Source organism: Engystomops pustulosus, chromosome 1 (assembly GCF_040894005.1).
Source record: "Engystomops pustulosus chromosome 1, aEngPut4.maternal, whole genome shotgun sequence".
NCBI classification, from domain to species: Eukaryota; Metazoa; Chordata; class Amphibia; order Anura; family Leptodactylidae; genus Engystomops; species Engystomops pustulosus.
The window spans coordinates 243966368-244020672 of record NC_092411.1 but is presented as its reverse complement, the minus strand read 5'-3'; the positions used below and the strand labels follow the sequence as shown (position 1 = coordinate 244020672).

At 39.4% G+C, this 54305-nt stretch overlaps 1 protein-coding gene across 4 annotated transcripts; it reads right to left on the bottom strand.

Moving 5' to 3' along the window:
* Window positions 1-6339: 6339 nt before the first annotated feature.
* LOC140076642 (uncharacterized) lies at window positions 6340-54102 on the bottom strand. 4 transcript variants are annotated; one of them, XM_072123258.1, is made up of 32 exons: window positions 53974-54102; window positions 50809-51021; window positions 41812-41883; window positions 41487-41600; window positions 38546-38623; window positions 37466-37567; window positions 34965-35388; window positions 34151-34350; window positions 33671-34053; window positions 31951-32096; window positions 31299-31507; window positions 30960-31099; window positions 27264-27371; window positions 27017-27175; window positions 26636-26759; window positions 25607-25807; window positions 21081-21958; window positions 20623-20762; window positions 19071-19199; window positions 16890-17221; window positions 15806-15939; window positions 15498-15626; window positions 14615-14862; window positions 14066-14234; window positions 13759-13960; window positions 13546-13676; window positions 12893-13059; window positions 11809-11963; window positions 10243-10449; window positions 9587-9681; window positions 9091-9215; window positions 6340-7084 (listed from the first exon to the last, which is right to left on the bottom strand). In XM_072123258.1, the coding sequence occupies exons 2-32, from the start codon at window positions 50941-50943 to the stop codon at window positions 6825-6827; spliced, it is 6096 nt and encodes a 2031-aa protein (XP_071979359.1). In that variant the 5' UTR covers window positions 50944-51021; window positions 53974-54102; the 3' UTR covers window positions 6340-6824. The 4 variants fall into 4 exon arrangements, with proteins under 4 accessions (XP_071979359.1, XP_071979384.1, XP_071979368.1 ...); XM_072123283.1 differs by having other exon boundaries at window positions 6340-7000; XM_072123267.1 differs by having other exon boundaries at window positions 13546-13652.
* Between the last annotated feature and the right edge of the window lie 203 nt (window positions 54103-54305).

Here is a 54305-nt window from a genome sequence, read left to right as displayed (position 1 = left end):
GTATGTGTGTGTGAAAAGGCCCTTACGGTTACTGGTATAGTGGAATACTTCAAGACCTTAAACACAAAGATGAAGACTTTTGTGCAAACGGTGAAGAATATTCATTCTGTACAATGACCTCTATATAGATAACACTGACCCATCATTACATCACTACTGACAATAGATGATGTCACAGCTTATCTCCTCCCCCTCCTGTACAATGACCTCTATATAGATAACACTGACCCATTATTACATCACTACTGACAATAGATGATGTCACAGCTTATCTCCTCCCCCTCCCTGTACAATGACCTCTATATAGATAACACTGACCCATTATTACATCACTACTGACAATAGATGATGTCACAGCTTATCTCCTCCCCCTCCCTGTACAATGACCTCTATATAGATAACACTGACCCATCATTACATCACTACTGACAATAGATGATGTCACAGCTTATCTCCTCCTCCTCCCTGTACAATGACCTCTATATAGATAACACTGACCCATCATTACATCACTACTGACAATAGATGATGTCACAGCTTATCTCCTCCTCCTCCCTGTACAGTGACCTCTATATAGATAACACTGACCCATTATTACATCACTACTGACAATAGATGATGTCACAGCTTATCGCCTCCTCTCTATGCAACATTCTATAAATAGATGACTGGAGTCAATTGTAACAAAGCTTTCATGCCAATTTTGGTGAAAAGTGCATGATGTCCTTTCTAGAATTCTCTCTATTATGTGAAATCTCACAAAAAGTCAGTCAAATATGACTCTTATCATTGCGTTTTCAGATGAAATGAGTCAAGTTTAATAGTTGCAAAGGGAATGTCCCCTTATAACCCCCTATCTTTGATTTTATTGTACCTAGAAACAGGATTTTGTGCTATTAAAGATAAGAATCTCATATTTCAGATTACATCAGGCTTGCGGTTATGTGAGCTACAGAACTCGAGCTACAAGCAGTTAAAAATTGGCAGAATCTGAAACTATATTAGCAGCTTGCATATACTACTAGGTATTTAGATGACTTTATTTCTGGCATTTAGCTATCTATATTTATATAAGATTATTCTCTTTAATATGGCACAAAAAGTATGTTTCTAGGTACCATAGAACAGAAGATAGCGGCTTCTTAACTGGCTTCTTCCCACCGAGGCCCTTTTTCGTTTTTGTGTTTTCATTTTTTTACTCCCCACCTTCAAAAATCTAAAACTTTTTTATTTTTGCATGTATAGAGCTGTGTGGCTTGTTTTCTGCGTAACAAATTGCACTTCATAGTGATGGTATTTAATATTCCATGCCGTGTACTGGAAAAAAAAATCATCATTCATTACAATGTGTAATGAATGTGTAAAGAATGCCTCTGTCATGGCAACCGAATGCCGCCGCCGATGACGTGACGGGGATCAACGATCTTCACCAAGATTGCATCCTTTTATTAGTGAGGCAAGGCTGCTGCTGGACATTTTATCAGTGAGGGGAAGCTGCTGCTAGACATTTTATTAGTGAGGGGAGACTGCTGCTGGACATTTTATTAAAAATGGGAGGCTGATGGACATTTTATCAGTGAGGGGAGGCTTCTTCTAAACATTTTATTAAAAATGGGAGGCTGCTGAACATTTTATGAGTGTGGGGAGGCTGCTGCTGCTGGACATTTAATCAATGACTGCTGCACATTTTATTAATTATTATAGGGGAGTTGTTAGACAGTATGTTAAAAAGGGGGGCTGCTGTACAGTATATATATATATATATATATATATATATATATATATATATATATGGTTTATAAGTATGGTGCTGTGTGTAGAATTTATGTGTATGCTCAAGTGTAATGTGGAGGTAGGGGGTGGTAGCTAAGTTTTGGTATATGGGGCACTCTAGTGTATATTTTTCCCTTTTGCACACGCTTCTATATGAGCCCAGAGCCACAAACTTGGCCAAGAGCGCAACGTTTTTGCTCTGGGGAACTAGGCTCATACACGGGGCTGAGGAAACCGTCCATGAAAATACATAGGGGTGTAAACTAGCTGTAGAAACAATGGCTAGAACACATGTGAAAAATATGTTTGTGTGCATGAGGTCTAAGCCTCCTATATGATTTCTTAGGGGGCCTTCACATTCCAGATGTATTGGTTTCTTTATGTTCAAATAAGCACAACCAATAGGAAAAGTGATGCAACTGATATATGTAAACGCACCCATAGTATACAACCATACAGCCTTCACAGATTCACTACCAACTCTAGAAACATGTATCTAGGGTAGAATACCCCCTGGACTCATGCCATGTTAGATCTGAAAGAGTTACTTTGTATAAAATTGGAAGCATATGGGTATTTGTTAGAGCCCTTATAGCAGCCATATTTTAGGGGCTTCATATAAATCCCTTGAACGGGTAATGTTTCATTTTGATAGGCTTCTTTATCTCTGCTTCAATCCGTTCCCATTAAACGGTTGATCTTGATTCTCTTAGTGTTGTCCCAATGTCGAATATAATATACATGTAGGATTTCTGAATAGAGACTAACACTATGTTTATTCAGCAGTGCAATAAACCAGCCACGTATATCATGAAACTGAGGATATAATGACCTGTAGGATAAATAAACATTGCTGAACAAATACGTCCTTCTATATACTGCTCTCATGATTTATCCTCGGTAACTACTCGCATACATTCTGAAATTCACTCGGGAGGAAGTGAGAACATGAGCTTATAAGCAGCGGCTCACGGAAATATGAGGAGCAGTTTAGGTGAAGGTAAAGTAATCAAAAAATGTTTCTAGCTTTAGAACTTTAGTTATTTAGTGGAATAAAACAAAGTGGGTTCTAAAGTCCAAGAAAGATGGATTTACATTGTGCCATGTTTATCAAACTGTATTTAAAGTAAATCTATCATCAACATCCATCTTGATAAACCAGAGACACTTACTCATAGATCCAGGCACTGTGATTGTGGTAATCTTCTTATATTTATTATCATTGGCCTCCTTGCTTTTAATATCAACATTTAAAATTATGTTGGGGGTTTTAACAGAATGCCTCCATGCTGTAGATTCACAGGCTATTACAGTGTGCAAGGAGCATATTCCCCTCCCACTGTGTGCTGAAATGTCCTCTACTGCAGTGAGATTACTTCAGGCAGAGGGAGGGGGGAAGTGCTGATGGAGCAGGGGGCATGAGACAGTGTAACAGCAGGACGAGCATGCATCCTGCCTCCCCATTCATTGGAAATTGCACAGCACTGGACTATCTCCAGCACTTACATTATGCAGTGGTGGACTAAGTGTCCCATGGGCCTCGGGCTGTTCAACCAACATGTGAACATGTTCCCAAATGTTAGAACTTAAGGATTACTCTCTATCCTTTATCTTGTACTGTTCATAAAAGTAATTTAATGATGAACTTCCAACCTGCTCTTATAACCCATCTATATAGGAAAGGCAATCACATTCCCTAACTGCATGAAACCTTCCACCCCGACAAACATCCAGAGCAGGTCTCCCAGACAGTGTAGGAGATGTGGATGCTACCCCTGGCTGGCCCGGCCTCTGTGTGCTCTGCTGTTGAACTACCCCACATACTGTAAATACTCGCGTATAAGCAGGGGCTCTGGGGATGGGGGAGGGGAGAAAGCAGCCGCTACTCTTATAAAATGCCCAGCACTTCATTAATGAAAAGTCCACAGCAGATGCCCCCTTTGCAGAAATGTCCACAGCAGATGCCCCCTTTTAATTAAATGTCCACAGCAAATGCCCCCCTTTTAATTAAATGTCCACAGCAAATGCCCCCCTTTAATGAAAAGTCCACCCCAGATGGCCCCCTTTAATGAAAAGTCCACCCCAGATGACCCCCTTTAATGAAATGTCCACCCCAGATGGCCCCTTTAATGAAATGTCCACCCCAGATGGCCCCTTTAATGAAATGTCCACCCCAGATGACCCCCTTTAATGAATAATAATGTATATTCACCTTCCGTCTTCTTCTCTCCGACCTCGTGGCTCCATCTTCTCCTTTCCAGCCTTGGCGCATCACTATGACGCGCTGGTGTCGTGCCAGGTGACGTATTAGTTTTTTTTAAGACTGATGGTAGATCTTTATATGGGGCCGGATATAGGTGGGCGTAGGCAATGTAAGCAATGGCTTTATATATGTGTTATGGGTGGTCACCCGGGGCCTTTGACAGTGAATGGGATAAATGTCATTTCCTGAAGAATATTTTTAAACACCAGATAACTCTGTACACATAAAAAAAAACAGAGATAAGGGAATAAAGACTTTCATAATGACACAAAACAGTTAAAATATTTATTACTTCCAATCCATTGTAATTCTCAGTCTTCACATTGATAATCTGTTCTACACAAAATAAACTGACGTACAGATAACATTGTAAATTAAATTAGGTAAAATAATTGATTTCCTATATCAGTGATAGCGAACATGTGAGAGGCTGAATGCCAAAATTACCACCACAAACCACTTATTTATCACAAAGTGCCGACAGAGAAATTTAAATCAGTAGCTTAATATTCCCCACTCTGCCACAGCTTTCAATTGGATTGGGGGGGGGGGGGGGGCTATTCAGATTATTATTGTAAGTTCCCTCCAGGGACCCTTCTAGCAGGAAGAATCCTTACCAGGGATGCCTTGGGTCACTCAACCTCTCTGGAAAACTCTATGTTGGGATGATGACCTGGATGCCCACAGAGATGGCTTAGGGCCTCCTTCGGCATCCATGGCATAGGGTCACCATTGAATTCCCAGGCAGCAACAGAGTGACCAAGTGTGGGTTTTTCTATCAAAGGACTGATTCCCATAGGGGTAATTCTGATCACTATTGGTCATATCTACACAATCCTATTTACATTCTGCTGGTACTGGATACATTTGTCATAAAACAGCAGCCTTTGTTCTAAACCATCAGCAGCATAAACCACTCAGAAGCAAATATGGAGTAGGGTCTCCGTGTTATTAAAGTACCATTATTGCCGATATTTTAGAAGAAGCATACCTGTGAAGCCTGCTCTGATTTACATTGCCTGTATTGGTAAACTTAACGTCAAAATCCACATGAACATGTTCGTGGTTATGGTCGATCTGGTGGCTGGTAAAATACACAATAATACAGCAACTCCTATTGAAACAGAGAAGAATCTAGTATTCTCAGGGCAATCCTGGTGTTACATTCACACTTAAGCTTATGAGACCAAATTCTGCAGATCTCCTAATACTGTACAATAAACTATGTAAACATCTTAAAATACCAATTTAACCCCTTAAGGACGCAGGGTTTTTCGGCTCATTTCTTTCTCTCCACCTTCAAAAATCCATAACTTTTTCATTTTTACGTGTACAGACCTGTGTAAGGGCTTATTTTGTGCGTAACAAATTTTACTTTCCCGTAATGTTATTTATTATAACATGCCGTGTACTGCGAAGCTGAAAAAAAATTCCAAATGTGGAAAAATTGAAAAAAAACGGTCACGTTCTTGTGGGCTCAGTCTTTACGACTTTCACTCTTCGCTCCAAATAACACGCCTACTTTATTCTTTGGTTCGGTGCGATCGCGGTGATACCAAATTTATATAGGTTTTATTGTGTTTTAATACATTTTCAAAAATTAAACGAATGTGTACAAAAAAGAAAAATATTTTTTTGCCATTTTCTGACGCTAATAACTTTTTCATACTTTGGCGCATGGAGCTGTGTGAGGTGATTTTTTGTGAAATGAGCTGACGTTTGCATTGCTACCATTTTGAGGTCTTGCGACATTTTGAGCATTTTTTATGTGATGTAAAAAGGTGTAAAAGTCGCATTTTGGACATTTGGGCGCCTTTTCCCGTCTCGGAGGTCACCGCCACCCGTAACCATTTTTATATTTTGATAGATCGGGCATTTTGGGACACGGCGATACCTAATGTGTCTGTGATTTTTACTGATTATTATGTTTTATATCAGTTCTAGCGAAAGGGGGGTGATTTGAATTTTTAATATTTTATTAATTTTTTTTATTTTTTAAACTTTTTTTTCACTAATTCTTAGACCATCTAGGGTACATTAACCCTAGATGGTCAGATCGTTTCTACCATATACTGCAATACTTCTGTATTGCAATATATGGCATTTTTGCAGCTCATTCATTACAATCTGCAGAAGCCATTAAGCCTCGGGTCAAACAAAGACCCGAGGCTACCATGGCAACCGAACTTAGCCCGTGAGCCATCTTCATACATTCGCTGTACCACTGCGCCGTAGAGCTACGGCACAGAGCGTTAGCTTTAAATTGACCTAAATAGGTTGATGTTAGTTTATACAACTGGTGCACTGGTTTTTACTTTTAAGCAAAAAAAAAAAAAAAATTAACTGAGATTTTAGCAGACTGGGTTCATTTAATGTTACCCTTTTGTTCTCTAAATAAAATCTACTATCAAAATCCATCATGATAAACCATGGACACTTACTCATAGGTCCAGGCGCTGTCACTGTGGTAATCTTCTTATATTTGTTATCCATGGCCTCCTTACTTCTAAAATCTAAAATGCTAATAAGCCAGAAGGGGGAGTTACCAGAGCGCCTCCAATCTATAGCTTTACAGGCTGCTACACTGTGCAGGAGAACTTCCCTCCTCCCACTGTTTGAGATTAGAACAGGGAGAGGGAGAAGAAAGTAAGTACCCCTGGTTAATCATGATTCATTTTGACGGGTAGATTTCCTTTATGCTGCACTCCTACTTGTGCAAACAACATAGGCAGTATCAGAACGGATCCTCTGTTGGAGAAAAATGTCTGCTGAAATGTTATCACTTGCTTCAGATCTTCAAAAGCTGGTCATTTTCATCAGGTTCATCTTCACTACTTGTAGATTCTTCTCCAAATAGATCCGTCCCTACAAGGTAAGAGCTGTCCTTGTCTTTTGATGCAATCTTCAGGGTGATGAGTGAGGGTGTATCGCTCATGCCCATCAGGATTGTTTTTCTGTCAGCAGCTAAAGTTAAACAACAGATTTTACTATCAGGAGTAAAAACCGAAACCACATTTCCATTGTCCAGGTCCCATAAGCTAACGTCACCTATAAAAAGACAAAGCACATGAAAAAAATATATTGTGTCATATAAACCGTAGATATTTCTTATACATATGTAATATACAAAAGAGACACATTTGGATCAATTGGTTAGATTGATGTCCATATAGATAGATGACATGTAAAATACCTATGTGGATGATCATTCTAACTACAAGACTAAGTTTGGACCCATGAGGAAACAGGTTAGCTGCAAAAACCTTGGGCACAACTTCTCACTGATGCTCTGCTGCCCCCTGAAGTCCAATTACCCTTTGGCTTATACTTACTCCAGATTTATAGACAAATAAAGACTCCCCTTGAGTTAAAGATTTGCCTTACTTCAGATCTTACATTTTGTATGGTCCCTCTGCCTTACCGTCCCTCCCAGGCCCCACTCTATAGGACAGTGGTGGCGAACCTATGGCACAGGTGCCAGAGGTGGCTCTCTGAACCCTCTCATTGGGAACTATGTCTGTTGCCCCAGCACAGAATTCGCCAGACAGGACTTGAGGGATCATTCTGCAGGCCCAGGTAGCCCAGGACGTGAAGCATCTGGGTCTACCTGAGACTGCAGGATGAGAACATGTGGACATGGTCAGATTATCAGTGAAGATATTGAAGCTCCTGCTCTTGGCCCCACAATTCTTCCTGTTCAGAGAAGCTCCAATGGCAATCTGTATTTTCCCACCTTCTGTCAATGATATTGGTGTCCTCATGACCGTTGAAAGCTGTGGAATAGCACGGTGCAAGATTTTAGTAAATTAATGCTAGAATTGCTGTGTTGGCCCCTTGCACTAAATAAGTGGGTCCGGTTTGCATTTTGGGCACTCGGTCTCTAAAAGGTTCACAATCACTGCCATAGGAGGTCACATGTCGGATAGATGCTATGGCTTGTGGCTTGCTTTCTTTACTTTACATTTATTCAGCCTCCACAGGATTGAGAGTTTCCATTCTAGGTATCCAAATGTTTCTCCAAAGATGTCAGCATTACTGTCTAAGGGAGGTAGTCAGGTGACTCTGGATGAAATCTTAAAGTTTTACATTGTACTTATATGGTAACAGCTAGAGTACATAAATTCTGCTAGGCCTCATTTCCCCTCTGCTTTGGGGGTTGTGGAGACCTCCATATCTGGTGGACCTGTGCAAGGATTCAGCCATTTAGATCACAAATTGCCTTCTTGATATCTAATGTAATGCTGTAAGGACTAAACCTGGTGTTCTATTATTAGCTGTCTTTCCACCTCAGTGGCTCAGGTTAAGACTAGAATCTCCAAATTGAGATCTATGAGACACGATGGATTCCTTTCTTAAAACCTGGCAGCCCTGGTTTGATTATATTCAACCTCAAACATTTTTTTCCTCTATTGGTCTTTGGGTCTCCCCATCCTATTCTGTCCAGTGTGGTTATTCTGGCAATCCATGCACACACCTTCCCATCCCTTCTCTCTTTCCCCTTTTTATGTTCTTTCCTTTTATTTGAAATGTTATTTGTTGTGCGCAGCGGTTTCTGTGATTCAGGGCAATTATATGTTATTATGTTTTATCCATAAATGTATTATTTTATGTGGAGTTAAGTCAAGGCTCTTGATGTAGACGCTCTGTTTATCTGTAGATATTTGTGCCATATTTTCGTTTTTTGATGCTATTATTGTTGCTGTTCGCCAAGCCTTTGTTTTTTTGGATCTCGGATTATTGGCTAGTGGCAACTTTACAATACGACTCCTGCCTGCAAGTTTTTGGCACTGCGGACCAGTAGATTTCCCCACCACCCATTCTGGGGTAATTGGCTTACACTCAGGTGGCAACCAGGTGAGCCCCCCCCTTAATTGGGCTTTGATTTTCTTTACCACTTTTTCTGGAGGCATCATCCGAGGTGCTGTCCTCCGTTTGTTGTTTTCTTCACGTATGTAACACACTGTTTCATAATTAACAGTTGGGGTACCCACACCCTGATCCAAACCCTAAGCAGGTGGTACCACATTGGTATTCTCCGAGCTCTGAACGCTTACCTGACAGCAGGATCGCCTTTGATCCTCCTTCTATGATTTGTAGGTTGCTATTTACTGTAAAAGAGAGGTTTTCATATCCTGGGATTATTTTATGTTTGCGCCTAAAAGGATCCCAGACCTTTAGTCTATAAGTAAAAAGGAAATATATTGTTATTATACCAAAAGTAAAGAGCATAAAATCCCTAAACAATCCATGAACATGGCCATTTTCCCAGGTTTGCTCATGCAATTTTTGAAGCCAAAACCAGAAGTGAAGAAAGAGGAGAATGAGATATATACGTTCTCTCCCTTTACTATTTATTACTAGTTTTGGCTTCAAAGACTGCATCAGAACACCAAAACTATGTATGAGGGAATAGTCTGATAAATCTGCTATATTGTAGAAGCAAAATGGTGAAATCGGAAATTCTGTTTATTTAAAATGTCATAATTTAGCATCAGATATAAAACGTGGTGTTATGAAATTATCGTCAATAAAACACTTTCTTCCACTTACATGTTCCCAGAAGTAACCCCAAAAACAATCCTGTCTGCTCCGTCAGTGATAGCCATGCAACAAATATTTGGCTCATTTTTCAATCTTTTCTTTACCTACAAAGAACATACATACAGTCACAAAGTTATAAAAAATATACACGTGATCTACATAATAAGCAGCCCTCTCTAGGCCTTTAAATATCCGTGGTGGTATTAAGAAATATTTTAAGGACATAGTCTCTGTGCAAGCAGAGGCCCAAGCAGGGGCTGATTAAGACTGCCATGGGCCCTGGGCTATATGAATATTATAGCCCCTACAAGTCTGGAATTCACATCCTACAAATGGTACTAGAATCCAGCTTCTTGTCCAGTTTCAGTACCTTTGGGGGAATGGCTCTTATGTACATATGTATTGAGAGCAGGAACAGATGTCAGAGGATTTCATAGATGAAGTCTTATATGTACTCTCCTGAATGACTTGCTCTAGAAGGTAGTAGCAGTAGGGTTGTACAGATGAATGTGGTAACGGATTGCAAAATTTTATGTTTGGAGATGGATTTCAATATAATTTGGAATCTTGAGAATTTACCTACTCAGTACAGAAACAAAAATATTGATACATAAATTTTATCAACCACATAACACAGAGAGGCAATATTATGAAGAGTATATTACCATTCCATTCTGAAGATCCCATAAGGTGACATAGCTAGTTTTGTTCACATCGCAGTAATTGGAAAGAGCCAAGAAATCGCCATTGTATGTCAGAGCGGCATTGTGTAAGAAGAGCATGGATGTCTTGTCTTCCAGGGTATGCAGGTGACTGACAGTCTCCAGGCTAAACACGCAGAGGTGGTGTGCATAGTACGAGCATACTATCACCTGCAAAGTGTGGAAGCAATGGAAAGTCTTATAACTAAACCAAATACAATTATAGAAAAAGCTGTTTCTTTCTGTATTTAAAACAAAGTGGGTTATCTATCATAATTTTCTATTTTTTTCTTTTTTGGGTGTTTAGCACCTTCTTTGCGCCTATTTCACAGGTTGATTAAAATTGTTTAATACATTGTGCGCCCAAGATCCTGCATGTGTCGCTCCCAGCTCAGGTCCGCCGGAGTTCACCATCTTCTTCCCGGTGCATGTAAGTGCATGTCTTGCGACACAATTTAAATTTTAAATCCTGCGCTTAGTCCGGATCAGTCTGATCGTCCGACGCCCCCCATCCGATTTGTGTTGCATGAAAGCCGGTGCTGATGCGCAAAAAACTCCGACGTTAGTGCAGTCCGTGGACCCCTAGTAAGTAAGCCCCATTGTTTTTCCATATGAAATGGCCGGAAATTACTGCTTTTCCCACAGTTATCCTGTGGTAATAAACACTGAATCCAGGTGGTCAGGGAGGAATAAATAGAGGATGTCTGGCTGCTGCTACAAAAATGTGGAGATGGTCGTATCCAAGGACAGCTATATTGCTTCTAAGAGACAACATGGCTATATTTATGGTAAATTATCTTCACACAGGTAATTTTTTTAATACCACAAAATCAAGGAAATGTGTATATATCTTAGATTAATTAAAATAAATGTGAATGCCCAAATGAGAATACCCCTTTAAGGATAATGATTAAGAACTTGTAATGTTTTAAAAGATCAAAACGTGTAGGTCCTTCCTTCAGTTTGTGAATCGTTGCGTCCATTTATTGGAACAGTAAAGAATGTATTTTTAATGATCCTGAGTGCTAGATATTATTTTTGCACTAAAATTTTAAGGCTTCTAGGGTTTGATAAAGGACTCCACCCCCAGAATAATTTAATCTGGTGGGCAGACTGAACTCCAGTACAATACTGGTACCAGATACAACTCAGTGACAGATGTTACACTGTAAGAACACTTACACTTTTAATAAGAATAAGAATAATAAAGATTTTTAATAGTAATGAGAATTGAAGACAATCTACTATTTTTGCAATTAAATTTTGTGGCTTCTGGGTTAATTTTTGGGGATTTCACAATTTCACAAGGAACCCCATCCAATACTGACACAACCCATCAGATTTGACACTGCAAGAAAGTGGCCATGATTTTGAGGTTCCAGACAAACATTTATAATATGTTGTATTCTAAAATGTTTACATCACCTCTAGATGATGCCTAGATGACAATTGTTTGTAAAACTCCTATTTTACCTATAATTTTCTAAGACCCTTCTTTTGTTTGTTGGTTTTTTTGATAAACCATATTACCTTTTCATTCTCACTCAAGAGATATTGATCAATAGCATTATTCTTTTCATTAGCCAACTGTTGGATCTTCTCAATCTCGTGCTTCATTTCTCTTTCTCTTCTGCGTCGTTTTGCTGTCTTAGTCTCGTTGCGTCTTTCCCATGGCGTGAGAATAACTGAAATTACAATAATACCTAACTTATTCCATAGAAAACACAAAATAAACTTTACAAAACATCAAATTAAATGAATGATATAATTGAAAAGATTATTTTGTAACTCATAATTTTATGGGTTTTTTTTCCGTAATCAAATGTGTACTAGGATTTTATCCTTACATTCTGGGGATCTCAGATCCTTATAAATAAAATGTTAAATTGGCCTTTAAAGGGTATGTGCAAATTTAAAGTTGTTTGAGATATACATGGATTTACTTGTAGAATCCTGCTGCAGCAAATTGCTGCAAAAGTTTTCGTGCTCTGAGGTGACACAAAATATATGTGCAAGTGAAAACAAAATATGTTTCCAAAAAAAAATTCCAGAACACTGTTCTTTTCCAAAGTTGTCACAAGTTGATCTACACGTTTCGGCTTGCGCCTTAATCCTGATCAGGATTTAGGCGCAAGCCAAAATGCGTTGATTGCTACTATGTTTTTGTCCATTGTGTGGTCATATATGGATTATCAATAAAACTTGAGACAACTTTGAAAAAGACCGTGGTGCTGGACATTTCTTTGGTTGTGCTGGATCCGAGCACCATTTGTTCCAATCAATGCCAAGGTAAAAGTGAGCTGATCCCACATGTTGCATATTACCAAGTGAAAACAAAGGTCTGGGAAGTAAGAAGACTCCTCTGGAGGCTTTACTATTAAAGATTGCCTCTGCAGGTGTGTGGAGACTTACAGCTATTGATGCTCCCCTGCTGGATTATGGGAAACTAGTTCACTACACTGTACTGACGAGATGCACATTGGGGGTCTGTTCCTTATGGTTTGGCTACCATGCCACATGATGTATTAGGCTTTGTTAAAAAAATAAAATTTTTCCTTATCCCATCCTGTAAAACGTATGTGCATATTTCCCAAGTGAAAACAAATGCATGTACCTGTCTCCGTCCCTTTCTTCTTTTGCTGCTTTATTTTTTTCTGAATATTTTCATTGGAAATTTCATTGTCTGCTAGAAACTCCACGGTAAGTGACTTGTCCTTGAATTGTGGCCTTAGTCTGTCCTTTATAAAACCCGTCTCCATATTCCAAATAACAAAATGATCTCTGTAAAAATGCAAGACTTGGGTAATTTATATACATGTATACACTTTTTAAAATTCTAGTATTATAAAATATTATTTTTATTCTGTTCTGCAGAGTATGTGGGTTAAAATCTCAAACATGACTTTCTGGTTGGAGGACTACCAATGCATACAATACAAGAAGCTAAATGTAATGGTCGACGCAGGAAGTTCTGTCTTTTTTACAAAAAAAATTCTTCCTGATACTACAGAGACTTTTTGATCCCAAAAATAAGAGATGGAAATTATGATTCATTTTGCTTAAAAAAACCAAGGGGAGAGAAGTTTGAGGTCTTTTAGGCCATAGTAGCCCCACATCTACTCAAACCTTTCCTTGACAAGTGTAGAACATGATTACCCAAATCAACATTTCCGCTAAATAGACTGGGCTTTGGCACCTGCACACTATTGCCCGGTGAAAACACCAAACCTTTATGTATATATTAAAAGACATAGAAGGTTCTCTCACCTATTCTCCGAGAGCCCCAAAAGTAGGCCATTGTTCAGGACCTTATATTCATGTTTGGGGCAGGGTATAACATAGAGGCCGGTCTGGCGACGCACATACTTTTTCTTCTGCAAATCATATGTTAGAAGAGTCTATGAAAACCAAAAAAAAATTATAATATTCACCGTATTCACAAAGTGGTTTCCTCAAAAACAACCGTAGATGACTTTTTACCTGAAATATTGGTCTAGGTGTGTCGGTAAAAGAGGCCATACCCCTGTCAGTGAGGATATAAAGCTTCATATCTCGAACCAGCACAATATCATTGCTTTCGACCAATCCTCGCTCCACACGTACTGCACTACTTTTACACTTTGATTTTACAATGTTCCACACAGTGATCACTCCAGGCCTCACACTTCTGCAGACCACGTATCTGTCCGGGGTAAAACAAGAGACATTTACAGTCATGTTTTACCATATTGCAGAGGACATACATGGCCTCCTGAGTAGATTGATCTTCTGTTACTTAAGATAATACCTGGGAAAGTTCTTCATTGTAACAAGCTCTTGAATCCCATTGGCCGCCTTGGCATTGTTCATGTTGACAGTCAGAGACTGGTCATTTATACGGTTTGCTAAATTCCAGGATCGTAAGACATTCTCTCCTTCACAGAAAGCTAGGCAGTATCGAAGATCAAAGCAAATTCCTACATTGACCGAGAACTATTATGAAATATTTGGAGTATGGAGATCGAGCAGGTGAATGGGTCTAAACTGGATGAACATAGTCTTGGAGATGTGGTAGAGGAAGGGACCACAGGTTAAATGCTATAACTCATAATAATACATCTATACTATGTTTAAAATTACTTGTACAGACATACAGCAACAGTTTTTTTTAAGTTATGGTATTCCCTACTGTCTCCTAATTTGAGGGAATAAACACTAAAACACTAAACTTCATTACCCAAAGAAAGGCACCCTTGTTTCCCATTTTATCGTACTTATCAATATACAAAGTAGAAAACAATAATATATCTCAAAAATCACCACATATCTCGCATACGGTCAGCGCGGTCCGACTTACCTCCCATTGGCACCGATGAAAACTTTGCCATGTGCTTATGATCCTCTGTTTCTAAATTCCAAATGACTATCTCTGTGGTATTAGAGTTTGGGAGCCGGGAAAATGCAATAACGTGAGATCCTTGACGATTTACAGCAAATTTAGTGATAAAGTCATTGCTGCAGCCCTTTACTGTGCGAATGTAGGCAAAGGTGTGCACACTGAAGAGCTCGATGTGCACCATGTCATGTAACTTTGGTGAAGGATACCTGTGGAATAGAGTTAGGTAAGAGCATACTTCACTCATAGGGTCAGTTACCCATCTTCTGAATATCCAAAACTCAGCTTTCAAAAACAATTTACCAGGGGAACCATATGTGAGTTACACATATAGGCCAGATATAGTGAAAAAGAGAAAAAATCTCTCTGGTCTCTCATGGCCTAAAGTACCCACCTGTGTACTAGAACACATAGGATAACAGGACATCTATAGTCATGGGCTGCACCCAAAGCCATCATAACTGGGACATACAATAAATGTCACTTTAAAGACCAGACAAGGTGGGGAGTTGACCCAACAAGTGTAAGGCTGTCTCCATCATAGTATACAGAAGTTGTGAGAAAATTTCCTATTACCCTGAAACTAGAATTGAGCTACATCTCTGGAGCCAGAATAACTATTTTGGAGACCACCAATTTCTTGATAGCTGGGGGTTGCACTTTTAGGTTTTCTGATACTGGGTGATGTAATACACTGTCTTAGTGTTACTTATTGTAATTTCTTACTTTTATTTCTACTCCTAGAAATATTGCAACTCTGAAAGTGTAATCTGGAACAGAAAAGTTCTACACTCCTGGTTTATAACTCTACCGTAATTAGGAACATTTAGCATAATTCATATACCTGCAAATTAGTAGGAAATATTCTTTGGTTACAGCCACACCTTGAACTGAAGCCACCGGATCCTGTGCAGTAAGTTTGGCAACAACAGCTCCTCGTCTGGCATTTAGTACCATGGCTTCCTTCCCACTCCTGTCACAAAGAGGAAACAAAAGATAATTCTTCTATTACACAATCCTTTGCCTAAAATTAGACAATGTTTGAAAAGTTAGTGACCAGTTAGTCATAGATAAAACGTATCCAAGTTATTTTACACTGTACTATAGCCTGAAGTACAGCTTGATCCATACAATATATTGTGCTTTGCTCACCTGTAGGCAAATACAATGTACTCTTTAAATGAGTTCCTGGAGACCAGAATAGAGTGGTTTTTATGTACTGGCATTTCATCTGCAGGGATGTCTACCTGATGAAGAAGCTTACAGGAGTCCGCCAAGTCAAACACCTGGAATACATAACATTATGAATATATAAATTCCAAAATAAATGTTAGATATTTTAAGTATATCACATTCCCCCAACTAAGAGTCACATTGGAGTTGGAGGCTGTGTTAGAAGATTCCATTGCGGACTCTGAAACAAGCAGCATAATAATACATTTTACTGCAGTAATTTAATGGGGCTTATTTACTAAGGGTCCCACGGCCGCATCTTCGTTGGTTTTCCCACTTTTTTGGGGATTGCGCCAGGGATTGTGTCGCATCTGATCGGATTTTGGCGTATCGGCACAAGCTTTCATACGACAGAAATCTGGGGGTGGGCCGATTCAGACAAACCACAGGATTTAACTTTGAATTTGTGTCGCAAGGTCAAGCACTTACATGCACCGGGAAGAAGAAAGTGAACTCTGGCAGACCTGATTGGGGAAGCGACAGATGCAGGATATCGGGCGCACAATCTTAGTGAATCGCGGTAGCTGTGCATTGGAGTTGGGGAACGCACCTCAGGGATCACGCAGGGACAGGTAAGTAAATCTGCCCCAATGGGGCAGATTTATCAAGCAGTCTGAAAGTCAGAATATTTCCAGTTGCCCATGGCAACCAATCACAGCTCAGCTTTCATTTCACCAGTGCTCATGAATATTTTAAAGGGGAGCTGAGATTGGTTGCCATGGGCAATTGGAAATATTCTGACTTTCAGACACTTGATAAATCTGCCCCAATGTGTCAAAATGACGGACACCATAATGGAAAAACCTTTGGCCTCATTATAGTCAGGGAGGTGCGCTGAGCATCATTGGTGTCCATAACATCACAAATATGGTACTTAAGAAGGACATAACAATGCAAAGTAGAGTAGAAGAAGAAGATTTGCTGCAGCAGTCTTATAGAAGATCTGTATTTAGAAATACTTTGTTTTCCAGATTCCAGTTCTATAGGTGTTCCACTCACTAACCTTTACTAAATGGCTTCCATCAAAAAAAGCCAAAAGAAGTTGCCCTTCCTTAGCAGTTGTCAGTATAGGGGCATCTAAACAGTCGCTGTCAGCATAGACCATTTTCTTAAATGAGAGGTCCCATATCTGGAAGCTGTGGTCCTGTGTGATGGCGACTATCCTGTTCTGCATACACACAGTGATGGAGTCAATGTTCTTTCCAATGCCATGAAGAGTGAAGACAGGTTTCCCCACTACGAGGTCCCAAACCTTCAGGGATCCATCTCTGGAAGCTGTCATTGCCTGCATATCAGTCTGCGCTTCTGCAACCGCAGTAATACAATCGGTGTGACCTATACAACGACAATGCAGTTATTATATTATAGTTGTAATACGTAACACTAAAGAATATGTATCTTGTGATTTGTAGTATCAGTATAACATCCCTATGATTAGATTGTGAGCCCCATGGGGTCAGGCAGGATTTGGCAAGCTCAGTGCAGCGCCATGTAATCTGTGTGCGCTATATAAATAAAGGAATTATGATTATGAGGCGTTGCTGCTATTATAATAATTTTCACACGGATAAAAGGGAACATAAGGAAACAACTTTTTTTTTTTCTAACACAAACCCCTGGGACCTAACAAACCCCTAGTAATACATGGAAACATAAGAATACCTTGTGAATTTTTTAAAATTATTACGGCATTTAATACATGGCGAAGAGGTTATAAGAAGTATGTATACCTCACTCAAAATGTCATGAAAAATACATGAAAAACTCTAGAGTGGTATACGTGACTAAAACATAACCTTTTAATCAAATCTTACATAAAAACAATCACCAAATTAGTAAAGTGGGTGGGAAGTGCCACCAAGGCGAAGGTGGCACTCCTCACCCACTTTATCATTTTCATACATTGTATGGGATAAATTGTGTAATATATAAAAATATAGAATATTTCAGCTGCAGCGATGCTAATTATATCTATTTTTTGTTGTGTTTTTTGAACATCATTTTGCTTTTATTTTTAGTCTCACTAAGGTATTGGAGGAGCCACAGCATCTAAAGAGTTAAAGGACTTGTCCAGTTTCAGCAAATAAATATTACTGTGTGCATAATGAAAAGTTGTACAATTTTTCTGATATACTTTATCAATTCCTCAAGGTTTTCCAGATCTCTGCTTGTTGAAATTCAACAGGAAGCGTCATTGTTTACTTCCTGTGGAAAGAAATCTGCCCCTGGTCAGGTGATGTCACACAGGTGCCTGGCTCATTATATCACACGGCTCTGATTACTCTGTGTGACACTAACGAGCCGTGTACACTTGTCACATCACATGACCATGGCCAGATTTCTATCCACAGGAAGTAAATAATAAAGCTTCCTGTTGAATTTCAGCAAACAGAGATGTAGAAAAAACGTGAGAAATTGATACCAAAATATATAGCAACAATGGATTACTGTTTACTATACATACAATCATTTTTATTTGATGAAACTAGAAAACCGCCTTAAATGTCTGTGATGTTAGACATCTCTGATTATGGAGACACAGATATGGCATCAGCCCGGTCTTTAGACTGCACCATATTTTCTGTAGGCTTAGATGTATAGTGGATGCCACCAAAGTTTATATATAATATAGAGACATTGGGGGTCATTTACTAAGGGCCCGATTCGCGGTTTCCCGACGTGTTACCCGAATATTTCCGATTTGCGCCAATTGTACCTGAATTGCCCCGGGATTTTGGCGCACGCGATCGGATTGTGGCGCATCGGCGCTGGCATGCACGCAACGGAAATCGGGGGGCGTGGACGAACGAAAACCCGACGTATTCGGAAAAACCGCCGCATTTAAAAACCGAAAATGTGTCGCTTGGGAAGCGCTTACCTTGACCTGGTCCAGCTCGGTGTATTCCGGCGCATTCAGATGATTTTCAGCACAGCAGCGCCACCTGGTGGACGGCGGAGGAACTACCTTCATAAATCCCGTCCGGATCCGAATCCTGTTCAGAGAACGCGCCGCTGGATCGCGAATGGGCCGGGTAAGTAAATCTGCCCCATTCTGTTTTGCAGCTTGTATCATTACATGCATAACTATTTTCCACCGTCATTGGGTGAGATATCAATAATTTTGGAACATAGACATTGGTGGATATTATTTATAGAACATATGTAAAGATAAAGAACAATGTACCTGCTAAGATATCATAGTGTATCCCCCCAGGTGGCAGAAGACATGTGAAAGAAGGTATAAAAGTGGAAATAGAGGACTGCTGGCACTGAGACATCAAGGCTGGCAGCAAGGGATATTTCCTTGGATCACCTAGATTTAATAAAAGGTTTATTGATTTGTGCATTAACATAATTCTTCCAGACATACACATGTACAAGTACACAGTTTGGAATCAATGTGATTTTACGGTTCCAAGTTCAACCAGTGCTTTGCATTCTGCACCCAGATTTCTCAACTTACAGTGGAAATAATTTGTAAAAACTCCCAAAACTTCACAATGCTGATACTGTAAATCTCTCTGGGTAATCCACAGCATTAATGGTCCTGGTGCTCCTTGCCTAAAACAGCCTTTCAATGCTGATCCATCAAGTATGTTATGTACAGGTGCATAAATACAGCAGTAGCAGCCATAGCAGGCGCTATGGGGCCCGTAGTTTCATGGGGCCTCGTCATCTGACCTGACACTAAAGAATGGAGGATGTGCACCATTCTATACATATTATGCTGCACGTTGTATATCCTTATATGTATGTAACATATGTAATGTATATATGCTGTATATGTGTGTGTTATATACTGTACACTATAACATTTACTGTACTTTAGCCCTAGGCTACAATAAACATGTGTCTGCAATGAAGCTTTATTGATAATCCTGGTTCTTATGACAACCCAACATTTTTAAAATTGTCACAGAGACCAAAAAATTTCAGCGGTTACAATGATAAAATATACAGTTCCGACTTACATACAAATTCAACTTTAGTTTACAAGTTTCTTAACAGATCACATAATTTCTATGACTGTTCTATATATCTGAACGGGCATCTAATGATGTCACCAGTGTATAGGCTACCAGATGCACAGAACAGATGTCTGCAATAATCTGCTATGTGTGAACATACCCCATGACAAGACATTAATAAGGGAACCTGTCAGGTACTAATGGATCATTGGTAAAGTGTCCCAAATCTTCCTATATAAGGCTGCATTCACACGACCGTACATGGGAAGCAAGCTTGTGGCCATTTATACGGCAATAGGTGCACAGAGTGATACAGTGCCGCACACGGGGAAAAGATAGAACATACTGTATCCTATCTTTCCCCATTTCTACAGCCGTGAAGCGTACATTCTTATGGAGAAGGGAGGGGTCACCCCTCCCCCTCTCCAGCACGCCGGACATTTGCCTGCCTGGCCGGGTGGCGTTACTTCCATGTGAATGTAGCCTAAGCGCTGTCTGGGGCTAGTTAAGAAAAAACAGTTAAACTTACCTAGAGCCCCTGACAGTCATCATATATTGCTATTTGGGACACTAAGCCACTAATCCTCCTGTGGGGGATCGCGTATAAAACCATCCTAACAGATTCCCTTTTTTTAAAAAAAATTGCACCGTGTACAATCCATGTGCAGAATTGTGATATCATTGGGTAATGTAAGTATTTACTAAAACACATACGGTATGTCAGGATTGGCAAGAGTATTATTTCATTGGGTAAGAATTTAGTCCTACCAGGAGCCACAGGTTTATCTGAGGCATCTATCTGGTGCAGACGTCCTTTAAGCTGGGACGCCAGCTGACAGGGGTCTCTCTGCAGGACCTTCATGGATAACTGAAGAGTTTCAAAGAGAAGATTCAAGTCAAGCATTGGCCTGTCAATGAGAAATTACAGAGCATATAATAACATATAGACTTTAGATGATATATATATGATAATATAACAGTTAGAACCTGTAAAATTCCATGTGTTAAAAACTCTACAGTCTCATATATATAAGCAGCACAGCCAGGGGAGACTGCTGCAGGGACAGATTAAACTGAGGAGGATAGTAGGAAAACTGCTGGACAAAGGTAAAGAAAATAATAGGCAAAGCTATCATACATCACAAGAGCTATTAATTATTGATTGATATTATAAAAATAATTCATTTGCACATTAAATATTTTTATCAATATACCAAATGTCTTACCGCTCCGGATTCATGGCTGCTTTTATGTCTTCCAGGATTTCTACTACAGAGGTGGCCCAGGCTTTATGGAGCAGGTACTCATAATTGAATATGCACTCTGTCACCAGACGTGGTATCTGATTAGACTGCAACAGATGATATGATATTCCAAGGATTTTCCGAAGGTTAAATACATGAACACTTTGGTTTTCATGCTTTACAACCCATGACAATGGCATGATTGGAGGGATGTTATCACTTTCACTATGTCTATGGCGACTTTGACTTTCCAGATAGTAATTGGTGAATGCAGAGTGGATGGAGATATGGAAATCCTTTGACTTCACATATCTATTTGTACAAACAGTCCTAAAATGGCTGTGAGTCCAGTTAATGACATAGCTGTCATCTGTCCTTTGTTCCACCAAGTGCATCCCAAAGTCATTACGTAGCTTGATCCACAGCACTTCTGGAAAGACTGGCACAGCGATGCCCTGGTATTGTCGTATTTCATCCATTACAGATTGGTCAAGTGATAGCATATCTAGAAGTTCTTCTTGTGTTATGCCATTTCTAGCCAATGAAATGTAGGATGTAGTCTTTTTTATTACTTGGACGCCATGGTTTTTCTCTAATCTTGATAGGATGCCAGAATACATCTTGGTGATATTAGGATGGAGAAGGATTTCAGGGGTATAGGATGTCCATTGATGTGATTCCATGTACGCGCACTCTAGATAGAGTGGTAGAGGGCATGCAGTACAGGCCTCCAGCAGGGCTTCCATTTGGTGGCTTGTGAGTTTACGACAATCTCTATTCAGCCAAAACTCAATCATGTCATTTATTTCCAAAGAACTTAACGGTGGTATCTGAATTATTTTGGGCTCCAGAGCAAGTTTCTACAACAAAGTAAAATATAAATATGAAAATAGTCATATTATGTAAATATTATGCTGCACATTGTACAGGATAATATGTATAAAACATATGTGATGTATATATGCTGTATATATATATAGGTATTTCGGTGATGTGTATATGGTGTGTATATACTGTATGTGTGTAAATATGCTATGGAAAAAGGAAAATTAACATTGTGCTTCTAGGGAATTGTCTGCAATTTTAACTATGCAAAGTAGCAGATAGTATTAGGCAGCATCCCCAGAGACCCGTGTACCCATACCTTTATGGGTACACTGGCAGTTTTTTTGGTATTTTTGGTACTCCAGTGCACTGGTTTGTGAGATCCATTTCTGTACGGTTACTGCGCCCCCCCCCCCCCCGATACCATTCATTCAATGAGGAGGGGCTGTGCTGTGTTCAGTAAAGATATCTCATACACCAGTCCACCAGAGTGATCAGTGGTGCACCTAAGCTGCCGCCCAGCGCTTCCATTTTGATCTGACGAAGGGTTACTCCCGCCAATAAAATTTGTTGATTCTTAAACATTTTTGGTCACTGATGAGGATTCTGCATACTACTTGGTTACAAGCCACCCATTTAGCTCTCTGTTTTCCTATTTCTGTATACTTCTGTTGTGAGGAGGCATGGAGAAGACTGGCCTGGTGGCTCAATAAATGGGTGGGACTGACTGTGTCATGTCTGCTTGGCATGCACTAACACCTATTCACACATGATGTCAGCCTGGGCATGGAAAAAAACAACAACATGACACATTACTATTGGATAGGTGGTTGGGGGGATGTCTATGGTTCATCTCAGAGTGCAAACCACTTTTTGGTTATGAAGCAATTTAAGTCTATGGCTGTGATAGACAAACCACATTCCCTCTTTATAGGGATCTGAACATTTTTAGGGTTCTGGTATAGGAGTCTTCAAGTAAATGTGTATAGATGTTAATATGATTTTAGGCCATTTCTAACACAAGGAATATACCCACATTTTACAAGAAAAGATTTAGAAACATGACACAGCACAGGTCTATAAAATAGCAACCAATCACAGCTCAGCTTAGACTTTTCAGATGCATAATATGAAATTAAAAAGCTACACTTTGATTGGATGCTTGTAGACACAGAACTGCCACTAGGTGCTTTATTGTTGTTATTATTTATCCACGGATATAATGTAAAGATAAAAGTAACCCACCAATGGACATGACTAGTAAAGTTGTAACCAACCGCCTGGGATTACTCTCACGTTGGCAGTGCTATATACATGCTGCACAAACAGTGGCAGTTATGATGACATCATCATCCTGAGCCTTCTTGTGTCAATTGATCCTGACATCTTGAAATCGATGAGCTCAGATATATCGCTCTTCTCTCAATGAAGAGACCTTGTTACTACAATGAGGGGAATTTATTATGGCTTGAATGACATTTTTTGGGTGTATGAAGGGAATTAAGGAAAAAATTGATCCTACTAATTAACCTACTAAAGTATAGTTGCAGATATTGTGAAGAGGAATGTGTCTGGTGCTTGGTCCAGTCCTCTACCATCACATAAGCCTATAGGGCAGTGGTTCGCGAACCTATGACACAGGTGCCAGTGCTGGGGATCCTCCTACAGGCCCAGGTAGCCCAAGACGTGACACGCTGAGCTCTATTTTAAAGTGAAGCATCCGGTTCTATCTGAGACTGCAGGAAGAAAAGGTGGGCAGGGTTAGATTATCATTGGAGTTCCTGCTCCTGCTTGTCAAGGGAAGCTTCAATAGCAATCAGAATTTTTCCCTCCTTCTTTCAAGGATATTGGTTTCCTCAGTAACGTTGAAAGCTGTGACACAAGGAGCAAGAAGATTGCAATAAGTTACAGCTTGAATTGCTGCGTTGGCACTTTGTGATAAATAAGTGGGTTTGGGTTGCAGTTTGGGCACTCGATCTCTAAAAGGTTCACCATCACTGCTATAGGGAGAAGCGCTGCAGGGACAAACTGACATAAATATGGCAAAGGAGATGCCCTTGTTCCTTGCCCCTCATAGCGATCACACCTAAACCCTCTCAGTTGGTTCAAAGGAAATTTCTTCTTGCTATAAATAAAGTTGTTAATATCCAAAATGATTTCCTCCCAGAAAAATACAAAGGGGCAGATTTACTTGGAAAGTCGGAAACTGCACTAAAAGTGCTCTTTCCGTGTATAATGCTGGGTGGGCCAGATTTATTAAGATCGTGCGCCAGAAATCATGAATCTGTTGCTTCCCTGCCCGACAGAGTTCACCAACTATTTTGTGGTGCACCTTTAACATAGGGCGCGCAACACAATTTGCATGTTAAATACTGCGCTCGGTCCGAATCACTCAGTCCGACTAAATTATGTCGCAAGGAAGCCAGCGCAGCTGCTCCAAAAAAGGGTCGCCTGCATCACAATAGCGGCACAGACACTTCTTAAATACCTGTACAAGCAGTTTCAGCCTAGAAGAACGTGCACAGTCCGACAAAAGTGCGGCGCAAAGTAAATGTAAATGTGCCCCAATATCTCATGATACAATGTGTCTTCACTCAACCAACTGAGATCAACTGCAAAGGGGACCCTTCCCTTCCAATATGATGAATCACTGATAGGGATAGTGTCAGGAAATTAGGCTAGGTACGAGGTGCAGGATGTTCTACCTCTAGGAGGAGGAGGCGTCCTGTAGCTGAGCGTCTAGTCAGGGAATAAAGAGATACAGGGATAGTTATATTTATATATATTTAATTCCATTTTTTTTTAAAAAGTTTATTATTTAAAGAAGAGCGTTAAAACCATATAGGAAGGCTTGTCTTTGTAAATTCTCTGACAGATTTAACCTTTTTTCATTAGTAGTAATATTGAATAAACTTATATAAAATATTTAAAGTTGCTTTGCTGCAGTAAGAGAAATTGCGCATCTTGCCCACCGCCAGGGCATGCTATGCAGAGCTAAAGTAAGGTGATACATTTATACTTTAGGTATTGCCATACTGTCTTTGGATAGGTCCTGCACATTGGCCCTGACCTTAAGAACCAAAGATTTTCCTTTACTATGTTCGCCCTTCTTAGGCCATCACAATGTTTGGGATGAATGGCACTGGGATACACTGCATGGACAACACACTTATGGGCACCTTTCTGTTGTTTTCCTCAGGCAGCAGAGAGACTAAATTCACCACCAGTCCAAGTCCAGCTACAATCTGGGAATATAAATGCATTTTTTCCCAGCTCTGCTCTACTAACTAAATACACAAAGATGGTTACATAGCTAAGTAACTAACACAGCTTTTTCAGCTTTTTATGATCAAAATTGCAGACATATTCCCTTTCACTTACCAATCGTCATTGCAAGATAATAATTTAACAAATTTACATATGTTTTATACTTTACAAACTTGTATTAAAAACAACACGGTAACAATAGTTGCACATACCTGTAAATTTTGTATGAGAATTAATAAAAATGTATTTATTTTTTTGCATAATTTGTTTGAAGTCTGGTGTTTGTTCCCGTAGGATGTTTATGCTTTTTTACCGTCTTTTTTGGTTAATGCAGGATGGAGGAATTTACAGATGGGAGTACATATTGGTATTACTCTCCTCTGTTTTGGAAGTATTCCAGGTTTGTTAATACATACCTGTAAGTGCCTGAAGGAGGCACAGTCTGATGAGATGGAGACTACGAAGTATACATGTGGGGGAAGTTCTGATGGTATCCAGGACAGATGTGCTTCATTTTCTGATAATTCGTCTATACCATCCAAGATTACCATGAGAGGTCTACTTTCAGTGGCCAATTCCAATACAGTAGAGAACTCGTTAACCAATCCTTTAAGATTCTTAGAATATAAAAGTAACATTGTATCAATAATCACAATAAAACTTTTTTATTCACTACACCACTTATCATCTTATGTGAGTAGACAATTTACACAAAGACTCTCCTTGTCCCTTATATAAGTCCTATACCTTTTTTTAAGAAATCCTGCTCCACATCCTATAAACCTGCTCATCTTCTATCCTTCTTCCATATCCATAGAATGCAAATCACAGGTTTGGTATAAATATGCATCAGTTTATGGACAATAAAAAATTAGATTTATATATTTGTCCTTGCCCGGGCTGATCCACAGGACCAAATTTACAGTAATGGGTCACCCTCTAATCCCCTATAGTTTTTAAAGGCCTATTGTTTGTTTATAAAATAAAAATTAAGGTGCTAGCTATTATTCTTGGCTAAAAATGCATTCATGTTATATGTCTGATCACAAAATTCCAAGGTCCAGCTCAATTGTATCTAGGAAATACTTCCTTTATTAGTACAACTTTAGTGGACAACAAACATTAGCACTGTCCGCCACAGGCAAGCGCCTTTAATAATGGCATATGTCTGTAATCTAACAGTACATGGGACAAAATAGGGTAAAACTAAGAGAGTTGCAGTAGCTTCCCTGTTATCAATGTCATAGTCTTTATAAAACCTTGCAACCTGAATGACTCAGTCTACAAGAAGAGAGACACTATACCACTAGATGTATACTCCTAAATGTAAACTGCATATCACCTTATCTGGTACATACACTTTAATAGAGATAAACACTTTTCATTGAATAGACAGATTTTTGCATACTTTCTCCCATACTAATTTATGATAATGTGACTGATACCTCAGAGAATTGGGTTTTCAGGTTATATATGTTAGCTATCTGGTAGCATAGACTTTGCAGTAGTAGGCGAGTGTTTCGACTTTCCCCTGTAGCACCGATAAATCGAGTCACAACTCTCAGGTCCCTGTTTATTTAAAAAAGAATGAATGAATACATGTTTATAATTCTTTTAAATGCAATGGCATTATGTAAGATTTATTGCAAGGATGTTTCACATATTGGATTTTGGGAAAATATACAATTTTGATGGCTAAAAGGGGAAGTGTAGGATTATTTGCCAGTGAAGGATGGTACAAGGCTTCCAAAGTGGAAACCTCCACTTGTCAATTCCTCGACTTAACTTGATTCCTAAGGATACATTGTTATGTTGGTTTATCTCACCTGGAAAGCCATGGTATTGCTGCCACAGATATTTTAGCCATCAAAGCACTTTTCCCGCTGCCAGGCTCTCCATGTAATACAACCAGGCGTCTATTAGAAGGTTTAACAAAGTCTTGGAGACGCATCAAAATAGACTCTCGGCCAATGAACTTCTTTAATCTATAGATGAGAATCAGTTAAATGGTCATGTGTGACTATAGTACTGTCCAGTGTGCTCCTATGGTTGGCACAAGAAGGCAGCACTCACAGTGTATGGCAGTGCGCAGCGTGCTCTAAAATCTCCTCATTTCTCTGATTCATGAAAAAAAATTTTCTCTTCCAAATCTTTTCTGGTTCACAGGGCGTATGTCGTGTCCTACAAAGATATATCATATTATTTACTTTGTTGCTTACTTTTGTCTTTCATTGCTACTCACAGCTACGTTAACTTCCAACTTGGAAATTATAGACACCTTTAATTGATATATATATATATATATATGTCTATGGATTTGTACCACACCTAGAAAGTTTATTATACAGATAGTATCACTATCATGGCAACAATTCCCATCCACATATTTAATAACCACAACTATAAAGATGTATATTTTAATGGGCTAGCTCATATAATACAGCTGCATTACAACCAAAGCAACATGTCCCTGTATTGTCTATATAAGATGAATTTGAGCTGGATTGTTTGTCCTAAAAGGGTTTTCAACGTGATCTCTTCAAAAGAAGTTGGGTGGCCCCACACACAGATTAGTGGCTCGACTGGTCCTGCCATAATTGGTGGATGTGACCAGCAATTATGCATTGACCAACTAGATTACCCATGAATTTCCTAGAGGGCCCATGTTTCTACTGTATACCTTGAACCAGTTACAACAAAATCTAGTTCAAAAGTTCAGAAGCATTTACCAGGTTTTAGATATTAATATCTATTGATCTCCTGAACCCTGGCATTTAGAAACACAAATTAAACTGGAGAATCACCCCTTTAATATGATATATGGATTGTGTATGGATGCTTCGCTGAGACATCAGAGACATCCACCCTTTAATTTGTAGTAAAAAAGTAGATTTTTATGTACACCTTTCTATTGTTGATTGTAACTTTAACCTCTTAACGCTCAGCGTCCGATATATCGGACGCTGAGCGCAGTGACTTAGCGCTCAGCGTCCGATATATCGGACGCTGAGCTGATGCCGGTTCAGCTCAAGATCTGAGCCGAACCGGCATCGGGAAAGACGGGGTGCCGGCTGTGACTGATAGCCGGCACCCCAGTGTAACACCCGCGATCGGAGTTGTCTCCGATCGCGGGTGCTTAACCCGTTAAATGCCGCGGTCAGCGCGACCGCGGCATCTAACATGTATCTGGGGGATCTTTCCCCCACGATCGGCCCCCCCGAACCGTTTTCGGGGTGCGCCGATCGTTGCTATAGTAACTCTGGGGTCCGATCTGGACCCCAGAGTTACCTGCAAGAATTGCCAGTAAGATGGCGTCTGTGACGTCATCTTACTGGCACAGTGCCAGCCTATGCAAGTGTATAGGCTGACACTGATAATACTCTGCAATACATGAGTATTGCAGAATATTATCATGAAGAAGCAATCAGATGATTGCTTCTTCATGTCCCATGGTATAAAAGTGAAAAAGTAAAAAAAAAAGTTATTCAATAAAAAAATAAAGTCATAAATCACTAAAAATGCCCCAAACCCCCAAAACATATAAAGAGACATATAACTCAAAAAAAAGTCTAAATCATAACACAAACCCCACATATATAGTATCACCGCGTCCATAACAACCCGTAGAATAAAAGTAAATGATTATTGAACCCGCACGATAAACGCCGTAAAAAAAAACTGTTATAAACCCTCCAAAAATTATGATTTTTACCTTTTCAATCCCACAAAAAATGCTATAAAATGTGATCAAAAAACCATATGTACTGCGACATGATACTGGTGCAAAGTACAACATGTCCCGCAAAAAACAAGCCATCAACCAGCTCCGTAGCCAAAAAAGTAACAAAGTTATGCCAGTTGGAAGACGGCAATACATAAATGATAGATTTTTCCCCACATTAGGGTTTTGTTTGACAAATTTAGTAAAACGTAAGAAAATATATTCATGTTTGGTATCCCCGTAATCGTATCGACCCATAGAATAAAGATAACAGGATTATTAGTCTATACGGTGAACACCAAAAAAAAAAGAAGTAAAAAATCCAGTACAGAATTGATGCTTTTCTACTCCTGTCCTCAAAAAACGTTCCTAAATTTTCAACAATAGGTGATACAAACCCCAAAATGGTAACATTGGAAAAAGCATCTCATCCCGCAAAAAAAATGGCATCACATGGCCCCAATAACGAAAAAGCGAAAATTTTATAGCCTTCAAAAGGGGCCAATGAGGAAACTAAAATCCTGGCAGCTGCAGCGCCCTCCTTCCCTTCTGCGCCTCGCTGTGCCCCCATAACACAAGTCACAGCCACATGTGGGGGGTCTTTGTACTCAGGAGAAATTGCAGAACAAATTGTATGGTGGGTTTTCTCTTTTTATCTTTTGGAAATGTGTAAATTTTAGGGCTAAATGAACGTATAAGGGAACAAAATGACCATTCTAAATTTCACCTCCATTTTGATTCAATTACTATGAAGATCTCAAGGGGTTAACAATCTTCGTAAAAGCTGTTTCTGATAGCTTGAGGGGTGCAGATTTGAAAATGGGTTGGTTATATAGGGGGTTTTGATGCTAAATATGTAAAATTTCATTCCAAACTGTATTTATCCCCAAAATAGTCAATTCTGAAAATCCGGAAAAGCGATATTCTATTTGCAAGCCGCGTGACATCAAAATAAATTATCCAGACATTTCAGAAATTATGAAAATGTAAAGTAGACAAATGGGAAATGTTATTCAGCAACTTATTTAGGTGGTAAATCGATCTGCCTGAAAACGCAATGATTTTGAATTTCGAAAATGGCAAATTTTTCCAAAAATTTATCATATTTTCTTTTTTTTTGTAAATAAATGCAAAACTTATCTGCCAAAATTTACCACTAAAATGAAGTACAACATGTGGGGAAAAAACAATCTCAGAATCGCTTTGATAAGTAACAGTGTTCAAAAGTTATAACCGTATAAAGAGACGCAAGTCAGAATCCAAAAAATCGGGCTGAGCCTTAAGCTACAAAATGGCTGCGCCCTTAAGGGGTTAATAGTGAATATCTCTCGTTCTGCTAAGCATCCACACACAATCCATATATCATATTAAAGGGGAAAATCTACCCTTGTTTCTAGGAGACATAGGTGTATGTAGTGTGCCCCCCTTCAGCCAGTCAGCTGAAGGCAGAATTTAAAAGGAGCTGCAGGAATCACTTTTACTTTTCATTATTGCAGAAGTACATGCACCCTCTGCATCTGTAGCTGAATAATGCTGAACATATTTATAACATAGTTTGGTAAAAGTTACTTCTTATTAAAAAACACTTTGATAGGATAAATGACAAAAATGCCTATTTTTTCACATTTGTAGTCAATTATTGGTAAATTTTAAGTATGTAATTATTAAAAATATCGTATCAAGCTAAAATCTCACATGTCTTGAAAAAAAAAACAAAGTAAAATTTGTTATGATATGTAATTCTTTTACAGAGATATCGTCATTTAAAGAAGTGTATTGCAGCATGTCAAAAACGGACCTGGTCATTTAGGCACCGATGACCATCGGTCATGTAGGGGTTAAGCAAGAGACAACGGAATATTGAACACAAGAGGAAAAGTCTAATCTGTCCTTTACAGTATCTCTCTTTTATGATTGAAACCAGGTTAAGACTTCAAAAATGGCATAGCCTGTTTTTTTTTATTACAGCATAAAACACATCCATATGGAACAAGTACAGCACATATTAAGGACTGGTGACGTCCTCCTTTTAGTGATTTTATACTGACCTGCTAAAGTGTCCAATGACTTTCTTATGGAAGTCATTACACAGGCGTTCCAGATAATACGCATGAGACCTGTTGCTAACAGGATTTATTCCGTCCCATCCCCAGCTGACGCTGTGCTCATAGATGTTTGTATGACGGAGCTGGAAGACCAAAATCACTTGTGGAACATTCAAACAGTATAAATGTAAGAAAGTAAAAAGTGAAATTTATTTCGGAATTGCTAAATTTCAGCTTTCGTTTTAAAAAGCATTCAGGTTTTTTGTGTTTTTTAAAATATTTATGCAAATGATAATGATGCTGATTGCATCTAGGTATTGTTATTGAATGTATTATACTTACCCTCTGATGGATTCCCTTGATAAGTGCCTGCTGTGCATCATGCAGAGTCTTGTTGATCTCAGGCTTAAGGGGAAGGACATCAATGTAGTCAGAGGCGCGACTGCTGGACAGGTTATATTTAATGTCACTGATGATTCGCTTAAAACAATGAAAATGATCTTCTGGGCTTCCAGCCACTTTAAAAGCCTGGTCTATTTCTTGCTGAAGCACTTTAAATAGAGATGCAAATATATGAATATTTCTGTCCTTAAATGATCAACTATTAAATTCCAATAAATACCAATTTTTTTTACCAATCTGTTGACAAATGGAGATCCTACAGATCTCTATTACAGACCTATAGGCACACGTCCGTGTGGCATCTAATGGCATCATTGGGATTTATGGTATTCTAGCTTAAAAGCATTGAAAGAGTAATGCAACAAATATTAGATCAAGGAACATTTTCTTCTCGGTGTAAAATCAGAAGCCTACATAGATACAGTATGGGCTCCACAGCAGTAAATGTGGACCTGTCACATAAAGGAAAACATAAACATAAAGGAACTTTTTACAGTTCAACACAATAGAAATCTTGAAACTCCATATATAATAAATGAACAACAGGTTACCTGTTAGAATAATAAGATATGTCCATTGAAATGACTTGTACCTGATTTCAGGAGCCTCCCATCACTCAGCACCTGAGGACTGTATTCCAGAAGAATATCGTAAAGTCTTTGCATCGTTCCTATCCATTTACTTTTGGCTTGTTGCCGCCGTACAGGATCCTTGCTAAATATATCTCCATAATATGTGCTGCAATGGAAAACCAACGATTTTCCATATTAAGCACACTTTTTTTTTGGATACTTAATTAATGTATACACATAATTAATGTTGCACCAGCTAGTAGTATTAAAGTGGAAGTTTTCTTGGTAATTGCATAATTCTGTATACAAAACTACATATGAGCCTGTTATGCTTAACATTATATTTTATTTAACCTCCAATTGTATGTGAAAGTTGTATTATGTGATTCCCCACTGTTATTTCAACAGACTTCTACATTGTTGTGTGTAATGCATTACATTCAGAGACCGGAAAGTCAATCTCTCACCTAAGCTCTATTCACACAGTCTTCTAATCAGCCAAACAAATGTCTGTTCCCAATCATTGCTTCATGTGAACATGTACATCAGTCACATAATGACTGAGCAAAAGCTTGACAGCATCTTTCATACAGTCCTAGAAACCATTCAGGAAAAGCTTTCACAGAGATTATGTGTATGTAAATATATAACATTTATCTAGACATCATCTTAAATACCATAATGAAACTTGCGGTGACAACAAACAATACTAATACACTGCAGGTGACCCTTGGTTATGTAGAGTCCACTTATCCTATATTCTATGTGAAGTAGCTTTTATTTTATATGCATTCCTCTTTAATGTTATATTAATTCCATCTACTGGCTAGAACTGGTAATGCAGCTGAACATGTTATCTACCTGGGAAGGGAGGGTTTGATTGTTAACCAATCAGAACTATTGGGTTAACCAATGTCAGTCCTAATCTGCCGTGAGGTTCCTAATTGGTGCATACCTGGAAGCTCCGCCCACAGGGATGTTTATCAATATATGGCTGGAGTTCTACCTGAGGGTAATCTAAGCCCATCAGGTCTGCTGTAGCTCTATCTACTTAGAGAACCTGCCTAAGATTGCTGCAAAAGCAGCTTTTACCTTCTCCAGCCGCAAGTTATTGAATCTGTGAGCCTTTTACTACCAGATTGCATCCAACCAGATACCTTGGACATTGCAAATAGGACCTCTACTGCAGCCTGTCACCATTGCTGTGTTTAGTTTCTGGAATAAGTTGATGTTTTACTTGTTGTCTTTATGTGTGATCCCTGGCTGCTGCTAACATCAAGGGACTCTCCTTAGCATCTACCCGGGGATCCCTAACACATGCAAACAACAGCAGTGCCGCAGGGAGAACTTTGCATCTTACTGCATCCACTCCCTGGACAAGGCCTGTTCCAGTTGGACCAAGTGACCATGAAAAGTCAAGCACTAGGCACTGCTAAAGCCACCTTCTCAGGTACCAGGGGAATCTAGCTGCCACCAAGCCAATGTTTCAGGCCCCGTTGCAAGGACATTGCAGTAACTTTACCCATCCTCTGATCCTAATCTGGGCACAGGTGAACTTCATCAGACCAAATAAAGATTTATAACATTTTTGAAACCTTTACCAGTGAGCACATTCTTGAAAAAAAATAGCAACACGCAATGGTAGCACGGAGAGAATGAGAAGGAAAAATCCCCTAACATATATATTATCATTAGGAAATTACCCTAACATAACAATGTATCACAATACAACACATTTACCTGATGGTCTGAAGTCTGTACACGCTTGGCACACAGTTCTCGTCCAGCTTATACCACTGTGTAAAAAGAGCAAGTTCCCTGTCATATTTCAGTGACAGATTTTTTTGAGTTGGCTCAAACATGTCCTTGTCTTCAGGATCTTGAAGTGTCTCTTCTGCATCTGAAGCTTCATGTGTTGTCTTATTGGCTGCATTCTTCTGATGGTCCAAGCCATTGGTGCTCCCCTCTTTTACGGAAGGCTCTTCTGTTCCTGTAAGTTCTATTTCACCCAAAACTTTCTGTTTTGCCTTTAATGTATCCAGAAGGGATTTTATCCCTTCAAATGTTTCATTGGCTAAAATAGCCGGGATAGTCATCTGATCATATTTCTGTCCTATAAAGCACTAAATGTGAACCAAGATTAGAGGATCAATAAATACAAATGATTACAACAGAAGGTGCTATGGATTTATCATTACTCCCATCTTACTGTAGACTTACAAAGAATGCTGTGTGTCCCAAATCTTGGCATTCCTGAAGAGTCTTAAGATGTAGGAAAGGAATAACATGGTCATTGCTGACTCCATCCTTTAAACCCCATCTCAGATCAAACATACGAAATTCAATTCCTCTTTCCTTGAAGTGGATGTAGAGATCTGGATAACACTTGACAAACAATGCATTTCTTTCGGGGTAGGAATCTAACATAAGATAAAAAATGTAGAGAGTGGTCTTCACTCAGGTTTACTATTACGCTATGTCCTGACCAGGGCTAGTGTCACACAGCAGGTTAGTATTTTACATCATTATTTCTAAGCCAAAAGTTGAAGTGTATAATAGAGAAAAAGTGTTGACCTCGAAAGAGTCTTATTGACTACCATAAAACATCTTTAAAGAATAACATGGTCTGGGGATTACAGGCAGTCCCCTACTTAAGAACACCCGACTTACAGACGACACTAGTTAAAGACGGACCCCTCTTCCTACTGTTACCTACTGTGAAACTCTGAATGCTTTACTTTAGTCCCAGACTGTAATGATCAGCTGTAAGGTGTCTGTAATGAAGCTTTATTGATAATCCTTGGTCCTTGGTTTTGTTTACAGCAAAACATTTTCAAACTCCAATTGTCACTGGGGCAAAAAAAAATTTGCCTGGATCTACAATTATAAAATATACAGTTTCGACTTACATACAAATTCAACTTAAGAACAAACCTATGAAACTTATCCTGTACGTAACTCGGGGACTGCCTGTATTTAATAGTATTATACTTATTCTCTATTCTACTGTATAAAAAAAGTAAGCTGCTATTACCTTGATATCCTCCACAGATATACACCATGAAAACTTTCTTTTTTGCAGCATATGGTATGTTTATGTGACCTCGAATTATCTTGCGCTCTGCATCAGAGAACCTCTCAAACATTTCCTCTTCTGTATTATCTACAAGTCTATTTTGGAGATCTCCAGATGACTCTTCCATTACCCCAGTCTCGTGCCATACACCACTGCCATTACCAATGTAGGAATGTTCTGCATCTGTGTTTGAAATACTTCCATTTAATTGACCCCCTTCCTGTAATGTTCGCACTTTTGTATCATCTGATTGATTATTATTGTAGGTTGATAAAGTCCATGCTACAGACTGATTTCCTCTATTTGATTCCTGGTCTTCGCTATGTATTGAAGATGAAGCTCTGTCGTCATCTTCTTCCCCTTCAGCTTTTTTCTGCCGAGACTGCACAAATCGAAAATAAAAAAAAATTCTTGTTGATAAGAGTTGAATACTTATTGGTAATTATTTTGGCTATAGATTGCACAAAAAATTGTTAATAAACAGACATCTCAACACCACTTTATTAGTTGTATTCCATTATGGAGTGCAGGGAGAGGAGGTTTGTGTTGGTTCCCATCAAAGAAAAAGAAATCTCCAGTACTTCAAATGCAGAAAAAAAGCTAGGCTTTATTAGAACATGTTAAAAATGTGAGATGTACATCCATACATAAAAAAGAGTTCAGATCTGATGTCCTAATAAAGCCTAGTTTTTTATATTTTGTCTACATTTGAAGTGCTGGAAATTTCTTGTTCTACAATTTTGGCTGTGGAACCTGGTTGGTACACCAATAGTCCTCATTCAATGTGGCCACCTTTCTGTAGTGTCATCACTTTTTCATTATTAAACCATGGCTAGATAGTGCAGCATAATATTTAGTCAGGTTAGGGGGGAGGTTAATGCAGGCAGCACAGATATGTCAGCACACTAGAACCTAGGAAATTTAGCAAATATGGGGAGATGCTTCTGGAAGAGAGAACTCCTACACCTGTTTCCCCGAAAATAAGACAGTGTCTTTTATTAATTTTTGCTCCTAAAGAGGCACTAGGTCTTATTTTCAGGGGATGTCTTATTTTTCCATGAACAAGAATTTACATTTATCGTTGAACAAAAAATCTACTTTTCTAACATCCTTACAACTCTCCAAACTCTGAATTTCATGCTGTATTTTTTGTCACTCAATTTCTATTAGAATCATTGGCCCCAATCTCTCATGTTTAGTAAAAGCACTTTCCATAGATGACCCTTCTTATCCTGGTAGCTGCTGGGATCACATTTGCAGCACAACAGTCAGTGATTTTATACCATGAATTCTTCTCCATGTCACAACCTTCTGCAGCATCTAAAAGATTTCCATATACTAATGTATGGCGAGGGAGAAGCTGCTGTAATGACCTCCGCTAGGTCTTATTTTCAGGGGAGGCCTTATATTTCTAAGCCTGAACAAAAATGTACTAGGTCTTACTTTCGGGGGATGTCTTATTTTAGGTGAAACAGGGTACATACAGCAGGGAGCCCAGCAGCCAGGAGTGCCTGGAGGAGATACTTGTTTTATGGACCACAGGAGTCACAAAAAGTAATAATAAATAATTAATTGTTGGATATTTGTGGACTGTTATTTGTGGAAACTTTAATTTCTGCTATTTAAATGGATATGGAGTTATAGGGTCTTTTTAATTTACAAAAATCAGTGCATGATTGACCTCAGGACATTGACCTAAGTAACAAGTCGTTAGAAAGGTAGCCCCTAAGGCCCCTTTCACACTTGCTAATGTGATGCGTTGTGAAGTATTGCTGTATAATTTATGAAAATGCTTTTACTTTTATATGCTTGCTAAATGCTGAAACTGACTGGACTGATTTACGATACTACCCACTCCAGGGAAAAAAGAGCCTTTGTTTCTGCAATGCCCATGAGATAATTTACTAACCGATTAACTATGGACATTACTTCTTTATTCCTCACTAACCAAGCCCAGTTCCTGTCCCACTGAAAGTTTCTGTATAATCCTTTGTGATGCAAATAAAGCATCACACATCTGCCTAGCCTTGCATTGCATTAGAGCTCCACAGAGATTAAGATATTATACCATACTTTGTCTTGGTTTGATTCCTTTGAGCTCACTTTGTGGATTTTATTAGTAACCTAAGGTTGTGTGAACAGGGGCAGAACTTGACACGTTGAGCTTGCATCACACTCCGTCCTGCAAGTTGCAAAAGGTACTGATCTCAGCATGTCACTTTGCAGCATTTGGCCCGACGATTAAGGCAACACACACTGTGAGTGTGAAAGGGGTCTAAGACCGCCAACAAAATATACATTTTAATGTATTTGTTTAAATAATGGTGATACTATTAAGAGCCATTCATGAAGGAATCAAAATGTGAACTGTATTGAGCTGTAGCCATGGTCAACTTTATCAAGGCAAAAAATATTTTTTTATATGTTACTAGCAGAAATTCAAGCAAATATGACATTACCTTTAACAGAAAGGACTCTGTACTCTCAAGAATATACTGATTTTCTTCTCCTAGGCCCGTTTCATTATTGACTCTTTTGACTCTCCGGTGATAGAGATTATTCTGGAACAAGGAATCATTCCATCAATAAAGGAATAGGTAATCAGGCATGAGCAACCTTCAACACACGTATGAAAGGGAATACTGGAACCTGAACCTGTCATAAAGGGGTTTGACACTTTACCTCATGTTTTTTGTAATGTGTGTGTGTGGGGGGAGGAGGGGGGTCAGGATATTAGGTAATTTACCAATATACATCTATTAAAAATTCTTCTCGACTTTGTTGATATGAAAAATGAAGCCTCCTGTCTTTTACCCCATCAGCTAGAGATTACTCACCATAAAATGGCTGCAGATGGCGGGTCATGTGATCTCTAACTAGTGATTGTTCATGGACAGATAAGATCACATGACCCTCCATCTGCGGCCATTTTATGGTCAGGAATTTCTGGCTGATAAGGTAAAGGACAGGAGGCTTGACGTTACATTTCAAGAAAGTGGTGTAAAACTATTAGTAGATGTATATTGGTAAATTACCTAATATTCTGCCCCCCACACTTACACACACATTACAAACTACATGAGGAAAAGTGGCCAACCCCTTAGGCAGGGCCATAAGCCAGTCCGATAGCAAATAGGAACGGGGAGGTGGGTGCATATACACAACCTCCTTTATAGAGTTAAATGGGAGCTTCAAAAACAATTGAGAATAGTTATAGCTAGTTAAGTGAGTTAAGAGATTTGTGCTTTTGCGTTCCTCTCCATTCGCTGAAGTATGGTGACACTATGTAGCACTGGCCCTGTCCCTTGGGATATGTATGGGTATTGGTTGTGGTATCTCACATCAAAGTAACTCCAATTGATATTACATAAATATTGGAAATAGGAAAACCTAAAGTTTTATAAAAACTCGTTAGAAATTTATATTAGTCACTAAAACTAAAATCTTTCAAAATGGGGGAGGGGCACAATGAATGTAATGTATGGCATCATGAATGAATGGCTGCCATAAGACAATGTAAGTGTCTGGAAATGGATTACCTTTAAATGGGTCCTGATCTGCATGCTGGTCTGTCCACTTAATTTCTTATAAGGAACATTCCAGTGGCAATCTTCCAACTAAATCAAAGATACATCATCTTAGATATACAGTACGTGTAGTAAAAAAAAATATTGGTTTATCTCATGATACAAAAATCTATACTTTTTGTGCTATTCTCTGTCCACACAATATTTTATGCAATAAACATGGATAAAAATATTGACATAAAAATATCCTCTTCTTTTTGTCGCAGGAAATGGCATAACTGACAAAAATAATAGTAAAGATCTAATGATTTGGGAAGTAGCAGATTCTATTTTTGGAACTGGTCTTTCACCATAGACGCATGGGGTGCCGCATGCCATATGACACCCTTACATACAGTGGGTATGAAAAGTATTCAGACCCCTTTACATTTTTTATTGCATTTATTGCAGTCACTTGGTAAGATCAAAAAAAGGGTTTCTTTGCTCATTATTTTGCTAAAAGAATTTTTTTGATCTTACAAATTACAATGAAACAAAGAGTGAAAAATTTAACGGGGTCTGAATACCGTATTTTTTGCCCTATAGGGCGCACCGGACTATAAGGCGCATTAGTCTGATGCGCCTTATATATGTAATAATTACATATATAAGGCGCATCGGACTATAAGGCGCGGGGTCCGGGGGCGTGGCGGGGACCCGACGTGACGTGGCGACGGGACGCGGCGACGGGACGCGACGCCGAGACACGACGGGGAACGCGGGGAAGGTGAGCGGGGAAGGTGAGGGGGAGGTGGAGGAGGGCAGCGGACCATACTTACATAGGTCCCCGCTACCGGAGACAGCAGATCTCCAGCGGGAACTGCAGACCATGCGACAGAAGTTGTTCGTGCCGCGTAGTCTGCAGTTCCCGCTGGAGATCTGCTGTCTCCGGTCTCCGGTAGCGGGGACCTATGTAAGTATGGTCCGCTGCCCTGTGCCCATCGCCATACATAGGGCGCACCGGACTATAAGGCGCACTTTGGATTTCCACGGAAATCCAATGCTTTTAAGTGCGCCTTATAGTCCGGAAAATACGGTACTTTATGTACTCACTAAATATATGTGTTTTGATGGAACTACTGTGGCATCTTCTATCTTATCTGATTGTTGTCATCTGGGGCAGCTGATCTTCACCAAACACATTCAAGGTATGAAGCCCAAAACAGAAGTTTCCATTCACTGTATGATCCTATTCCAGCGAATAGCAGCTTAATTGCATTGAGATGGCACAGCGGCTGGTGCAATGGATGGAGTCTTCTTTTTCTGGTTCCATCCACTCAAGTGGGCAAAGGGGCCCACTGAGGCTCTGTCACCCAGGGGCCTACAGGATCCAACCCTGGGCTATCTGGTCAATAACCACAAATTATTATGATGAGCTACCCAGAGGATAGGGCATCATTATGAAAAATTGCCAGGGTCTGGATTACATCTTTAAGTCACTAAATCTATGTTACTGATGTACGGAGGCTTAATTATGAAATTCTATGGGATCCAACTGTATGTTACTCATATTTCTTTGATTCAATTTAAAGTATATTTACAGTACACTTCTCGAATTAGCTAAGAGCTTCCTGGCAGAATCCTTCTGCACACTTGTATAAGGCTCATATTGAGAGAATGAAAGATCACATTCTTCCCTTGCTGTCATCCATGCGTTCAGGTTCATGTTTGCTAGTTTTATATGGCACCTGTCTTCTATTTCACATTAGGTAATTGTGCAATGTGCCGTTGTCCCGTCTTGTCATATTAGAAGTAGTTTTGCCTCTTAGCACAGTTTTGGCTGTGTCTCAATGACGGAATAGGATGATTACAGAAGGTGTATTGTTCTGCTACCTCCAGAACTTGTTCAATAAGAATAAGATACTCGTCTCTTAATAGATCTTCAGGAAGTCTCAAGAAAGTCTTGATAAAGCTTCTTACCATTGTATGATAAATGAAGCTTGATCCAAAAGTATTAAAGGGGTTGTCCAGGTGTAAAAAAAACATGTTCAATGTAGTATTTAGTTTAGTTTGAGAGTTGTGTTCTAACACAAGTAACCCCATTGGACTTTTGATAACCCAAGATTTTACTAAAAGTTAATATGTAATCAAAAACTGTGTTTTAGACACTTTTAGAACTTGTATGACCAAGGGGAGTGGTTTTGTAGAAAAGGAGATTATATATGTTATATATCTGGTACAGTATGGTATTGTATGAGTGTCTAAGACCTTATACACACATCCATTGTTTACCTGTAGTATTGTTTTGTGGATCTGTCTTTTACCTATTTTAATTAACTTATTCATAAATTTAATAATAAGTTAATTAATGAAATTACCTGAGCACTCATGGGTTATTTTCCTTAATGACAAGAATCTTCCATGTTCATGTACATCATGTAATTGGACTTATAGACACAACACGTCTTCCCTATTGCGATCTGTAAGTCTACAGTATAGTCAAGATGGCTAGTAGCTCTGCCTTGTAGCATGTGCAGAGGCCCAGTCAGTATTTTGTACTATGCATTATTAAATCCAGTTCCCTGACCCCGCAGAACCCCTTTAAAGAGGGCCATGCTGCACATATATTAGCAGCAATAACAGAGGAAATTGGACACAAATAGAGCTTTTATACCACTCCCTAAAACAACATCTCATATACAGGTCAAGAATAATATGTAGCTTGCATAGGCTAAAAATAATATGTAGCTTGCATAGGCTAAAAATCACTTTATCTTGGCTCTAATCTCATCATTTTAACTCTTATGTGTATAGACTAATGCATAGTTACGGTAAATGTGCATCATAGCCACAGTAATGATGTGCCACAGTTGAGTGTGATCTATCCATATATGTAACTTTAAAATATAACATTTATGCAATTAAACTACACAAGTCATTTAGGAAAAGCGATAACATTCTCTTTCATACTTACCCCAACATCCTTGAGACTGGGATGTCTATTGATTGTCCTCTGTGTGTCACCAAGTTGCATAGAAAAGAATAAATCCTGGACAGATCTAGTTCCCTGCCCAGACCAGCTGCTCCTCTGCAAAGAAACAAAAGATGTAGGCATCAATGAGGTTACACTAAATAACATATTCAATATTAATTTTAAAGAATGTCAATGTTTCCTAAAGGTGTTTTCCAGGTCAAGCGAAAAAACCTCTGGTGACCTCAATTACTCCATTCCTTTCCAAGTAGTATTCCAAAAACATGACATTTAAAACATGAGCATATGCATATCTGAAATGCCTTACCCTTATAGTGTGTGATATGATTGTAGGGGTTGTTTTGCTAATTGGAGGAAATGCAACAGTCTCCTTTTTTTCCTAAAAAACATAATTTATAAATATGCATGTTTTTATCAAAAAAAATACCAAAATCTCTGTAATTCAGTCAAATATTACTCTACATAATTATGGATCTTCGAACTAAATAAATGTGTTTCAGTAAACTATAAAAGACAAACAAACTAATTGGAACACTTTTAAAGCAAAACTAAAACTTTATTTCAAAAATCAATCTTGCAAATGATATACCAGTAGTTGACTTTGTAACAGGGGCATAACTAGGAGTGGCAGGGCCCCATAGCAGACTTCTGAAAGGGGCCCCCTACAGTTCTTCACTACACATACACACACATTTGTACGCTCTTACACACATATACACACACATAAACATATGTACAGCATAAATACACACATACAGTATATAAACACCATTTACAACATATACACATCACAGATATACACACATATACAGCATACATCACATAAATGTTATATACATATTATGCTATACAATATGCAGCAAATATAATGGTGCACATCCTCCATTCTTTAGTGTCAGGTCGGATGATGGAGCCCCTGACAACTGCTATGGCTGCTACTACTGTAGTTCTGCTTTGTAAGATACTTTATTGAAGAAAAAATGCAGTTTCTGAAAACTGTTCTCAAGTTTTACACAAAGGATAGATAAGGAGAGGAGGCTTTAGATTAACTCATTACAGGCCTGTTCAATAATTCATTGATTATCCCGCTCTTTAAGATAATTGAGATAATTCCTAACAGTTAATGGATTAGAAGTGTTAACAACCTCTCCCTATCTTTCTGCGATCTGTAGAAGTACACAGAAGGAAAGCTTATTCAAACACACTTCATAGTGTGGGAAAAATGGGAGGCAAAAACTTACTTTTGATTTCCTTTTTAAAATAGGTTGATGGAAAGGTAAATGGTGTATATGTTATAAAAGCATAGCATATCAATAGACTTGAGTATATAGTACCCAACGTTGAGGGTTATACAGACCACACTAAATATAAATGTAAATTTTTATACATTATGGCCCACATTTACTAAGGTGCTTCTACCAATTTTCTGACGGACTTTTTTTTTTATGTGCCATCTATTTACACAGGTATTTAAGTAGTGTCTGTGCCACATATGTGTCCTCTTGTGTCGTTGCTGCACTATTCTTTACACAACACAAATTTCTGCACTGAAATGGGCGTTCTGGTGCTCAGTCGCACACCTCATGTTAAGGGTGCATTAAAAAAAGTGGTGCACTCTGTCTGGCAGTGCAGGGACCAACAGATTCATTTACCACAATTCCTGAATCTGGCGCCCTCTGCACATCACACAGGCAAATGGCACATAGTACAGTTTGCACTGTTTTTAGTAAATGTGGGCCTATGTCTTTTGGGGGGATTTTAAGTATGAAACTTTGACTATCCATTTATGTACAGAACATAGTTGATTCAGTTCTATGTATATAAGATATCAGCCATCACATTAAACTTTATACTTTTACAGCTCATTTCGACTAAAGCCAGTCTAGATTATCACCCACTTGAGCAATCAATTCTAAATCTATTTATTTTAGAGATTTACCTGAATGAATAATAGGGAAGGCATCTACACAGGATAATGACATAGTTACTGATTAGTAATCTGCTAATGACTGCAAACACTCACAACCTTCTCTCCGTGTAGCAGGTTTGCATGATTCATGGTTTCTGTATAATCCATGTAACCATACTGCTTTCAGCTGAATGTTGCATTCACAGATATCTACTTTGGGACTATCACCAGGCAGATATTTAAACAGACCTCAATAATTATCTGGAGAAAACTGTTATTTACTGAAGAGATGCAGTTTGTGCATAGAAAACTAATTTTCAGGTAGTTCTCCATAGGAAAACAGTACGTAAATGAGTACTCCAATCAGAGGTCCATTTGGAGGTCCAAATGGGTGGTTTTCTTTAGTGGATTGTTGGTTTGGAGTTTTTGCCACTTGTCAGTACAGCACTGGGATTAGTTTACTGGTTAAGGTGTCATCAGACAGGATACTTTACAATCTGATCAACTTTTTATGTACTATAACATGCTGCCTGATATGATACTATATACAATCTGCTCAGCTCTTCCTGATCCTGCCTGAAGAGAGGACACTATCTTTAATCTGCTTACCTCCTCAAGCTACATAATATGCTGCCTGCAGAAAGGACACTATGTACAAAACTCACAGGCCTTTTCTTCTATAAGGACAGATAGGACACTATGTAATGCTGTATTACATGATGCCTGCATATAGGACACTATGTACATTCCTCTCAGCTCCTTATGTTCTATAACATGCTTTCTGTAGATAGAACAGTGCATACAATATACTCAGCTCCTCCTACTCTATAACATGCGGCTTGTGGATAGGACACTATGTACAATCTCCTCAGCTCCTCCTGCTCTATTACATGCTTCCTGCAGATAGGACACTATGTACAATCTGCATAGCTCCTCCTCCTATATAACATGCTGCCTGCAGATAGGACACTATGTACAATCTCCTCAGCTCCTCCTGCTCTATTACATGCTTCCTGCAGATAGGACACTATGTACAATCTGCTCAGCACCTCCTGCTCTATTACATGCTTTCTGCAGATAGGACACTATTTAGAAACTGCTCTAACAACTTTAAAGGGAACCTGCTATGGCGATTTGGGACACTGAGCTATGTAGAGGTCCTTACGTGCTGGTAATTTAGTGTCCCAAATAGTAGTTTGTTATTATTAAAAGATTGTATTTAAAAGAAAAAACGTTATACTCACCTCTCCCCCGGCTGCTGCGCAGTGCAGCAAGTGAAGCTGACTTAGTGGCAAAGTACATCCCAACTTCACTGCTCAATCGCCGTAGGTGAAGCTGGGACATTATCCTTGCTTCACTCGCTGAATGGTGAGAGGAGGTGGTGGCACGGGATCTTCTCCAATGTTTCTTATCAGACTCACATCAAGTATTTTTCTGCACATTAAGACTTAAGAAAGGTTGATTTGGGATCCTGAACCACAGGTGGATATACTTTAAAGCACATGGTTCGGCATCCTGCTTCCCTTCTGTTCACTGCAGAAACCCATAGGATTCTCTCTATCACCACAAGTATTTTTCTGACACAGTGCAGCAGCTTCAGCCATTTAATACAAAACACCATAAACTGCCTAGTGAAATCTGTCAGTATAGGTCTATAATAAGGACCATTGCTGGAAACAAGCGTCCACATAAATGTTCGTCCTTGATAATTATATAAATGTGCTAAGAAACAGCTGACCAAAAACAAATATTCAAAGGTGGACTGAAATCACCTATTTGGTGGCACAAAAAAAATGCAAGAATGTGCTGCTTAAAATCAGTGTAGTCTCTGGTTCCTCTATTGCCAAATGGATGCAAATAACTATATCCTAAAAAATGGTCACTCTGGTCACTAAACATAATAATAGGCCGTCACTTTTCTTATTCTCTAGAAGCCTCTTTTCAGCAGTAATTTACAGGACAGAGTAATTAGTCAGGATTGCAAGAGAAGATAACCCCTCTATACAAAAACATAACATCCATTGCTGATGCTAAAATGATCTACAATCATAAGTTTAAAAAATAGTACCGTATATCTGATTTTAAAAAAGAAAAAGAAAATTGGAATACATTCTTTTTCATCCAGCAGTATATTTTGGTTAAGTTAAAGACAACATAATATCATAATATACTGTATATCTCTCATATATTACAGGATGATTGATGACAGTTGTTTTTGTATGCACATGTAATACATCATATTATAAATTAGCATAATATAATAAAACCTCCAATACCTTACACTTTGGTACATACATCAAACATTTTGTTTGCATTTTTATTTACTTTTTGAGACTTTTCATGGTGCCTGCACTCATTTGCAATTTTTTGTGCCTAAAAGTTTAAAGTTCGCTATTGTCTAGTTTTGTGCAGAGTTATCATCCGCATCCAGATGTGAAAGTTGCAACTTTAAAAATGTCACAAAAAAAGTCGCCGGTTGCCCCTGACCAGGTGTAACAATTAGCTCAGAATTGATTGCGACTTTTGGAGACTTCTTTGTTTTTAAAAAAACACAAATTCACTAAAGACCAAACACCACATGTATCAATAAGGAAAAAGGATATATCTGACCAGCATAAAAACCAAGAAAAGTCCCAAAAAACAGATGGACAAAGCCAGACTTATGATACATGAGCCCCACTAAGTTTCATCTATAGACATGAGAACTAGTTTAGCGAGTGACACAATGCTGGTCAGGTTACTTACTTTCTGTACTTTTTTCCGAGGAGTAATCCCTCTCATATACAGAGTCCACATTTTTCTTCAGGGTTTGTACATTTATATTAAAAGAAACCTTTAAACTAATAGGTACCAACCAAAGCATAAGAGAAGTCTTGGAATAATGCTATCATATGATTTGAATACTAATATTATTGCTTATTACTATCATTTTTGACTCCATGGAGAAAATTGTCCAAAGGAGTGATATTTTATGCTATTACGGAAAGTCAATAAGCAGAATGAGACGGATTTAAATACTTCAAGTCTTCAAAACCTTCATGCATCAGTTCATTCATTAAGTCCATTCAATTTAATCCAGGTTAGTCTCAAGCATGAGGAACTGCACAACATTTACAACATCTATGTAGCATGGGTAACAAGCTCCATGTGCCGTGGTGTCATATTTAAAAAAGGATAAAATAAAAAATATTGAAATGGAGGTGATAATCCAGATGATGGAAGTCGATGGACGGTAGATATCCTTGCATTAATATGGTTTGGTTATGAGGTCGCTGTGTTTGGAAATAATTATAATTCGCCTTCCAGATCAACGTGAAGGAGATGACTGTCCTGAGCGATCCTCCAGATCCATATAAGTAGAAAAAACAGTGTCACTTTCACCTGCTGAAGCTCTTTAATGGACAGTGTCCAAGGGAAGTTCCTTAGTCAGAACCAAACTGACGTCCCCTTAGCAACATACACTCTACCTGTTTGTGTTCTCCCCTGGAGGGCATCACAGCTCTGCTGCTAAATACACACCCTCCTCCCTCCATTTATTTAACACTAGATCAGAGCTGTCAGTCACCTAAACCACAATGGAGGAAGTGGGATCACTGCATTCCCACACATTGTGCGCTACTGAGCTGAAGCTTACATAGCACAAAGCAGCACTGAGTTGTTTACGTCTGCAAGATACAGTAAGAACAGTGACACATTAATAACTAGCGCAGTGTATTATTTAGATGGAGAGTATTGCCAAACCAACCCGGTGCATAAAAGACAATAACATGAGGTGGAGATAAACTTTGATCATAAGCTACTTTGTGATGAGGGCTGTATTTACTGTATTTAGGTGCATAATCATGTTGGGGGAAATTTATCATAAGTCTCTTAGAGCAGAACTGTTCGAGTTGCTCGTGGCAACCAATCAGAGCTCAGATTTATTTTTCCCACAGCTGTTTATAAAATTAAAGCTGAGCTCTGATTGATTTCGATGGGCAACTAGAACAGTTTAACCTCAGAAACTTAAATCTCCCCCGTTGTGCCCTCATCATTGCTTGAAAATGAAAAAGGCTTTGATTTGTTAAATGTTTTTCTAATTAAAGAATGTATCCACTTCCAGCAAATTGATTTTGTTTGTCTAATGAAAAGTTATACAATTTTCTTATATACTTTCTGTATGAATGACTCCGAGGGGCAGATTTATCAAGCTGTCTAAAAGTCAGAATATTCTTAGTTGCCCATGGCAACCAATCACAGCTCTTCTTTAAAATATTCATGAGCACTGGTAAGATGAAAGCTGAGCTGTAATTGGTTGCCATGGGCAACTAAGACTTTTAGACAGCCTGATAAATCTGCCCCTGTGTTTTCTAGATCTTGCTGTCATTCTGCAGGAAGCTTCATTGTTTACCTCCGGTAAATTTAAAAAAAGGTCCAAGGTCATGTGATGTCCAATGTGAACAGCTCAATATATATCACATGGGTCTGATTACTCTCTGTGATACTTACGGACCATGCACCAAATTTGCTAGCTTGCAGATTATAGGTCCATGAGGGAGATATGGTTAAAATGCACATATAATTGATTATGAGAGGCAATAACCTCATTGCGATACCACCACGTCCTTCACTGGAGAAGAGGAGCCAGGACGGAAAGGAGCCTTTTGTAGGAATATTACATTTACAATAAAGTGAGTTACGTCCAGTAAAGCTATTTATTATCTTTTATATGGAACCAGTCAGACAATCAAGGGAAACTCTATTAGCAAGAAGTCATTGGGGGCCATGTATCTTTATTACACTAATAATGAAGACAAAAGCTTTCAAACCCACCAAACACATGGTTACATGTATAATGCATGTGTTTCTGTAATGCGCTTAAAAACGCATCTCAAATGCCACATGTGACCGCACCCTCTTGGGGTCTCCCTGGGGTGTGACTAGAGAGCTTAAAACTACGGGCCACTGCCTCAAATCCAAAATTTACAGTAGTGTCCATTCCTGTACATATACCCATCACATGGCTTAGTCTTAAAAAAAAGCCACCTGCCAGGTCAGGAAAAACTAATCCTGTATCAGAAGAAAAAAGACATACATACATTCATACATAAGACGCAAAAAAGACTAAGATACATGTCCCACAATAACTCTAAAACATTTAACATTTTCACCCATAGCTGTTTAACAGAAGTGTTTTCCAACGAAAAAGAAAATTTTACTCAGTGTTATTGCTGTTTTAGATCCTATCACTCACTAGTTTGCTCAGTGCAAAATCCCAGGGTGTGGGCAGGGACTCACTAAGCAGACACATTGGGGCAGATTTACTTACCCGGTCCAGTCGCGATCCAGCGGCGCGTTCTCCAACGCTGATTCGGGTTCTGCCGGGATTCACTAAGGTTGTGCGTCCGATGTCCTCTAGGTGTCGCTGCTGCGCAGAAGTCCGCCGGATTTCACCTCCTACATCTTGGTGTATGTGAGTGCTATTTTGGCAACACATTTTTTTTTTTTAAATTCCGGGGCTTTTCCGAATCCGTCGGGTTTTCCATCGGCCACGCCCCCCGATTCCTGTCGCGTGAAATCCCGGCGCCGATGCGCCACAATCCGATTGCGTGCGCCAAAGTCCCAGAGCAATTCGGCGCAAATCGGAAAAATTTGGGAAACCCGGCGGAAAAGTGCAATTCGGACCCTTAGTAAATGTGCCCCATTATGATCCCTCTAATTCTAGAGAGATGAGACAGATGAGAGATACATGAGATCCATGAGCTGCCTATTACACACTATCAGCTCTGTTACATCTCTGTTGTCACAGAAATTTGAGTGCCTCCCCCTTTCCCCAGATCACTTATTACCTTGTAGTTTGCAGCTCCCTTCCGCTCGTAAAGTCCTGGCAGGTAGTGGATCAGTGTATGTCTCTGAGCTTTGTGCAGGGGGCGTGGCTACAGGCTCAGACCAGAAAAACACTGAAACTCAGCAAGCACGGAAAAATCCAAGATGGCGGCCCGACCCTAAAGTTACAGGGTCGTGTCTCGGGAAAACTAAAATGTGTACACCAGGACTGATAGAGACAGGTTGGACTTAAATCTGTGAAATGCTGTATTTTTGTTAATAACAGTGAATTAGAGAATGTGTTATTTTGTTATCCTGAGAACATATAAGAAACTTGTCTTCGTGAGAAAACCCCTTTAATTATATTAATAAATCCATAAATAAGAGGCACCAACAGAAAAAAAAGATACAATAAAGTTAATAAATAATTGTTCGTTAATCGTTTTATAGATCTTTATGAGTTTATTTTATAATGATTCTGATGCATCCTCGTTGTTCTTCCTATCTTGACAGGGACCAATATTGAGCAATCTATTGTAGAAGAAACTAAGCAAAGGACAGACCAGAAAGTATTTCCCTTCCAAACTATGAAGCACCCACCAGTTTATGGTGGGGTGCAGCAGGGGAAGCAGTTTTGGCTGGATTTATTATTAGGAGTTATGAAGCCTAGTCACCACCACTGATTCATGAAGCCTTCATTGAAGAAGTATAACGAGACCTGATACTGACCATTAAAAAATTTACAGAACTAAACAAGACCAATGAAAAATATTTCTTAATAGCAGCTTCACCCCAGTACAAAGCATTAGAGGCTCAGTAGCAGGTACACACCTTTTATGTGAAACTACCATTGTCCTGAAACAGAACTCTGTGCAACCTGGTATTGTTTTCAAAAACAATGCAAGAAAAAATAAAGTAGACAAAATACTTCATAAACATGTCCTATGTCTCGGAGGCTAAAGAATTGGAATCTGTTTCTAAATTGCATCATCATTGAAGCACTTTTTCATGTGGAAATTTGGAAATAATTTACAACATAATAGCTATGCAAACAAAACCTTTTTATTTGCATAGATGAAAATTAATTAATCAAAACTGTAAACAATATAATTTATCTGTGATCTTTATGTCTATGACTTAAAATTCACCACAGACTGTAGGAGCATAGTCAGAAACATAACCAAGTGTCTGTGTTATAAATCAAACTACAGGAATAAACCAAATTATTCCAGGGGTGAAGCAGAGGCAGTGTCCAGAACCAAGGCCTTGATCTGGTCGGGGTAGATAAGGAGTGAAATTAGGAGTAGCACTGCAATACAGGATATAAAACTCTGAATGATTAAACCCTCAAATATAAATCTAGACAAGGCATTAGGCTTCCAGGATTGATGTCATCAGTCGTCTTTTTGTGCCTAAAATTATCTGAGACCAGGAGTGGATGCAAAGAAGAAAGCGTCCGATTGCCTCACAAACATGAAGTGACCATCAGTAAAAGCCAATCAGGTTAGGTAAGAAACACTACTGAACCAGAAGAAGTGCAAATAACATTTTACAATATAAAATATGATAAATTAAGGATTTCATACATACCTTTATCAGTCTACCTGATGAAGTGAAGCATCTTCGTATCCCAATAACAGTATTTTCTTTAAAGAACTGTAATTTTGCTTCATTCCTCTTCCTGTCTGGTATATTAGCAGTGCGACTCCTCTGAATATAATCCATATCATTGATCTACGAATTCTGATTCTATTGTTAAGTCTATAAGTTGTACCACTAGGCACTCTTCATTTATCTATAGATCTGTTGAGGAAGACAAATATAGCAATTTAAAGGTAAAATGTACACCAGTGTCTGACATATCCTATGACAATTTACAATGTGGTCTTAAAGGGGTTTTCCCATGAAAGAAAATTCTCAAATCTCAACTCCCTAGTGATGTTTACACAATAAAAATAATTTTTAACCCCTTACTTTACAATTTTAGTCAGTTTTATTGCTGTATTAGCTCCTATCACTCAGTGATGATCGGTGTAAGATTGCAGAGTGTGTTTGGGGTTTCATGTTGCGGCAACCGTGTAAGCGCAACACAAAACTGGCACAAACACTACATAAATACATGTGCAAGCAGTTTGGACATGTATTTATGTGCAAAGTGCCCCAGAAAACTGCCACAGCTAGCTCGATAAAAGTGGGCCAATGTCTACAGTCAGCAGGTAGAATTCAACAACCAGTTTGCATCAAGTCCTACATTTCAATGGCCCACAATTATCAAAACTAGTGTGGTCTGTACTATGTGCAGTTTGCCTGTGGAGTGTGCAGGGTGCCACAGATCAGGGGCGTCACTAGGTCAAATGATCCGGGGCCCGTGCCCCGGATCTTTTGACCTGTGCCCCGAATGTCAGCTGTCCGGGGTGATTTCCCCACTCTCATCGCTATCTACGTCCTCAGGACATAGATAGCGATGAGCACTGTAGTGGGGAAGGAGCCCTCAGCTCCATTCACCAGTGCAGGGAGCAGGAGACGCGATCACACAGCGTCTCCTGCTTCTAGCAGTTCACTACAGCTGCCGGGAGACGCCGGGTGATGACGTCACCGCCCCTCAGTCTTGTGAGAAGACAGACGGAAGACAAGGGTGAGTGTGTTTTTGTTTTTCATCCTGTGTGTATGGGGGGAAGGGGGGGGACTTTTTAGAGGCTGTGGAAAACATTGAGGAGACTGTGGGGACTTCTACAGGGGGCTATGAGGACATGGGGGGGGCTGTGGGGCACATTACCTGCGGCTGAGGGCTAATGGGGGCTATGAGGACATGGGGGACTGTGGAGAACATTACAGGGTACTGTGGAGGACATGAACAGGGGCAATGAGGACATGAAAGGGGGCTGTGAGGACATGGTAGGCGGAGCTGTGGGGACATCTGGGGGGGGGGTTCTGGGGCACGTTACCTGCGGCTGAGGGCTATGAGGAGATGGGGGACTGTAGAGAACATTACAGGGGACTGTGGAGGACATGAAAGGGGGTTATGAGGACATGGGGGGGGGGGCTGTGGGGCACGTTACCTGCGGCTGAGGGCTAATGGGGGCTATGAGGACATGGGGGACTGTAGAGAACATTACACAGGACTGTGGAGGACATGAAAGGGGCTATGAGGACATGAAAGGGGGCTATGAGGACATGAAAGGGGGCTATGAGGACATGGGGGACTGTGGAGAACATTACAGGGTACTGTGGAGGACATGAACGGGGGCAATGAGGACTTGGGGGGGGGGCAATGAGGACATGGGGGCTGTGAGGACATGGGGGGGGCTATGAGGACATGGGGGACTGTAGAGAACATTACGGGGGACTATGGAGAACATTACATGGGACTGTGGAGGACATGAAAGGGGGCTATAAGGACAGTACAGGGGGCTGCGGAGGACCTTTTTTGGGGCTATGAGGACATTACAGGGGGCATTTTTGGTGGCATACGGCTGCCATAGGAGTGTCCGGTATGGTGAGCACACTTTTGCGCCACCTTGCCATCGTTGGAAAAAAGATCTTTCCGGACAGAACAGTTTGGCTGCACGACTTCATATGGAGAGGGGAGGAATAAGGAACACTCCCAGCTCTTCTTCAGCAGTCCTGGCCCAGGTGTCGCTTGCATGTGTGTGTAAAATGGGTTTTAGAGTAAAGAATAGAAAGTGTTTGAACATAAGATTTCTGTGTGGTAAACTCCCCAGGGGTGACCAGTGGCTGAAGAGGAGACGTAGGGATGCCGGGCCTAATGGAGAAGATCGAGAAACAACTACACGTCACCTTGTGATAGATGTAATAGGTAGGGATTTCTCCTGTGTTTTCTGTAGCTGTTAGGTACAGTTGTTATTGGCACAACTATACGTGAAGGGGGTTATGTACAAGATACACTACTGAAAATTTGGTACATATGCATTGGGGCCTGTGCCCCGGATCTTTTGCGACCCTAGCAACGCCCCTGCCACAGATTCATCAAAACTGGGGCACAGTCTTCATGAATCTTGCGCCCCCTGCACTGCTCGGGAAGTGTGTTCCATTTCTTTGGTGCACTTTGTTAATGCTACAGATTTGTGGTGCAGTAATAAATGTGCCGCAAACTCCGGCTTAGCACAAACGCTCCTTTAAGTGCATATTTTTTCTGTCTTGTCAGGCACAACGCAGCCGCGACACAAAACTGGCGCAGACACTTTATAAATACATGTGCAGGCAATTTCTACGTTTTTTCAGTCAGAAAACTGGTGCCAACACTTTATAAGGCTTTTCATAGAAGGAAATAAATAATAAAAACTTTTTAGCCAAATAACAGTAATATAAACAATTACGTGCCACTGAATTATTTCAGTATTTTTCACATAACCCCTTGTACAGTGCACATGCAGAACACAATACATTATCGAAAAATGTAATTGTAATAAACACAGTTGGAGAAAGCAAGGGTTGAACTGCAGTTTCTGGGGCCACACGCATTTCTATGCTTGGAGGGTCAGTAATACATAGATATTGCTCCCTGCTCTTCTTTAGCTTTATACTGCTAATCCCAATGACATCGCTGTGATCTCCACTGATTGGGTTGCTTCATGGTAAAATCCGCCCCCAGGAGAAAGTCCCACAAATAAAAGTTTATGTAAAAGTATTCTTCTTTTCTTAGTGTTATGGTACCACAGTTTTCTGAACCATCGTAGAAGTTTGTTCAGAACATAAGAAGAAACAGACATCTATATACAATAAGAAATGACTTACTTTTCCCGCTGTCATCGTATTATCTGTCTCTTCCTATCATAATAGTGATGAGCGGAGACCTGGAGTATTCCTCTACAACATGCTACTTGTTATAAGCAGACAGAGGTTTGCTTTCTGATGTGAAGGCAGCAGTAGGCTGAGCAGCCTTAAGTATTCATTCCTATGGAAACACACATAATACACCAGAGAGAGAAGGTTGGGGGAGAAGGCCAGGCTCTAAAAATCCCTTTCAGACATCTACACACCATGTAGGTGAAAGGGCTTGTAAAATATGTCCACTACATTGAACATCTCTAAGCAAAAAATGCAGAAGCCCACAATGAGACAATCAC

Excerpts from the sequence above, each read along its gene's own strand:
- LOC140076642 (XM_072123258.1), bottom strand. The coding sequence starts at position 50,943 with ATGGATTATATTCAGAGGAGTCGCACTGCTAATATACCAGACAGGAAG. Across the intron at positions 41,884-50,808 it reads CATCAGGTAGACTGATAAAG|GAAAAAAAGGAGACTGTTGC; the intron begins GTATGTATGAAA and ends TATGTTTTTTAG. Across the intron at positions 41,601-41,811 it reads TCATATCACACACTATAAGG|AGGAGCAGCTGGTCTGGGCA; the intron begins GTAAGGCATTTC and ends GTTTCTTTGCAG.